Source organism: Nicotiana sylvestris, chromosome 9 (assembly GCF_000393655.2).
Source record: "Nicotiana sylvestris chromosome 9, ASM39365v2, whole genome shotgun sequence".
In the NCBI taxonomy this organism is placed as follows: domain Eukaryota; kingdom Viridiplantae; phylum Streptophyta; class Magnoliopsida; order Solanales; family Solanaceae; genus Nicotiana; species Nicotiana sylvestris.
Genome location: NC_091065.1, coordinates 49305645 through 49377733, shown reverse-complemented (window position 1 = coordinate 49377733; position 72089 = coordinate 49305645). Strand labels below are relative to the sequence as shown.

The 72089-nt window shown below is 37.4% G+C and overlaps 3 protein-coding genes across 4 annotated transcripts; 1 reads left to right on the top strand and 2 right to left on the bottom strand.

The window, feature by feature from the left end:
* Positions 1–1360: 1360 nt before the first annotated feature.
* On the bottom strand, positions 1361–1792 carry LOC138877558 (uncharacterized). Its single transcript, XM_070157175.1, has one exon. The coding sequence runs from the start codon at positions 1790–1792 to the stop codon at positions 1361–1363; it is 432 nt and encodes a 143-aa protein (XP_070013276.1).
* Positions 1793–40456: 38664 nt separating this feature from the next.
* Positions 40457–41323, top strand: LOC138877557 (uncharacterized). The gene is made up of 2 exons (XM_070157174.1): positions 40457–40800; positions 40909–41323. Exons 1-2 carry the CDS (start codon positions 40457–40459, stop codon positions 41321–41323), a joined length of 759 nt encoding a protein of 252 aa, XP_070013275.1.
* An 11024-nt stretch (positions 41324–52347) lies between these two features.
* Positions 52348–55962, bottom strand: LOC104229965 (probable sodium/metabolite cotransporter BASS3, chloroplastic). 2 transcript variants are annotated; one of them, XM_070156578.1, is made up of 6 exons: positions 55381–55894; positions 54932–54968; positions 54562–54657; positions 54164–54470; positions 53768–54015; positions 52348–52952 (listed from the first exon to the last, which is right to left on the bottom strand). In XM_070156578.1, exons 1-6 carry the CDS (start codon positions 55487–55489, stop codon positions 52709–52711), a joined length of 1041 nt encoding a protein of 346 aa, XP_070012679.1. In that variant the 5' UTR covers positions 55490–55894; the 3' UTR covers positions 52348–52708. The 2 variants fall into 2 exon arrangements, with proteins under 2 accessions (XP_070012679.1, XP_009780999.1); XM_009782697.2 differs by lacking the exon at positions 54932–54968 and having other exon boundaries at positions 55381–55962.
* Between the last annotated feature and the right edge of the window lie 16127 nt (positions 55963–72089).

The window sequence follows — 72089 nt, the reverse complement described above, 5'->3', positions numbered from 1 at the left end:
ATAAAAGCCGGCATGCCCCAAAAGGTTTCGGACACCTTTAACTAAAGTAGGTAGAGGAAGCTTAGAAATGATCTTGATCTTTTACCATTCATCCTCTATGCCTTGTTTGGAAATTTTGAGGTCCAAAACAATTCCCTCATCCACCATGAAGTGGCATTTCTCCCAATTTAGCACAAGGTTTGTTTCTTCACATCTTTTGAGCACTCGTCTAAGGTTGTCAAGACAATGCTCAAAGGAATCACCCACGACAGAGAAATCATCCATGAATACCTCTAAGAAATCTTCCACCATGTTTGAGAAGATTGACATCATTCACCTTTAGAAAGTAGCCGAAGTGTTGCATAGCCCAAATGGCATCCAGCTAAATGCAAACGCCCCATATAAACATGTGAATGTTGTCTTTTCTTAATCTTCCAATGCAATATTGATTTGGTTGTAGCCGGAATATCCATCCAAGAAGCAGTAGAATGACCTACCCGCTAGCCGATCAAGCATTTGATCAATAAAAGGCATTGGGAAATGGTCATTGCACATAGCACTGTTTAGCTTCCGATAATCCATGCAAACCCTTCATCCGGTCACTGTTCTTGTTGGGATGAGCTCATTTGTGTCATTTTCAATCATGGTCATGCCTCCCTTTTTCAGCACATATTGCACCGGACTCACCCAAGAACTATCGGCAATGGGGTAGACTACCCCGACATCTAACCACTTGATGATTTCTTTCTTTACCACCTCCTGCATGGAAAGGTTTAACCATTGTTGATGCTCCACACTTGGTTTACTCTCATTCTCCAATTGTATCTTGTGTTTGCAAATTCCAGCGGGAATCCCTCGGATGTCCGCTATTGTCTACCCAATAGCTTGTCTATACTCCCTCAAGACATTTAACAGTTGTTCTACCTGCACATCATTCAACAAACAAGAAATTATTACCGATAGAGTGTCATTAGAGCCAAGAAATTTATATCTCAAGTGCGATGAAAGTGGTTTGAGCTCTAGTTGCAGAGCTCAATAATTGAAGGCTTGACTGGAGGAGTGACTCTATTCTCTAAGTCGAGCAAGAGTTTCTTTGGAGCATAAGTGTAGGACCCAAGCCCTTCCAATGCATTGACTAATTCCATGTACCCCTCCATATCTTCACCATCGAAATTTACCAAAATATCCTCCAACACCTCACCAAGGCATTATTCTTCCATCTTTATTTCAATTGCGTCTTCCACCTCATCAACAACATCAATCACCGAGATGCTTTCATACTCATGTGGCAGCTTCATACCCTTTCTTGCTTGGAATGTGACCTCTTCATCATTCGCACGGAACTTGATCTCATTCCGTTCCGAATCCATAAGTGCTCTTCCTATAGCAAGAAATGGTCTCCCCAAGATGATAGGATTTCTTTGTCAACTGCCCAATCAAGGGTTACAAAATCGGCGGGCAAATAGAACTCCCCCACTTTCACAAGCACATCATCGACAATTCCCACCGATCTCTTTATGGAACGATCGGCCATTTGCAACCTCATACTTGTAGGCCTAGGCTTACATAACCCCGCTTGCTTGTAAATAGAAAGAGGCATTAAGTTGATGCTAGCCCCATTATCACAAAGAGATCTTACAAAATCATGCGCCCCAATAGTGCATAGAATGGTGAAGGCTCCCGGGTCTTCTTTCTTTTGAATGGTGGTTGTTGCAATGATGGAACTAACCCAGTGAGTCACATTCACCACTTCATTCTTGGTGGTTTTCTTCTTGGTGATCAAGTCTTTCAAATACTTAGCAAAACCCGACATCTCTTGAAATGCTTTCACGAATGGAATACTAACCAATAACTACTTGAGAATGTCATAGAACTTTTCGATTTTGCTATCATCAACCCTCCTAGCAAGTCTTTGGGGGAAAGGAGGAGGAGGTTTAGGAATAGGTGGTAGAGTTTTTTGCGTCTCTTTTACCTTTTCCTTAACCTCTTCCCGGTTCACTTCTTGAACTTTCAACTCTTTCGGGACCTTTTTAGCTTCAATAACAATTGACTCTTCAACTTGTGCCTCAACCTCTTGTTCGGAATCTTCCACTTCAACCACTTGTTCACTCTCTCCTTGAAGTACCTTCCCACTCCGAGTAGTAATTGCCATGCAATGAGAAGTTGGACCACTCCCACTACCCTTTGGGTTCACAATTGTGTCACTTAGGAGTGTCCCCTTTTGCTTTGGATTTTGTTCCCTCAAGAGATCTCTCATTTGCATCTCTAATTTTTGAATGGATGCAATATGAGAACCGACAAGTTCGGTCATATTCCTCATTAAAGTGTCGGAACTTTCTTGATTTTGCAATACCCGTTCAAGCATGTTTTCCAACTTGGAATTAGTTGAGGAACCTTGATTTGAATATTGCCCCTTTGGTGGAACATAAGGGTTTGAACACCGATTTGAGAAGTTGTTGTTGTTGTTATTCCAATTCCCTTGATTTGAGCTACCTTGGTCATTTCGCCACTGTTGGTTGCCTTGCCCTTGCGGGTTAGGCCTCCATTGATTTTGTTGTCCTTGACCTTGGTATTGTTGCCTTTGATAGCCTTCTTGAGAGTTGTTGACATAGTTTGCTTCCTCAAAATTTTCATTTGATGTGGGTTGAACATCTTCTACCACATTTACCTTTTTCGTTTGGCTTTTAGTGAACATCTTTGTCAACACATTGACATTGGTGGAAAGCCCTACAATTACTTGATCTCTTTCTTGGTTCTCCTTAATCATGCTGGTTAAGGAATGAGTACCATATGAAATTCCACCTTGTGGTGTCCTCTGAGTGCCAAGCTTGTTTATGCTTTGCCATTTTGTTAAGGATCTGTGTGATCCTTGCAAATGTCTTATCCATAAAAGATATATCAGCTGCATTCTTGGATATAGATTGGTTTATATCATCTAAACCCATGTAGAATTTCTCCAACAAGATAGAATCCAGAAAACCATGATTAGGCGACCTCACCAGATATAACTTGAACCGATCCCATGCCTCATGTAGATGTTCTCCCGGTAGTTGCTTGAAAAAAAAAATTATCCCGAAGCTCAGATTTCTTGCTTTGCAGGAACCATTTAGCTAAGAATGCTCGAAAAAGTTCAGGCCAAGAATGGATTGAGTTTGGTGGTAGATTTTGAATCCATTTCCTCACCTCTCCAGTCAGGGAGTACTTGAACACCCTCAACCTTAAGGCATCATCTGAGACGTTGTTCTTCTTGTGTATCTCACACACACCCAAAACATTTCTGAGATGTTGTGTCGGATCATCATCAGTGGAATTCCTGAAAAACCACTCCGCTTTGAGCATTAGGATTAAACCATGTTCCACCTTGAAAGTGGCAGCGTCAACTCTCGGAGGCACAATAGCATTTGTATACTCAATTTACTCATCTATGTCCGCAAAAGGATTTTCTTCTTCCTCATAATAAAAGCCATGTTTTCCTATTAACACCAAGTAAAACAAGCAAAGTGTGATAGAATAGAAGAAGACGTAAAGTAAAGCACACACTAATTAGTAATTTCAAAATCGTATTTTCTGGCAACGACGCCAAAATTTGATACGCTCAAATTATACTTTAATTAAATAGTATAAGGCGATCAGTGTCAAATATAGTAACCCAACAAGGTTGGGGTTGAATCCCACAGGGAATAGGCGTGAAAAGATTACCCGAATAATGTGTTACTTGACTTAGGTCGTAATTCTATTCCTTTAACGTAACAAGAGAAGGGTATAATTGTGAATTGAGAAAATAACTAATTTTGTTATGAGAATGTAAATTATTTGATTAAGGAAACCAAGGTTGTGTCCCTATCAATGAATTGTAACACTATCGGTGTTAATATGATATATTTCTAATGGAAGGTCCTTTGATATGCAAATGATTTCTAAATGACTACCCAATATTTTTCAATGGTTGGGTAGTATTTTCCCTTTATAATTTTCTCAAATATAAAAGAGTTGCAATTTAAGAATAATCAATTTATGCCAAGTAGAACCCACTTATTCCGAAGTGATTCTATTAAACAAGATTTAACGTTTTGAGTTCTTTATATTCAATTCTACCAAACCCTAATCCACTTTTCCAAGTAAAGAAAGACTAAAATAGAATAGATTAATGTTTGCAACCAGTCAACCACCAATCATAAATAAAGAACAAGAATTGAATAAATATCAACCAACCATTATATATATATATTCAATGTTAAACACCCATTAACATTAAACTCATATAGGGTCCACAACCTTAGTATTTAAAACTAGCTACTCATACTAAAATACAAGAACAAAGTATTTAATAAAGTCATAAAGCTTACAAAAGTCCAAGATTCCTTCTTCACAATCTTCCAAATTAATGGAGTATTCAATGCTCTCTATGTAGGACCTTATTTCAGACTTGAATGACCTACAAAACCCTAGTTATTCTTTTTAAGTGGATCAAAAGTCGTGGTCAAAATCGGACAAAAATACCCCTTCAGATAGCTTATGCGACCGCATATTGGTCGCAGACCACATATGCGCTCCGCATACTCTTCATTCCATCGCAGACTTGATAAGTTCCCAGTTCCTGCTTCAGTCGCATACCGATTATGCGGTCCGCATGTGTGTTATGCGACCGCATATGCCATCACAATTCATGGTGAGAACTTTCTTCTACTGGAATTATGTGACCATTATGTGGCTCACACAAGTGTTATGCGACCGCATAATGGACCACATATTCTCTTCTTCATTTGGCCAATAAATCTGTCTATGTTTGCGATCACCGTCTGAATTATGCGGTCCGCATGTGAATTATGCGGCCGAATACTTGCAGCATTTCCATTCTTTTGCGACCTTTTGACTTCTTTTCTATATTTTTGGGTCTTCAAGCTCATGCACTACAAAATAACCAAACTTGAACAAAATTAACTAAAAATGCATTAAAAGACGAGTTAAAATCTAAGTAATTGGTATCAATTATGCCGAAATTCTACGGCACATCAGTTAGCAAGGTAGCTGCATGACGTCCACAGCCTTGCCTCTCTCCTTCCTATCTTTAGTGTTTGTATTTATCAGACTCATCTTGTAGTGAGTAAACAGTATCAGGTTGTATTTTAGTGGCTCATGACTAGTGACACCGAGATCGGGTAGTGTTTGATGTTTCGCATATTTGTTTTCGCTTGTTTTGAAATGTTTAAACGAAAGATTTGTGATAATATCTTATTAGTAAATGAATTAAGAAAAAGACATGTTTATGTTATAAATGTCGAATCGGCTAGCCTAGTACTGCGATAGGCGTCATCACGGTCGGGAATAGTTTTGGGTCGTGACACTGCAAGACTTTGGCCTTATAAGACATTTCAAATAGAGATTAACAATTATTATTGAAAATTAGGATTTAAACGCACATATTATGAGTAGAAAACTACATGGATTATGTTAGTTCAAACTTTATCGAAGGAGTAATCTTTTTCTAAGAAAACGAAAAAAAAACTAAATGCCCATTACGAAATAGGGAAATTCTCTTTAAAATTTTAAAAAGGGGAAATAAATGTAATACACAGAGAAGCTTTTATTCTAGAGAATAATTTATGTACTTGGAGCATTATTATAAAATTAGACACTTGACCAAAAGAAGTGAAGTTGCAAAAGTTTGTCTGAATAGGTTTTAACTGATAGGCTATCCCACAAACATAAGTATTCTGCTAGAACTTTAGTATCCATATTTAATTTTTTTTCATATTTGATATCTTTTGTGACCGCGCGAAGCGCGGACATATGTACTTGTTTTAATTATAGACTAATGTAAAACTAAAACTTAGATATCCAACACTATCTACATTCCTAGTATTGCATTGAATTGTTTTTGCTAGCATTAGTATTAATTTTAACTTTGTTTGAGTTTATATGTATAATATATTTAAATTTTGCATAAATGTACTATTGGGTTGGTTTAGTTTCGATTTGACTTTTTTTAGTTAAAACCAAACCAAACCAATAATGGTTGGATTTTTTTTTCCAATATCAAATCACAATCGATTTTTTTTCCCGGTTTAATTCAAATTATTAATTTGGAACGATTTATCGGTTTTCTTTTACACCCTACCTAAAACCCCGAATTAATGAAACCAAGCTGCCTCTATATCAAATGGCAAACTAATTTCTTAGATTTTTTCATATAATATTTCATGCTTGAAATCCACTTGGTTCATGTTTCTTTCCACGAACCTATTACAATGTTCTAGGTTCATATTTCTTTCCATGAATAAAATTTTCAAATAATATCCAATTGGAAACGGCAACGCATTTTCTTCTCACGGAAAATTTATTCCTTCCATGTTAGAAATAAAAGGTGAAATACTCCATTTTATGAAAAAGTCAAATGCGTTTCACATTCTTTCTTTCTTTATATATATACAGTAGGAAACATAAATGTGATGTCGCACGGTGTGGAAGTTACGACTTTATCTCAGTCTAATAATGTTTCAATCCATTAAAATAGCATTTCTACTAGGTCACTAGTACCTAGGGTGTCTAACGGGCCGGGTTTAATCGTAACCGGACCGGTCCAGATCGGTTAAAATTGGAACCGGCTCGGACTAGTACAAGGAGGCTGGGTGGGGCTGGGTTAATGGGGTAAGGGGTTTTGTCCGTTTACGTTGGGGCTACCCGTTAACTGGCTCGGTCAAACCCGATCAATGATTTTATTGTAGAATTGGTTAACCGGCCCGGTATAACGACTACTTTTAATTTATTTATTTTAATGTTTCTACTTTCTAACCATTGGCCCAACGGTTGTTTTGCACATTTAGCCCTTTTTTGGGCCAATTTTTTTTTAAAATTTAATACTTTTTGTAATTACTAATTTAGCCTTTTGAAAAACTATAAATACACCCCTCCCTCCTCTTCTTCGTTTCTTCACTCATCTATCATTTCTCAAACTTAAATTCTCAATTCAAGTTAAATCATGCTCCGTACTTCTAGAGTGCGCTCATATGTTTGGGAACACTTTGACGTGGTAGAAGAAAATGAAGAAGTTCAGAAAGTAAAGTGCAAGAACTGTGGTCGAGTCTTAAATCTTCGTCCAAAGTGTGGCATAGGCAGTTTAAGGAGGCATATGAAGAGTTGTCTTGAGCGTCCTCCAGAAATTCGTATTTAAGTTGATTTGAGACAATTTGTGTTATTTAAAATTATTAGACGTATTTATGCTTAATGTTTTAGTTTGTTAGATTAATTTGAAGTATTATTAGACGTATAAGTGCAATTTTTTCCCATCTTCATTGTATTCTTTATATTTTTACTTTATATTAATATAACTTACAATAGTTATATAAAATACAAAAAAAAAAAAATCAAACTTACACTAACCCGGTCCGGCCCGGCCCCTTGTACCTGTAACCCGTACGGTTCATTTTTTACTCGGATGAACCCGAACCCGTAACTGGTCTGGTTCCCAATCCGTCCGGTTCCAAAATTTGCCTACCCAGCCCAGCCTGGCCCACCCGCTAGACACCCTTACTAGTACCCAATGAGGTAAGAAATGCCGTGGAGTACTAATGCTTCACTTCCAACATAGAAAAAAAATAGTAGGTAATTTCTTTCTTTTTTGTTTAAATTTTGGTGGTAGAGTAATAATAAATATTTATACTTGTAAGAAAAAATAAGTATCGGAAACGGATTGAAACACCACTTTATATTATATTCGAAGAAAAAAAAAGGAAGCATTTTGTATTACTGAAATGTCTTGTCATTAAAACTATTGCTATTATTGAATGAGCTAGGGCCTAGGGGAAGACCCTCTATAGAGATGTCTACGCCAAACAAATGGTGAGAAATCGGCAAGGAAGGGAATGGCCCTTTTGTTTGATAGAAATTGACAAGTTTCACGTCCGACCTGTCGTCATTATATTTAGTAGAATAGAATAGCCTTCAAAAACATACATGCATGTCTCTAGTGAATGATTGTCCCAGAAGTTGGACCACCTATCCCCCTTCTAAATTGAGCACAGATCAAGTCCGATCGTTATATAACTTCAGTAGACCCAAATTAAATTATTTGGTATGAACTCACTAATTTTGAATTCCTTTCACATGGTGTGAATGCAATTCTCTCAGCTTAATAATTGTAAAATATGTTTAGCCGTATAAGTGTGGTTTCCAGCTTTTGATCTTGAAAATCTTTGAGTGCGCCCACTAATGAAACTACATATTTGACTTATATATACTAACAGTGTAATGAATTTCTAGTAACTTTTATCAATCTATTCTTAGTTATTGTGCCAGCTCGGTTTGAAGTTAGTTAGGGGTAGCAAAATGGTTAAAAAAACAGTTAACCATCCATATTATCCACTAAAAATGGGCTGGATAATGACCTTTTTAAAAACGGGTCATGTATGGATAAAGAACCATATTATCCATTTGGAAAATGGATAACCAATGGATAACTAATGAGTTTAGCTTTTACATTTGTAAAGCCTCAAATTGAGGGTTCCTCAAGTTTGGGAATTTAAGAATTCTCCCACAAGTGATCATATTCAAGAGCCATGGATAATATGGGTAACCATATTATTCGCCGGTTAACCCGTTTTTTATCCGTATTAATATGAGTCGGGTCAAATAATTTATCCGTTTTTTCATCACTCGCTTTTGACCCGTTTCATATCCGACCTGACCCGCCCGTTTGCCACTCCTAAAGTCAGCCGTAAAATACATGGAATGTTGTCTTCTTTCCATGTTAACTTCGTTAGAATCTTCCATCACTTAAAGCACCGTGCATTCTTGATCGCAATATGCACTTTATATTGAATAAGGCCAATCTCTTTGGTTGACAATTTGAGAACAGAAAGGCTTTTGGAGAATGACAGATGTGTTAATTGTCAGTGTTGCAATAGTTAATATATAGCTGGAGACTGGAGTTGGGCTTATTGGCATGAAAGCGAAAACGAAGTGAAAGCTTAGGTGACAAATATTCTATCAAACGTTCCTATTGTGGCGTGAGCTTCCAGTGAATAAATTGAAGAATTTTCTCACATGTCCATTTTTATTTTGTCTAGCTTTGCAATATAATTGGACTGCATTTTCATATTTCCACAGTACATCATCTGGGCTGAAATTTTTGTGGGTTTTGGCAAATTTGCTCCGCCCCGCCCCACTGTCATCCCTAAATACACACTCCAAATTAAAGCACTCACTTAACTCCCCCTTCTTTTAAGAATTTTTACTCTGTAGAGCAATTAGTAAGCAAATATTATATAAATAATAGTAGTATTTTTGATTTATTTCAAAAAGAGCAAATTCATTTTACATATATTAGCATATTTTAAAAATAATACGTTACCATCAGATTCTTTGTTTTTTAAAACCGACCCATGATTTTAAGGGATCATATGTTAGAGCTTTAAAATCTCCCATATTCAACCAAAACCTTGAAACTGTAGAGATTATTTATCCACTAATCTCTCTACCATCACGAACCCAAAAATTCCTCCAATTTTCGTTTTTTTTTCTTTCTCAAAATTGTAGGGATCACGTGAAGGTTTATTTATTATTCCTTTTTAAAACAAGGCATTCGATAGTCTCATGGAGTTATTAATGCACAACCAACCAATATCTTAATGTATTTTTATTGTGTACTAAAATGTATTTGATGCCTTTTTATGTATTTTTACAATGTATCAAGTTGTTTATTTGATGTATATTATGATTTGAGCATATATACCCTAAGTATATACAATGTATTTTTTTATAACATAGTATCTAGGATCCGGTATTTTTACCTTATATAATACTCCTATGGGTTTTAAATTATATTTATTTTAATTTATATATGTGTAAAATGTATACGCAGGGCATAATCAAGACCTATAAAATATATACTCAAAGCAATTTCCGCTGTAAAACACACAAAAAAGTGACAAAATTATTCCAATATTATTACATGTATCATACTTGCAAATTATGTGTAAGATATATATGTTAAATTCCAACAATTTTAAATTATGTTAATTATTAGTATACAATAATTGGTATATTCATGGTATGTGTAAGATATAAAATATTTATACTAGAATATACCATAAATATTTTGTCTAATAAAAATTTGTGCATATATATATAGTTTTATATTGTAGATATTTTACAAACATATTTAATGTATATAGTATATCTTTACGGTAATAAAGTTTAATACTATATATATACATACACACTTAGTATACTTGAAAAACTAAAGAAGACATCTCAAAGACATGTTACCACATGCTTAAAAGATAAAAAATTAAAAAAAAAGAAAGATATTGTCAGTAAAAAAGATATCATTAATTATGAGACAAGTTTTATCCGATATTTGTCCTGCACTATCTTTAAGAAAATAGGAATCTTGATTTCATTTAAACTGTATTTTAACCTTTTATTTAATTCTTTTTATTAAGAGCATAAATAAGGATTAGAGGTACAAGCATGATTCGTTTTCTTGTGCCAAGCAAGGGTAAATATTTATGGTAGTTACTGGTTAGATTTGAATCCAGAATATTTATCTACTCTAATACCTTGCTCATGGAATTGTGTAAACCATTACATTTAAAAGTATAACTATTAAAGCCAAAACACTTTTTTTATATTCACAACTAAAATGATAAATTATTAAATGGTTTCAATATCTTAATTCAAGATCACTGATAACACTATTTGGAATTATAAAGCCTCAAATAGAAATCAAAATATTTAGCTGTTGGGGAACGAGCCTGGTCCATAAAATGATTATTGCTTACTTGTACAGTTTAATTTGTCAATTTAGTTTGGACTAAACTTCATTGAGATCTGTGATTTGACGTTTGGTTTGGAATACATATTTGCCTTTTGGTTTAACTAGTTTTTTAGTACGCGCACTCAACAAAGAAAAGATCGTTCTAGGTAAACAATTTCAAAAGATCAAAAAATATTATATGAAATTATGAATAATAAATTAATACTTGAAGAAAAAAGTGTAAGTTCCTAAAAAAGATGATTATTGATCTTATATAGCTAACTCAATAAAGTAAGAAATTATGTCCAATAAACGTCCTCAATTATCTCAATCGAGATACTAACATAAAATTTATTTTAATTTTACTAATCACTTTCGCATAGGTAGAATTAAAACGTGACATTTTGAATCATCTTTGGCAACGTTTGTTTTCAAAAGCTATATCTTAAAAATAATTATAATATTAAATCATCTTCTAGAATGCAAAAACTCTTATTGTTTTCCAATAAATAATATTTGACTTTGTCCATATTTTTCTTCGTTAGAAATAGTAGAAGGAGAATTAAATGCATATAGTTGTAGAAATAAATTGAGAGAGGAACAAAAAAAGAGAAAAAAAAATTGTACTGACTAACGTTAGAATGTTTACCTTATTTTGAATAGTAGAATGTTAATTAACTTGGAAGTCCTAAATATTTGGATTTAAATCCTCATAGCTCAAATATGGAAAACATTTAATAAATTAAATTTTAATCGACTTCGAAATCCTAAATATTTGAGAAATTATTAAATGACTATTTTATCGAATGTGAAAGTAATTTTTAAAGGGTAAAAAGGTGAACGACATTTCGCTAAAGGTCTTCGTGCTTTTAATATAGTATAGATACTATCATTAAAGATTTAAATATTCAAACATGAAAGAAAAAAAACATAAACCAAAAAAAATATAAACTTAGGAATCAGTGTTGGGATTAAAGAACAGATGCTTAGGAGACAAACTAGTAAGGATACTCCGTGTTGCGCACGGGCCCAATAACCTCGTTAAACAGTAGAGTATATATATATATAATTACTTATCCCAAACTATTATCTACAAAATAAATTTTAAAAGGAAATTATTTCATGATCATTAGGTTGCGTTAAATAGCATGATTAATTTATGCCAAACTTACATATTCTGACAATACAAATTGTGACATCATAGAAAGCTTCAATTTTCATATAATAATTCAAATAAAAGATATAATTGTTCAAAGGAAAATGCACCGTTCAAATAAAAACAGAGAGCTAGATTGGGGCGACAACCCAAAAATTACTAATAAATTATCCCTTTTATTTTACCACTTTTGTTTTGAGTCCTTTATAAATTCGCCGAGAATTCTTCTTTTCAACATTTGATCATCAGATTCTTTTAGTTATTTTCACCTTTTGTGTGTTCTTGTGATTAGAAATTCATTTTTAGACGTGTAAACTTTATGTTGATCCTCAAAGTGTCTGATAGAATAGTAATTTTTTTTATTGGTAGAGAAATTCAATATCATTAAACTGGCCTTTGTTATCACTTTTTTTCCCAGATATTTTTGAAAATGTAATTACATTGGATTTTCATTTGCGAAGCACCTTTTTCTTTATACATATGTCTACTTCAATCTATAATTCGAACACATTTATGTTGTTAATAGTGGTTTGCGACTTTGCATCCGAATATTCAATCAAAGACCCTAAGTATCTGACAATGGCAATGGCAATGGCAATGGCAATTAACAAAATAAGCCCCTCAATTTTTAAATCTCTTCATAAGTCTTCTTAAGCAAAACTAACAAGCTATACCCCTTTTTATTTTTCATTACCAGAAATTTTATTTTAAAATATTTGGAATACATGCATTTTCATACATGGTTGATTTGGATGTTGTTTAATCTTTGAGCTGTTACTTATATATATATAGTGTTCTTCTCTTTAAAACTATTCCCTTATCACATCAGTTGAAATATCACTATTCAAATTGATCAAAAATGATTTTCCCTCAACGGAGATGAACTCCTGTTTGAATTATAAGCTCCTTCCTTGATTTTAATTACGCGTAATTTTATATTAACTAAGCAATTACACGTGCAAAGAAAAAGGTCAAACTATGTAATTATTTTAAATTGCAGGCAAGTTAAATTTTAAACTTTATATTTATCTAATATTGTGATATAAATTTTGTCCAAATGCCAACAATAAGTACAATTGTTTAATACTTTTTCTAGAGAAAATAGTATAAAAACATTAATATCTCATAGAGTCACATAAAGTTTGAACAAGCAATTTTTAGCTCGGTAGATACGAAGGAGATAGTAGCGAAGCATTATGTTAAACTTTTTTTGAGCAGTATTTCTACTGAAATAAGAAAATTTACTCATAATTTAACTTCTTCTTTACAAGTAAAATTCATATCCAAACATAATTTTAAGTATCAAATATATATTTTTTCAACTTCAACTTCAACTTCAATTGATCTAATTTTTCAACTTTAATCAAATATTATCCAAATGCCCACAGTAAGTTACGTTTTTTATGTTATGTAATTAAAATTAAAATCTAAAGTTGGCATAGAAATAGCTACAAAATTAAATAAGATTATCGATGTAGTAATGCGGCAAAAACAACGTATAAATAAATTATACTGCTAAAATATTAAACTATATTTTTTAATGTTATGTAATTAAAATTAAAACTAAAGTTAGGCATAAAAATAGCTACAAGAATTGAATTAGTGTTATAAATATATTATATTATGGATGTTCATTTAGTACTCCGTTGTAAGTTAGCTTCCTAAATAAGCTTATCCATATGGGACTCCGCCGTAAATATGTTTATCTATTTAGTACTCTATTGGAAATAAACCTCTTGAAGAAGCTTATCACTTCGATACCCGGTTATGGATAAATATTGCCCCCGCTAGAAGATTATCCATATCGGTTATAATAAGCTTATCCTTTCGATACTCCGTGATGGATAAACATTACCCCCGGTAGAAGATTATCCATATCGGGTATAATAAGCTTATCTTTTCGATACTCCGTTATGGATAAATATTACCCCCGGTAGAAGATTATCTATACCGGGTACAATGAGCTTATTCTTTCAATACTCCGTTATGGATAAACATTACCCCTAGTAGAAGATTATCTATAACTGGTACAATGAGCTTATCCTTTTAGTACTCCGTTATGGATAAACATTACACTCGGTAGAAGATTATCCATATCTGGTATAGTAGCAGCTTACACAACAACTTCCTTTCTTCTATAAATAGAAGAGATTTCAGTTCATTATGTACATCAGTTTGAATTCGAATAATATATCAGTTTCTCTCTATACTTGTCTTTACTTTACAGTCTTTATTTTATAACACGTTATGAGCACGGGACTCTGCCATCTCGAGCAAATACTTTGAAAGTATCTGAGGTACGAACTTTCTTTTTCTATATAATGTCAAATCTTTCTAACTTTGAATTTGTAGCCCTGGATATATCGGGCAAAAGCTACATATCTTGGGTGCTTGATGCTGAAATTCATCTTGATACGATGGGTCTGGCAGACACCATCAAGGATAAAAATCAGGCATCAAACCAATACCGTGCCAAAGCAATGATATTCCTACGCCATTACCTTGATGAGGGCCTGAAAATGGAATATCTCACTATTAAAGATCTAATCATACTGTGGAATAATTTGAAAGATAGATATGACCATCTGAAGATGGTCGTTCTTCCACAAGCACGATATGATTGGACTCATCTAAGGCTACAAGATTTTAAATCTATCAGTGAGTATAATTCTGCTATGTTCAGAATTATTTCCCAATTGAAATTATGTGGTAATAATATTACTGATCATGATATGTTGGAGAAAACTTTCACCATTTTTCATGCCTTGAATATGCTCCTACAGCAGCAATATCGAGAGATGGGATTTAAAAAGTATTCTGAACTTATCTCACATCTTCTTATAGCCGAGCAATATAGTGGGTTATTAATGAAAAACCATGAAAGCTGACCTACTGGTTTTTGTCCATTCCTCGAAGTGAATGAGACGAACTTCCACCAAGCTAGACGTGAAAGAGGTCGTGGCCCCAGTCGTGATCATGGCCGTGGTCGGGGAAGAAACTCTAATCATGGTAATAATAATGCACCAAAGAACCCTCCTCGCCACCAGCAGTGGAAAAGGAAGGAACAAAAGCATGAAGCGATGCAAGCACCAAATGCAGAAAATGCATGCTATAGATGTGGAGGAAAAGGACACTGGTCACGTACCTGTCGTACGCCAAAGCACCTGGTTGAGCTTTATCAAGCCTCCCTGAAGAAGACAAAGAAAAATGCTGAAGCAAATTTTATTTCTGAAGATACTTTAGACTTCATGCATTTGGATGTAGCTGATTACTTTGCACTCCCAGAAGGAGAAACAAGTCATGTAATCGGTGGTGAATCTGTAGAAATATAAATATTTTAATTTTTGTTGTTTGTAATAGATAATATGGTTATGTAATTGTTGTACATAAATAAAAATTATTATTTGATAATAATATTTACTATAATATATCTTATTTATGTCATTTTGAAGAATATGGATAATATTATTAGATCAACTTAAACTCCAACAGAGGTTGCAAGAAATATACAATCACCAGAAGTGGTTATATTTCGTATATCTCATTGTAACTATATTTTGTTAACCACCAAAAGTGGTATATGCCTATGATCACCAGAAGTGATAATTTAGGCCTTTTATGGTTACAATTGAAGATAAGCTATATAAATATTCTCTATATTAAATGCACGCCTCGATTTGTTCCTGAAGTAGTAAATATTTTAAAAGAGGTTGAATCATCCCAATTTGATGTGATTAATGCGCATTCAAATAATTATGTTCGATTTCCTAAAGGATGAGAATTTTTGATAATATTAATCCATTCCTTGAAGTGAACGTGATAATATTAATAAATTTGGTAAATATGAACGCGCTCCTAATGTGAATATATTACAATTCACCTCCAAAAGAGGTAATATAATTGAGAGAATATATACTCAATAGTTCGTATTTTAAATTTGCTCCTGAAGAAGTAACACAATTGAAATTGCCTCGTGAAGTAGGAAAATATTATGAAGAAGAGTTTTCTTGTGCTTAAACAATTGTTTTACATTGTTTATTTGATTGTGATTTTCTCTCATGATACCAGAAGTGTATGAGCAATATTTGATAGTATAAAATATATCAACAACTCCTGAAGAGCTAACTGCTTGCCTAGAAGATACATGACACCAGTAGTGTCCGATAAATATTAGATTGTGGATAATAAATGAAGGCTCTCGAAGAGCTTATATACAAATATGTCATTCATATTATATGATTATGGTCAAAACATATGTTGTATTAAACCTGAAGTTTACTAATACAAATGACTATCATATTGAGACTACAAATGGCTGGAAGATTGAAAATCTTCATGTTTCCACAATCATAGGGGGTAAAATAATATGTATGTGAGAAGTTACCCTCCTTACTCTTCAATTTATATTATATCATGTATCACAGTAAATTAGAAGTTTACTAATGCAAATGCAGTCACGGTAAACCAGAAGTTTACTAATGCAAATGTTTGTACCATAGTAAACTAGAAGTTTACTAATGCAAATGTTTGTACCATAGTAAATCAGAAGTTTACTAAGAGATAGCACATGTCATGATAAACTTGAAATTTTCATTTGCCATTTTTGAATGAGCTATTTAAGAATTCAGATAAGCATATATTGAAGAATTAGAAGATTCTTCAAGAATTCTCTTGTGTTGCTTGTTCTCATAATAAATTGATTATACCAACTAAAGTTGGGATTAAGACCCCTGATTCTGAAATATATAAAAGGTGAATATGGGACCATTCGCCTGTCATGTAAACCACTTATAGATGCATATATAAGATGGTTACATGTATGTTTATTGTCAACCTGCAGTTTGGCATTTGAGATTGTTTTTCTCAATTAAGAGCAAAACTTTCAGATTATGAAATCAAGACAGTTCATCTTGATAATGCTAGTTTATATCCAAGTTGGTTTAGCATTGAATACCTCCTACTAATGGCTAAGCTATTGCTTATGAGAACAAAGTTTCATGTGTTGGTCTAAGATATTCTAAATTGCATACAGCAGCACTTGTATGCATCAGACTAATAATATATGATAAAGTCCTCCCCTCATAATTGGTTTAGGATCAAAAATCAAATATTTTTACTATCTTTTGATGTATGGTATATGATTAATTTCTCTACCACAATGCACAAAGATATGTTTCCTAAAGAAGATTGGGGATATATGTTAATTTTTCTAACATTTGGGGGATGGAATAAATAGCTGAAAAATATGCTATATGAATCAAATTATTATTAATATGATCCTCACTTAGAAGATAATTCAAGTCAAATGGCAGAAGCATTTGCTGATCCAAAATTTAATATCATATTTCAGCTACAAATGCTCCTATTAAAATTAAAGTCCCTAAAGGATAGAGTTTACTATACGCATGAAGCGTGGTAGACCAATCGGTTCCAAAGGTAACAATCCTTGAAAAATGGTAGAAGCTAATAATCAAAATGATCATAATGAGGAGGAAATAAGCTCTAGAAGAGCCCACGGCATAACATTTCATGAAACTCCCGAAGAAAGTCAGGTACCTGAAAATAAATAAAGTGATGAGATCTCAACAAGTTATGTCGCTTAGGAACTGACACAAAATGATCGTCAACGATATATTTGATACAATATAGTGAATAATAGTGTAAAAGATTGTGAGGATCGAACCATCAGTCCAGACACTTGAAGATGTCATACCATTTATATACAAGTCTTAACCTATATGACTTATTTGATTAAATCTATATGAAGATCCTTGAAGGATTGAAAATGCCTGAAGCATATAATTCAAAGTCTTGAGAAATGTACTCGATCAAATTATAAAGATCTTTGTACGGTTTAAAACAATCAGTGTGTGGTATAATTGCCTCAATAAATATTTGTTGAAAGGAGATTACATAAATGATGTTATTTGTCCATGTATTTTTATAAAGAAAATGTCATCAGAATTTGTTATACTTGCTGTTTATGTTGATGACATAAAATTTGTTGGAACTCCAGAAGAGCTCCAAAAGGCAATTGAATATCTTAATAAAGAATTTGAGATGAAAGATCTTGGAAAAATAAAAATTTGTCTTTGGTCTGCAAATTGAATATTTAGCAGAAGAGATCTTATCCATCAATTTGCCTATACAGAAAGGGTCTTTAAACGCTTTTTCATGGACAAAGCGCACCTATTAAGTACATCAATGGGTATTCGATCACTTGAAGTGAATAAGGATCCGTTCCGACCTCCCGAAGAGGATGATGAACTCCTTGGTCCTGATTACTCTATCTCAGTGTAATTGTTATGCATTTATAGGTGGTGCAGATCGTATTGGTTATGCAAATACAAGATTAGAATATGGAGACTCAAATATTTGAAACAAGGTTTTCATCAGAGGGAGTAAAATATGCGATGCACTCTTTTTTCCTTACTAAGTTTTTTTCCCACAGGGTATTCCTTATAAGGTTTTTAATGAGGCACCTAGCAATGTGTATTACTAAATATATGTACTCTTTTTTCTTCACTAGGATTTTTTCCCCGCGTGGTTTTTTCTAGTAAGGTTTTAATGAGGCACATTATCTTTTCATGAACATCCAAGGGGGAGTGTTATAAATATATTATATTATGGAGGTTCATTTAGTACTCCGTTGTAAATAAGCTTCCTGAAGAAACTTATCCATATGAGACTTCGCCATAAATAGGTTTATCTATTTAGTACTCTATTGGAAATAAGCTTCCCGAAGAAGCTTATCACTTCGGTATCCGATTATAGATAAATATTATCCCCGGTAGATGATTATCCATATCGGGTATAATAAGCTTATCCTTTCGATACTCCGTTATGGGTAAACATTACCCCCGGTAGAAGATTATCCATACCGATAATAATAAGCTTATCCTTTCAGTACTCCGTTATAGATAAATATTACTCTCGGTAGAAGATTATCCATATATGGTATAGTAGCAGCTTACACAGTGTAGATATGTAATTTTTAACCCGTCTGTTATTCAAGCTACTCCAGTATTTTATACATATCTATTTGATTTCATATTAATTTTCTAAGATTTTGATATATATAGTAGTTTATTTTTGTCGTTTTAGTATTTCAAAAATTTAAAACATAAAAAATAGTTTCACTTTTGATAGTTGATTTTATTTAATAGTTTACCTGGTTAATTAAGAATAATTTTGTATTTTTATAAAAGTATTTTATATTTATATTATATTAGAAAGGAAAAGTGGTGTATTTTATGCTAATTTATGAGCAATTTCGAGCCTAATATCCCCAATTTTAGGGCCCAAATCGGCATTCCTCCCTTTCCACACCATCAACCCAAATGCCATATAAACATAGCAGCCCAAACCCCCTGACCCGCCCCATCCTCTAGTGCAAATCCTAACCCTTGATTGGATTTAATCCAACGGCCATATTATTTCCCCATACTCTTATAAAACCTCATTATAACACTTTCCTCAAAAATCCCTAAACCTAATTCCCCATAACCAAATCGGTGCCACCCCATCTCTAAGCTTCACTGTCACTCAACAACACCCAAACCCACCATAACTCCACCCCAATCTCACTTATGGTCCCCCCTTCTCTTCTCTCCTTCTTCCACGTCACACATTATGTACCAAGCTTCATCATTTTCACGCGTGTTTCTCTCCATTTTTCTTTTTTCGAATTTGTCTCTTTTAGGCGAGAATATAAAAATGGGGTGCATATGATCGAGTTACATTGGATCTACTCCCTCCATTTGTCTTATCTCGTCCATTGAATGGATTTTTGGATAAACATTTTAGGATTTGTTTTTGGGGTCCACACGGTTTTGGGCGTTACTTGGAGAAAAGGAGAAGAAGATTCGAGAGGGGCTATATATTTGGGGATTTTCGGATAGAAGTGGGAGAAAAAGGAGGGTTTCAAAACAATCGTCAATTTTGCTATCTGATTTTTTAGTTCTTAAAAACTTCAGAAAAACAAAAAAAAAAATATAGATATATATGTCTTTACTTGTTCAATTTCTTCTTTTGAATCTGGATTTCGATTGCAAACATGGAGATGAGGTGTTCAAGTTCGAGTTTCAAATTGCTGTCCGTTGGTGAATTTCGATCGTGGTTCCTTGTTTGAAGTTGTTTCTGTTTCCTCACTTGGATTTTGGGTTCAAAGCTTTGTAGTCGAACCTCTTACCTTCTGCTATTTAGAAGAAATTTTCGGTTCTCAGGTTCATCTTCTCCTCTTTTCTTTGCTTATGTTTAAATGATCGATCCAAATACGATGAGAGCCAGGGGTTTAGTGAGGTTAGAGGTTGTTTGATTTTTGTTTGTTCAAGATTAAGTACTGATTTTCGAGATTAGCATATGAAACTCGTGTTTGTTTGCTGTTTTCATGAATGTTCATGTTTGGTTAAATGAGACTTGACATGAAATATATCATAGGGATGTCCTTTAATGTCTCTTGTTTAATGTCGACTTTTCACGTTAGAATTTGGGCGTAAGCAATTAATTGGTGAATTTGGAATGCTGCTCAATGATTTCTTCTTATCAGATCATGGTTTAAAAATGATGTCGGAATCGAATTGTTTCAGTGAATGAATGTGTTCAGATTTGTTCTGTTTTTATTCTCTTGTTCGAAAATTTGTCTGCACTGTTACTTCTATAAAATTCTGCTCGTTTGAGTTGTTGAAGACAACCAATTTGGGCAATAAATGAAGCCAACCACCTACAGTATTTCGGACAATCGTCTGGACTGTTAGGGTGCTAGAAAACTGCCCTGTTTTGCATTGTTCAAGCAGCAGAATCGCCCAGTTTTTGAGTGCAAATTCTGCACTGTATTGCATTGTTGGTTCACAGAGATTCTGGTTTGCTGGTTAGTCTATGTATCTAATGGAGGTTTGTTTAATTTTGTGATTGTTGATCAAACCGGAAAAACTGGTGCATTCATAAACAATTTCTCAGAAAAACTTTCATTTGTCTTCCTCTATTCGAACTGACTTGCATCTAGCTTTATCTAAATGTGAAATTTCCAGTTCCATGTTTCAAAGGTGGAACTTCTGATGAGTCCCATAAAGTTTCGTTAGGTTCAAAATGCATTTGTTTCAATCATAGTCATTTGGTAGTTTGATCATTGTTTTTGAATGATTCACTGTGTCATTGAGTTTTAATAAAGTCATTATATGCCAAGCCAATTTTCACGGGGATTATAGTCTAAAGTTTCTGCCAGTTTGCTTGCTCTTCAAAATTGACATAAGTTAGTAGGGGAAGTTAAGGCTCTTATCGTATTTGGATCCACCTATCTTTTACTTGGTTGCATTTCCTATTTATTCTAGTTTCTAAATGCTTTCAATGTTTGAATGTTTACTTGCCTCATTGGTGTTAACTTGTTTGACTGCCGGGTCCTGGGAGTAGGGAAGGACAAGTCCATTAGTAACGAATTTGCTCACATACTTTAGGATTGGGCTTGGTCGGACAAGTGAAATCAATTGATAAGTAAATAAGCATGATTTAGAATTTTCTTTTACTCTATTTAGTTTTATTTCATTGGTCTATTTAATTGCATTGTCTACTAGGAGAATGTTTAGGCCGACCACATTTGGGTAGGCAAGCTTTAGGACTTCTGTTAATTTTGAGGCTAGAGCTCGTTCCCTTAGTTAAATTTATCCGGGGAATGCCTCGAAGGACTTGTATATATTTTTATTCCGGGGAATGTCCCGTAGTACTTATATTTGGAGGCCAAAAGTAGAGCTTGAAGTATTTGATTTTTTTTATTAGGTGGGGACGACCTCGAGCCCTTTTGTGTGTTTATTTTTCTATGTTTATTTTACCCCAATTCGAATATTCTAAAAGTCGACTAGATCAAATGTGCAACCGTACTAGTTATAGGACTTGGGGAGTGCTTAATACCTTCTTCCCGAGTCAAATGAACCCCCTTACCCAAATCTTTGGTGTGAACTTAGTTTTGGAGTCCAAAGTGTTTTAAAGGAAAAAATTATTTTTAAAAAAACAGTGACCTGGCACACCGAAATCAAAGCCAGGTGGCGACTCTGAGTTATTTTGTAACGACCCGACCGGTCATTTTGAGCTTTAGTGCATTCTTCGGCAGTTTAAGGCCATGGGCTACTTCACTTCAGACATTATGACTTGTATGCATGGTCGAAATTGAAATTCGGGAAGTTCAGAGTTGATTTGGAAAAAGAATTCTCAATTCGGAAGCTTTAAGGTAAAAGAATGGACTAAGATCGGATTTTTGAGTAAATGACCTTGGAATCAGGATTCGAAGATTCCAACAGGTTCGTATGATGATTTCGTACTTGGGCGTATGTCCGGATCGGGTTTTGGAAGACCCGAAAACGTTTCGGCACATATTGTGGAAGTTGGTATTTTTGAAAGAATTTCATAAGTTTGGGTTGAAGTGAATTTCAGTGTTATCAATGTCTGTTTGGTATTCTGAGTTTGGGAATAGCTCCGTATGGTGATTCTGGTGTTGGGAGCACGATCGGAAGTGAATTCGGAGATCCGAGGATCATTTTGGAGTCATTTGGCTAAAGATAGAAATTCGAAGGTTTTTGAGGAGTTTGACCAGAAATGGACTTTTTGATATCGGGGTTGGAATCCAATTCCGGAAGTTGGAGTAGGTCTGTAATGTCAAATATGACTTGTGTGCAAAATTTGAGGTCAATCGGACGTGATTTGATAGGTTTCGACATCGAATGTAGAAGTTTGAAATTTTAAAGTTCATTAAGCTTGAATTAGAGCGTGATTCATAATTTCGATGTTGTTTGATGTGATTTGAGGCCTCGATCAGGTCTGTGTCATATTATAGGACTGGTTGGTGTGATTGGATGGGGTCCCGGAGGCCTTGGGTGTGTTTCGGGGTGGTTTCGGATCATTTCAGGCTGTTTTGCTATAGTTGTTGATGGTGTTTGGTGTTGTTCTTCACGTTCGCGAGGATCTCTCACGTTCACGATGAAGGTTTGGGCTTTAGGGATTTTGTCCTTCGCGATCGCGAAGATGTTCTTGCATTCGCAAAAAAGAAAATCTCTGTTGCGCAGATTTGACTTCAGAGGCTCGCATCTTACAATCTATAACGAACTTGGAGATGATCCAAAAATGAGAGTTGTAGCTCTTTGTATCTAGGTTTCGGAAAAGTAAACCTTTTAGCATTTGGATTTGTGTACCAAATGTTATGGTTGGTATACTATAGGCTGTCCGGGAAGATGAAGAAGAAATTTGTGTTGCATAGGGTTGAGTTTGGAGGCTTATATCTCGAAATATATAAGGAATTGGGAGATGACCAAATTATAAAAGTTGTAGATCTTAGTGTCTAGTTTTCAAAAAGTTAAACCATTTATCATTTTGAGTTTTGTACCAAAAGTTATGGCTATTATACTAGAGGCTGTCTGAGAAGAGTTTGGAAAAATGATTTTGGGAATTTTCTTCTTCGCGAACGCGATGGTGGTCTCGCGAACGCAAAGAAGAGTCGTCTGGGCAGTGTATAAGTGTAAAGAAATGGGTTTGGCTCATTTTATCTCATTTTCTCCATGGGAGCCGACCTAGGAGCGATTTTGGAGCTCCATTTTCATCATCCATGTCAAGGTAAGTGATTTTCACCAATTGCAAGTTAATTACTTGGATTATATCTAGATTTTAACATGGAAAATCATGTAAAATAGTAGAAATTTTGGGATTTTGAAGAAAACCTAGGAAATTTGTATTCTTGGATTTTAACCATGATTTTGGACATGAAATTGAGAGCCAATTATATATTTGAGTTCGTGAGGTTGTGTGTGAAATTTATCTTCGAAAAAAATCGAAATTTGGGCACGTGGGCCCGAGGGAGATTTTGTCAACTTTTCGAGAGGAGTTGGTATTTTATATAAATTAAATTGTTATGAGTATTAGGATGTATTTTCATTGGTTTGCTCGTTATTAGGCTAGTTTTGGAGCGTTGGGGCATAGGTTTGAGTCGTCAGAAGGGGCTTGGAAGCCGGTTATTGTAATTCGGAGCGAGGTGAGTCTCCTTTCTAACCTTGTAAGAGGGAATTGTCCCCATAGGTAAATTAATTGAATATGTTTTGCTAATTGTGGGGGGGGCTACGCACGCACGAGGTGACGAGAGTCCGTGCATAGCTACTATTATGCTTATGTCCGGGTAATCTAGGACCCAAAAACATGCTTACTTATAATAAGTACAACCTTATTGATAGTTTAAATTGCTTAAATCATATTGAAGTGGCAAATGATTTTCTAAAAGAGTTAAACTTCATTTTCATGACTTGTAAAAAAAGGGAAATTTACACCTCTTTGAATAATTGTCTCCTTGATGAATGTCTTGATTGACTGTTGAGAATGTGTTTCTATGTGTACATGCGTCGCATGTACGATTCGCAAGCAGGGTGATTGTTTAGTTATATTTGACCGTGTCACATGTATGATCCGCGAGCGGGGTAATAGATGTATCTATGGTTCGTGTCGTTCGACCCTCGGCAGTGCACATTTTACATTTATGTTGGATCGGGCCGTACGACCTCGACATGATATGTGCATGCTAATATTAATTGCTTGATAATTTTAAATGTTGATACTTGCCTTTCCTGGCCAGAGATAAAATGATAAAGATAATGAAAAGTAAATCTTTGGAAATCCTTCATTATTTGAAAAGTTATTTACCTGCTTTCCGACTTTATGAGTTTATTCTTGCTTTATGAAATCCATAAAATACTCCTCTAACACGTCGGGGCAATGGCCGGCTAACCCTCCGCTGAGTAGACTGTAGCCATATGAAGTACTCATGGGTATACCCAGGTGAATGCGGGTCAGCTACTAAAGTATCTCTACCTATCTTCATTGCATGACGCCAATAGGTCTGGATGTCGAACTCCCTGTGAGGCATAGTGTCAAACTCCCTAATGAAGTCACGAGAATTAGGAATGTAGGGGACTTCTTGTCGCCTCCCTAACTGACGCATCACTCTAGCAGGGGTATATGGTCTAGTACACCAAAGTCCAATCAGTACCAAGAAGTCTTGCACACGAGATCCGGCTAAGATCACGTCCAAATCAATCCAAAGGTATGACCACAAAATCTTCTCTTCAATCAAGGATCCTAAGTAATCAACCCAATCCTGAACTCCGAGCGGTAAGGCAGACTTATCGAACATCATTCTATGCTCGATGCACTTCACTCGATCTCTCAAACAATGGTCAATCGCATATTTCTCAAACATGGTGGCGGGATGTAAGTGTTCCATTATCCACAGCTGCAGCAACAAGTTGCTTCCCTCAAAGAACCTCTCACCTTCTCGAATTCTAGTCAAAGCACGATAGATTTCTACCAAAATCGTCGGAACCAAGGTGACCTTACCACTGTGTTTATCATGGAAAAGTGCAAAGGCTATTGACCCCAGATGCGTGCTAATATGTCTACCCTCCAAAGGAAATACCAGGAGACCCAACAATGCAATAGCGAAGACCATATGATGCCTCTTCTTCCAAGAATCATATGATATGGAAAATTCATCTACGAAGGTCTCATATCCAGTAGGACGAGCAAACCACTCAAATAAAGAGTCCAAATGTACCCAAGATTGATCTAGACATCCTATGTGATTTTCTAAATCCATCCCTATGATCTTAAAGAACTTGGTGCTTGAATGAGCCCTTGTGTAAATCAAATCCTTGTCCAGGTATGGCAGGCGAGTTAGCCCGGCTATCTCAGCTAAGGTGGGTGTCATCTCAAGATCCCCAAACTTGAATATCATTCCATGTGGGTCTCAAAATGTCAACATTGCTTCTACAAGGTCGGGACGGGGGGTGATGTCCATCAAAGAAATAAGAGTCCCTAACTTACCCATCAGATCACGTTGATCAAGTAATGTGAACATGTTCCACCATTTTACTAGCTTTCTAGGGACTTTGACCACCATTGATACTCTAGCGTTGGTAAGTGGATCCATACCTGAATGGGGAAAACATGGTTAATGACTCAAGACACCACAACATTTCCTAGGGGACGATTGGGCTATTTTTGCAAAATAGCCTGAGGGGCGAAAGTGGCTAAAAGTGTAAACTCAAAAAAGGTGACCTCAAATACATGGAAATATCTCGCTAAAGCTTATATGGGTTCAAACTCCCAATAATCATGGCCCAAAATTAATTTGCAGAAATGACCCATTTTTACAAGAATGACTGATATGGCCAGAAGTGGCTAAAGATGCAAACTTAAAAAGGGCGGACCTTAAAGTAATATGACACCTAGTTGTGGACTCAATATCCTAAGACACGGGTCACTAAAATCAGATATGCGTAGTTCAGGAAGATCGGACATGGGAGAAAGTTTTTTTTTTAAAATGCAACTAATTTGGAAAAATTATTTTTTGTTTTTTGAAAAATGATGGTAAATGTAAAATCTTTTTGGATTTTTTTTCTGTTTTTTTTTTATTTTCGAAAAACTATGAAAGAAAAATGTGAGTGGGCCTTGCTTGCTTCATTTTATATTTCACCCTCAAATATCCTTGGTCCGCCAAATGACCATTTTACCCCTAAAGAAAACCAGCATGTAGCACATAGGGATGATTAAATATCTTTTTGGGCCATAAGCCCATTTTGACATAATTTGGATAGGCCTCTGACAACGGGACACGGTTCCTGGGACCGAACCCTGCTAGGTTTAAATGATATGATGCACATAAGCATGACCTAAAGGCTGACCTACAGTTTGGGTTCACTAGACAAGGCAATTCGGGGCGGCACGTGGTCGATGGTGGCTGCTCTAGCTGTCCGCCCACTCCACGCTCCCACACCACCCCTCTAAAGACACGGGTGACTCACAAAAAGGTCGTGTACGCTCAAACGTACTCCGGAAGACTTGTTGTAGAAAGAAGACTCGGGGTTATGCAAATGATGATAATTTATAAAGAAGTAACACATAAAAGAAATATTGTAGACAAATGAGCAACTAGCAAATAAAACGACATAAACAAAATAAAAATCAAATAAACCAAACAAAACACATAAAAACCTCAACCTAATATCCTAAAAAGCCAACAAGATCAAGTACTAGCTCAAACCTGCAAGTCCCAGCAGAGTCGCCAGAGCTGTTACACCCCTTTTTTTACAACCTCACTAACCCTCTTAAAATAATAAAAGTGATTTGTAAATATCAAAAGGGTTTTTAATTAAAAAATGACGAAATTATGTTCAAAAGGAAATATGTCACGACCCGAAATTCACTAAGGGTCGTGATTGCGCCGGACACCGCTGTCAGGCAAGCCAACCATAAATGCTTAATTTAATTCTTATCTTAATAATTTTGAAAATTGAAATTTTCCTTCAATTCGGCTAGTAAAAAGATAATCTTTGCAAAAAAAAATAAAAAAAAATGTTTAGAAGTAAATACAGAATACCCCATAATCATCCCAGAACCCGGTGTCATAAGTGCATGAACAATTTCTAGGAAATAATGTAATACAATAACTGTCCGGAATACAATATTGGACAGAAAGTAAATACAGTAATCTGAAAGAGACTCTGCTGGCTGCGGGTCATCTCGAGAAGTGCAGCTCACCTAAGTCTCCGTATCAACCATGCTGCTATGCCCACTAGGCCACTAGAGATGCATGTGCTTGTGCAACAAAAATACACAGCAAGTGTAGTATGAGTACAAACACAACGTGTACCCAATGAGTATCCCGTCTAATCTCGAAGAAGTAGAGACGATAGGTGGACTTCGACACTTACTAGTAGTCCAATGATAATATAGTAAAAATATGAGAAAATTATGGATTTCATAAAGCAAGAATAAACTCATAAAGCCGAAAAGCAGGTAAGGCAAATATCATTTTATCATTTATCATTTTATCTCTGGCCAGGAAAGGCAAGTATCAACATTTAAATTATCAGGCAAGTAATATTAGCATGGACATATCATGTCGAGGTCGTACAGCCCGATCCAACATAAATGTAAAATGTACACTGCTGAGGGTCGAACGGCGCGAACCATAGATGCATCTATTACCCCGCTCGCGGATCATACATGCGACACAGTCAAATATAAATAAACATTCACCCTGCTTGCGAATCGTACATGCGACGCAGGTACACATAAAAACACATACTCAACAGTCAATCAAGACATTCATCAAGGAGACAACTATTCAAGGAGGTGTAAATTTCCCTTTTCTTACAAGTCATGAAAATGAAGTTTAACTCTTTTAGAAAATCATTTGCCACTTCGATATGATTTAAGCAATTTAAACTATCAATAAGGTTGTACTTGTTACAAGTAAGCATGTTTTTGGGTCCTAGACTACCCGGACATAAGCATAATAGTAGCTACGCACGGACTCTCGTCACCTCGTGCGTACGTAGCCCCCCAAAATTAGCAACACATATTCAATTAATTCACCTATGGGGACAATTCCCTCTTATAAGGTTAGAAATGAGACTCACCTCGCTCCGAAGTCCAATAACCAGCTTCCAAGCCCCTTCCGACGACTCAAACCGATGCTCCAACGCTCCAAAACTAGCCAAATAATGAGCAAACCAATGAAAATACACCCTAATACTCATAACAATTCAATTTATATAAAATCCAAACTCTGCTCGAAAAGTTGACAAAATCGCCCTCAGGCCCACGTGCCCAGAATCCGAATTTTTTCGAAGATAAATTTCACCCACAACCTCTCGAACTCAAATATATAATTGGCTCTCAATTTCATGTCCAAAATCTTGATCAAAATCTAAGAATACAAATTTCCTAGGTTTTCTTCAAAATCCCAAAATTTCTACTAATTTACATGATTTTCCATGTTAAAATCTAGATATAATCCAAGTAATTAACTTGCAATGGCTGAAAATCATTTACCTTGACATGAATGATGAAAATGGAGCTCCAAAATCGCTCCTAGGTCGGCTCCCATGGAGGAAATGATATGAAATGAGCCAACCCATTTCTGTACACTTATACACTGCCCAGCCGACTCTTCTTTGCGTTCGCGAGACCCCCATCGCGTTCGCGAAGAAGAAAATTCCCAAAACCATTTTTCCAAACTCTTCTCAAACAGCCTCTAGTATAATAACCATAACGTTTTGTACAAAACTCAAAATGATAAATAGTTTAACTTTTTGAAAACTAGATACCAAGATCTACAACTTTTATGCTTTGGTCATCTCCCAATTCCTTATAAATTTTGGGATATAAGCCTCCAAAGTCAGCCCTGTGCAACACAAATTTCTTCTTCATCTTCCCGGACAGCCTATAGTGTACAAGCCATAACTTTTGGTACACAAATCCAAATGCTAAAAGGTTACTTTTATGAAAACTAGACATAAATAGATACAACTCTCATTTTTGGATCATCTCCAAATTCCTTATAGATTGTGAGATATGAGCTTCCGAAGTCAAACCTGCGCAACAAAGATTTTCTTCTTCGCGAACGCAAGAACAACACCAGACACCAACAATAGTTATAGCAAAATAGCCCGAAATGATCCAAAACCACCCCGAAACACACCCGAGACCCCCGGGACCCCATCCAATCACACCAACCAGTCCCATAACATAATACAGACCTGCTCGAGGCCTCAAATCACATCAAACAACATCGAAATCATGAATCACACTCCAATTCAAGCTTAATGAACTTTAGAATTTCAAACTTCTACATTCGATGTCGAAACCTATCAAATGACGTCCGATTGATCTCAAATTTTGCACACAAGTCATTTTTGATATTACAGACCTATTTCAACTTCCGGAATTGGATTCGGACCCCGATATCAAAATGTCCACTTCCGGTCAAACTCCTTAAAAACCTTCAAATTTCTATCTTTAGCCAAATGACTCCAAAATGACCCACGGACTTCCGAATTCACTTCCGATCGTGCTCCCAACACCAGAATCACCATACAGAGTTATTCACAGACTCGGAATCTAAAACAGACATTGATAACACTAAAATGCACTTCAACCCAAACTTATGAAATTCTTTCAAAAATGCCAACTTCCACAATAGGTTCCAAAACGTTTCCAGGTCTTCCAAAACCCGATCCGGACATACGCCCAAGTCCGAAATCATCATATAAACCTGTTGGAACCTTCGAATCTCGATTCCAAGGTCGTTTACTCAAAAATCCAATCTTAGTCCATTCTTTCACCTTAAAGCTTCTGAATTGAGAATTTTCTTTCCAAATCAACTCCGAACTTCCTGAAATTCAATTCCGACCATGCATATAAGTCATAATGCCTGAAGTGAAGCTGCTCATGGCCTCAAACCGCCGAAGAATGCGCTAAATCTCAAAACGACCGGTCGCGTCGTTACATTTTCTCCCACTTAAACATGTGTTCGTCCTCGAACGTGCTAAGAACTGCATAGGAGTTGTTCGAAATCACTATTTAACACCTCGTGCACCTACCCGTGCTACCACAATTCAGTTGAACACATTAGCTTGATAAAATCTGAAGATATTCTCTTTCATTTATGCAAATATGCCTTAGATCCAAATTTCAACATCGGAAGTCTCTGCTAGGCCTGCTTCCAACATATGAACACCGTATCAATCACCACATGAGGCACCCATACATGATTGCATACCTTTGCTGAATCCACACTATGCATTGCATAACCCACATGACCATAAATATATCCTCTGATAATAACCGCCAAATTTCTACGAATCTGACTCACAATACACCTCATGACACATATAAGTCCTATTCCAACTCTTGCAACACTGCCACGATGGAAGAGGTGTGTAGAAACTTATAACCAACTACTGAGTCAACAAATCATTGGGTCTATACTCCTGACAAGAACCATCACCTCATTCTGAACCAAGTAATGGTCTTTGCTCCTTAATATACTTCATATAATCAGATTGCACTGATCCTAAATCCAATGATCTCGTCTCACCTAGTACGAATTGCTCAGGCAATAAACCACCCCAGACACGACCAAAAAGTCTCATATGATGCCACAATGTGCCAATAGGCTATAGACTTAAACGTGATACATAAGGAAAACGAATTCTGGAAGGGACTACTCAACTTACGCAACTAATATGAGCTTTTCTCAGAAAATGGGAAACAAAACACATAAAACAGATTTAGGGAATTGTACTCAACATCACACTGTTGCAGCGCGCAACCCGTTCCAAACAACATACCCATGGAGGCGTGCCACCCGATCCACACATAAAATTCACATAAGGAGATACACAGCGAGCTAGATTGCTCATTAAAACAAAATACCGAATATCGATCGCAGGCACGCTAAGTGCATAATACCATCCCTGGGGAGACATATAGCGCCATAAGCTACAAAACTCAAGCACAACTGAGGTGCGATATAAAATCTGAATCTCAAGAGCTATCCTGCTCATATAACATCATCTATACGCGGAACCTCAACACATAAGAAATTCACCAAGCTGTCTCGCAGCTCATATAACACAATAATATTACATGAAATAGCCATCGATGAAACAACATCCAACATCCGAATACTCCTCCATGAGGAGCGCTATGCTGAAACGAACACATCCGGCCTGATATAGAGCCTATATTCATATTTAAATCAAAAACCTCAAGCCAGTTCGATCGTACCGAACTAGGTTAATAATCTTTCTTGGGTCCATAATGACCCACTTTTTCCCATAACACACTAGAACAATCACCATGACCGGAGCAATCCTCCACAGTCCACAACCCAATAAACCGAGTGCCCTCCAGGCATAAATTCTCATATCAATGATATCACCACAATCTTCATACTTGGTTTAAATCCTCAATCAATCAAATGACTACATGCCACACTTATACAATCTTCCTGTGAGATATGCTCCCATGACCTTCCACACCAGATAACAAGTTTGCACATCCACACCACTAACGCTGTAGAGCAAATCAAGAATCCATAACCAGGATGTATAGCCTTTTTCACAAAACACCGATCTCAGGTGACGCTGAAGACAATACCAACGTACTTTAAACTCCCAAGCTCCTTTCTTGCTCATCCGAGCTCGTGACATCCTTTTCAACACCGAAACACAACCTTGATCCTCACTTTCAAATTTCATACCGCTTACTGTACCTAACAAGCCGATATACTTCATCATAACTCCTGAACCAATAATATGGTAAACACTTTATCACATGGAAACTTTTTACTTAACTCATTCCAAGAGAACCATAGCAACACGCGAGTGAATTATCATGACCGTAGAACATTCAAATCCTCAAGTAGTGGTCTAAACCACCATAAACCTTTTAAGATCCACCTACACATAACCGTCCATAATACTTGAATACTTCCAAATAAAATCAATTACGCGGCCGTCAAGCCTCGCACGTACCGCCACAAATCACACGCATAACTTAATCACGTTGAAGGAACTGATCACTGCCACCATTATGCCAATTCAACCATGGCTAATCAATCTAACTTCTTCTAATTCATCCTTAACTTGCCTTAGAGATAATAATAGCTCCATTCCTTACATCACTAACTTAAATCCACACTCATCTTGAGTAACCCCATTCCACAAGACCACATTGTCTCCAAACCCATGAATCGTTTCACACCCTCCTTGCACGCACATTCGCATCTTCAACTGATACACTCATTCTGATAATTCCTCTACGAATCCAAAGTCTTTTTCTCATTTTCCTCCCAATGCTACACTGCAAGTCAAAAATATCATAGAACATTCCGAGCCTCTTATCATAATCTTCTACAAAAGCTCGATTCTTAACCATACGTATGGACTCGAAATCCTTAGGCACCACACTTTAACCTTTGAATCCACTAGGACTGTTATTGAGAGCCACCCACTTTGACTTGGTCCTGAATATAATCAATAAGGCCAATTATAGCACGCATTCCTCAAATTCTTTGCTCAAACCACTACTGATGACCCTCTTCCATAGTTATAATATCTCGCCAACATACCAATAACCAGAAATCTCATAAATAGATGACTATGCAACCCAATCATAGGCGGTGGGACTCTCCCACTTAGCTTGAAGCTACTATTACACAACCCTAGAACCCACCAAGGTCCTTTATCTCTTATTGACATGATATTGCACAATCAAACCGCCAAATTCCTCGAAATCCTTTCGCTAGCATTTCATGAACACTCTGAATCTCTAGCAACATCCACATATTCGACCTTTTAGTGGATAGCTAGTAAAATCCTTTGTAGAAACTTCGCCAACCACGTGATCGCTGACCTGCTCACAGGAGATAACCCACCCATGGAAATTACATGCTGACATCTCCCAACGAAGCTGCACTGCCCAACTACTACGAAATCAGTAACCCATCTTGAGCCCATGCTCACACTAGCTGCACAAGTCTATTCACTCCTTATGGACATCAACTAGAGGCGCAACAATACATTCCAATCCAAAGTCATGTTGTATCCTTCTTCATATCAAGCAACTCCTTTCTAATGCACCCAATTTCCCGTCGTATGACAACCAATATTTCAAATTGAGCTCGCAGACCTAGTCACTGACCACCGTGAATCCTAATTCACTCTAAACTTTTCCTTAAGGTGTGTAGTTATCCTGCCACTGAACCCATATGCTACTCTTCCACTCCCCCAGTTTGGCCGAACCCTCTTCTTTAAGAGACTATTTGACTTTTGCTCCTTACACCTGACTTCCTTGGAAATTTAACTATCGCATGACACTTCCCACTTGTCCTCCTTCTTCCCTTGCTGCCCAGTTGTTGCTTTGATTTGGACCCTATTTCTGCAGCATTTGAACCAACAGATCACCACTAACTTTAAACCTTCCCGAAGATCATCTCTTCTCGAGTCATCGACATTGGAAACATTGACTAGATCTTGAACCACCATACCCCGTGATCTCTGATATCTGCTTCTCTATTTCTATCTCACAATACCCTACCCCAAGGGCGAATTGTAGAAGATCATAACACCGACAACTTAGCACATTTCAACAAGGTAAACAGCACCACATCACAGATGATAACTCCACCACACTCGCAAATAACAAGCCTCGTTACTCCATCAACCCAAATCTGAACATCCTTATCCCGATTACTTTTACCCCGCCGGGAATAAAATACCGAATCTTTAAATCATGCCATGAGTAAACCTCTTTTTAAGTGCTTCACTGCACCGACACGTAGGCAAGCATCCTACTATTACATTAATATTACGCGATAATCGTTCATAAGCATCGTGGCAACTTGTGCCTAGCCTCAGAGCTATTAGAAGTACAGCTACTGAGCTGAAACGACAGAATATCCTTCCACAAGGCGACGATAATTAGTCAAATCAACAACGCCGGGAGAAGCATCTCGTACCACCTCTATAGTACCTTTAAAATTTTTCAATTCCTGATTTACAATAAGCGCTCCACGTCGCATAAGATTGAATAGGAAGGAAATAAAGGCATAATCCTCAAAGGAATCGAATCGCATGATGAGGAATAAAGAAGGGTAGTGCTCCTAACAGCCCTGTAGCCTCTCAAAGATAAGTACAGACGTCTCTGTACCGATCTGTAAGACTCGACTAGACTTGCTCAAGACTCGTGAGACCTAAGAGAACCTAGTGCTCTGATACCATGTTATCACGACCCGGAATCCACTAAGGGTCGTGATGGCGCCGGACACCGCTGTCAGGCAAGCCAACCATAAATGCTTAATTAAATTCTTATCTTAATAATTTTAAAAACTGAAATTTTCCTTCAATTTGTAAATACAGAATACCCCATAATCATCCCAGAATCCGGTGTCACAAGTGCATGAGCAATTTGTAGGAAATAATGTAATACAACAACCGTCCGAAATATAATATTGGACAGAAAGTAAATACAGTAATCTGAAAGAGACTTTGCTGGCTGCGGGTCGTCTCGAGAAGTGCAGCTCACCTAAGTCTTCGTGTCAACCATGCTGCTATGCCCACTAGGCCACTAGAGATGCACGTGCCTGTGCAACAAAAAATGCACAGCAAGTGTAGTATGAGTACGAAAACAACGTGTACCCAATGAGTATCCCGTCTAATCTCGAAGAAGTAGAGATGGGAGGTCGACTTCGACACTTACTATTAGTCCAATGATAATATAGTAAAAATATGAGAAAATGATGAGGAGGCCACCTCACGAATATTGCTTAGATAGCTGATGGATCGATTTACCCAGGTCAAAGCGCCAAACAGTCATGGTTAGCAAAGAAACAGACACAGGAGTTTTAGACCCACCAAGGGAGATTGTTGAGTCGAAATCGGAACTGCAAGAGGAGGTCCGAAGCTTGAAGCATCAGATGGTGGAAATTTATCAAGCCTGGATTAAAGGACACCCTCCACCCTCGTTCCCTACCAACTACACACAAAACCCTGCCTCCATTCCCCCACTCTCCCAATCCTAGATACCCAATACCGTTGATCTTTCCCCACAACACGCACCGGGCTTTACCCCTTACCACAACTACCCCGGCACTTCGGCCCAAATCTTCCTCCTCCACCAGCCAAACCAACCTCATACCCTGCTCCGACATCTGCTCCTATTTTTGTACCTCCTCCGCAAGCTACCCTCCACCGATCCTCTAGTGAGCCCGTATTCCCAGCTCTAGATACCCAATACTATGCCCCGGAGCCCACCTTCAAAGTCCCAAATCCTTACTCGTACACTCCCCACTTCGAGCCTCATGTTGAAACTGAGAAACCACCCAAGAACGCGGAACATGAGGAGATGTTCAGTAAGGTAAGAAGCCTAGAACAGTCGCTCAGAAACATGCAGGGGTTGGGAGGCCAAGTGAGTGTAGCCTACAAAGATCTGTGTTTGTTCCCTGATGTCCAATTACCTGTTGGATTTAAAATGCCCAAATTGGACTTGTATGACGGGCACAGAGACCCAGTGGCCCACTTAAGGGGATTTTGCGGCAAGATGAGAGGAGCTGGTGGGAAAGATGAGCTGTTAATGGCATACTTTAGCTAGAGTCTGAGTGGCACGACATTAGAGTGGTACACTCGTCAGGATCACAACAGATGGTATACTTGGGATGATTTGGCCCAAGCATTCACCCGGCATTTCCAATACAACATAGAAATTGTTCCAGATCGTTTGTCTTTGACTAAGATAGAGAAGAAGCCTGGTGAGAGTTTTAGGGAATATGGTTTTCATTTGAGGGATCAGGCAGCATGAGTCAACCTTCCGATGGAGGAAAGTGAAATGGTAGAGTACTTTCTTCAGGCTTTGGAGCCTACTTACTTTAGTCATCTGATATCGGGCATAGATAAGTCTTTCAACGAGGTAGTGAAGATGGGAGGTATGGTAGAAGAAGGGCTTAAATCGAGCAAGATCATGAGCTACTCAGCTATCAAAGCAACTACCCAAGCAATTTAGAACGGTATTGGAGGAATAATAGGAAAGAAGAAGAAAGAAGATGTTGCAATGGTTGTCTCGGGATCGTGGCATGGTCCGAGGGGTACACCACACCATTACACCCAACCTTGACCCTATCCCCAAACCTACACCCAAACCCCATATAATCCACCCCAACATTACTTTCCATCACCAGACCCTCAATATTCTATCAAGCCACGTCAATACCATGTCCACCGTGCCCAATTATACACTCAACCTCCTTCTTACCCACAATGGTGCCTAGCCCCATAGAATACCTACCCAGCTCCACAAAATGCCTACCTACCTCTACAAACATACCGAAACCCTGTTGGTCCAGGCTTCTGGCCCAAGCCAGTATTCAGAAACAAAAGGCTGCAGCAGAAGAAAACTTTCACCCCGCTTGGAGAGTCTTATACCAGTCTATTCCAGAGATTGAGGCAGATGGATGTGTTGAGTCCAATCAAGTCAAAATTGCCAAACTCTCCTCCAAAGAATCTAGATTACTCCCTCAGCTGTGCATATTGTTCTGGTGCTCCGAGGCATGATACAGAAAAGTGTTGGCACTTAAAAAATGTCATCCAAGAGCTCATCGACACAAATCAGATTGTGGTCCGAGCTCCCGAAGCACCCAACATCAATCAGAACCCATTGTCGGCCCATGATAAAACGCATATGATTGAAATAGTTCACAAGGATGGAGCCCAAGAAGTCTTCTAAGTCCATCATGATGATTCAGGCCAGTGAAAGTAATTTGGTTAAAGCTCCAGACTCTACCAAAGCAAAGCCCTTGACAGTTGAAGGGGCGACAGAAAATCTGAGTTCGCTCAATTTGAAACCACTAGTGTTGGTCGTGAAAGGGCCTTCGAAAGATATTGGGGCAAGTCCGGAAAGTTCAAAAGTGGAAGTGCTAGGGATTCCAAGTAAGCCAGTCATAGTTGTGAAGGGGGCTCTTACTACCCCTATCATCATTAAAATCAGTGACCCGGGTTGATGCCAAGGCTGTTCCGTGGAATTACAAACAAGTGATGGTGACATACAAAGGAAAAGAAATAGAGGAAGAAGTTAATGAAACTGGAGGATTGACTCGTTCTGAGAGATGTTTCACCCCAGAAGAATTAAGGAAAGCCAAGCCATTCAAGGATAGCCAAATTCCAGTAAAGAAATCGATCACCGAAGAAGAGGCTGAGGAGTTCCTGAAAAAGATGAAAGTGCAGGATTATTCCATTGTGGAGCAGTTAAGGAAAACACCAGATCAGATTTCTCTTTTGTCTTTGCTGATACATTCAGATGAACATCGCAGGGTCCTGATGAAGATTTTGAATGAGGCACATGTTCCTGACAAAATCATAGTGAACCACTTGGAAAATATAGCTAGAAAGATCTTTGAAGTAAACATGATCACTTTCTCAGATGATGAACTTCATATGGAGGGTATGAAACACAACCGAGCTCTTTATCTCACGGTGAAGTGTGAAGATTCTGTTGTCTCAAAGGTTTTAGTTGACAATGGATCTAGTGCGAAAATTTGCCCCCTGTCTACTCTGCAAAAATTGAAGATCGACGCCGAAAGAATCTACATGAACAGTGTGTGTTAGAGGCTTTGATGGGAGGGAGGGGTAAAGACTCTATTGGAGATATAATGCTCGAATTGTCGATATGTCCAGTTGAGTTCACCATGGAATTCCAAGTGTTAGATGTGGCTGTTTCCTACAATCTGTTGTTGGGCATGCCTTGGATATATGCTGCTAATGCAGTCCTGTCTTCTCTGCACCTAATGGTGAAGTTCGAATGGGACAGGCAGGAAATAGTTGTGCACGGTGATGAGGACTTATCAGCTTGTAATGACACGATTGTTCCGTTTATTGAAGCTAAAGATGATAAGGGACCTTGGGTCTATCAAACTTTCGAAACAGTATCTGTTGAGAAGATTCCTGAAGGAAAATGCATTCCGTGTCCTAAGTTATCCTCCGTGTCTGTCATGGTAGCGAATGAAATGTTGAAGAATGGTTTTGTGCCAGGCAAGGGTCTGGGCTCATCTCTACAGGGTATTGTGCATCCAGTGCGCCCTAGTGGGAATCCTGGTACATTTGGTTTGGGATTCATTCCCACAAAGAAGGACGTGAAAAGGGTTAAAAATCTGAAATAGAAGGTATGGTCACTCCCCAAGCCTGTCCCGCACATCTCTAAGTCTTTTGTCAAGCCAGGGGCCGAAAAACCTCCAACCTCACCAATCCCAAAACCTGCGATCGATGTTGATGAAGAGTTGATCAAGAGGTTCCAGAGTTTGTTCAATGAGGTCAATATGGTAGCAGTTGGTGAAGGTTCTAGTAAAGCATACGTGCAGCTCCTTGGGCCAAACGTGAAGCTTAGTAATTGGGAAGCTACTCCTCTCCCCACCAGGAAGGAGTTTTGGTAGTCTGCTTTGTTTTCCTTTCTGTTATCTGGGTTATTCCGGGGTTGCAATCCAGATTTTTAGTTTTTGCTTGTTTTGATGTTCAAACCCTTCTATCCTTTTATTTTCAATGAAATGCAACTTTCCATTTTCCAGTATTTTTAATAGTGTTTCATTTTGTTTTTCTTTTGTACAATTCTTTTTATGCTGGTTGCAATGACATGACATATATGAGGAATTTTCAGCCAAGTTTTAAAATCCAATCTAATTCTAAAATAATAATCCAAGAAGCAGAATATGATGAAGAAGCAGCATTTGAAGAAATTAGTAAAGAGCTAAAACAATTTGAAGAAAAATCAAAGCCTAATTTGAATGAAACTGAAGCAGTCAATTTAGGGGACTAGGATAATGTTAGGGAAACCAAGATAAGTGTGCATCTAGAACCGCAAGTTAAGGAGGAAATAATCAAAACATTGTTTGAGTACAAAGATGTCTTTGCATGGTCATATGACGATATGCCAGGACTGAGCACTGATCTGGTAGTTCATAAATTGCCAACTGATCTAGCATTTCCTCCTGTCAAGCAAAAGTTGCGAAAGTTCAAGACTGATATGAGTGTGAAAATCAAAGAAGAAATCACAAAGCAGCTTAATGCAAAGGTCATTCGGGTCACTCGATATCCCACTGTGTTAGCTAATATTGTGCCAGTACCAAAGAAGGATGGTAAGACCGGGATATGTGTTGATTACCGTGATCTTAACAAAGCGAGCCCAAAGGATGATTTTCTAATGCCGAACATTCACATTCTGGTTGATAATTGTGCCAAGCATGAGATTGGGTCTTTTGTGGATTGTTACGCGGGATATTACCAGATCTTGATGGATGAGGAAGATGCATAAAAGACAGTATTCATCATGCCATGAGGAACATTTTGCTACCAGGTAATGTCATTTGGTCTGAAGAATGCTGGGGCAACTTACATGAGGGCGATGACCACCATATTTCATGACATGATACATAAGGAGATTGAGGTTTATGTAGATGATGTGATCATAAAGTCAAATAAGCAGTATGACTATGTCAAGGACTTGAGGAAGTTTTTCCAAAGGCTCCGCAGGTACAACCTCCAGCTCAATCTAGCGAAATGTGCATTTGGTGTCCCCTCTAGAAAATTGCTGGGATTCGTGGTTAGTAGACACGATATTGAGTTGGATCCGTCAAAGATCAAATCCATCCAAGAGTTACAGCCGCCAAAGAACAAAACTGAGGTGATGAGTTTGCTTGGAAGGTTAAATTACATCAGCAGGTTCATTGCTCAACTCACGACAACCTGTGAACCCATCTTTAAGCTGCTGAAAAAGAATGCTACAGTCAAGTGTACTGATGAGTGTCGAGAAACATTTGATAAGATTAAGAGGTACATGTCAAACCCACCTATGCTGGTCCCACTAAAGCCTGGGAGACTTTAATTCTCTATTTGACAGTCTTGGATAATTGTTTTAGTTGTATATTGGGTCAACATGACATCACGGGGAAGAAGGAGCAGGCAATCTATTATCTCAGTAAGAAGTTCACTCCCTATGAGGTTAAGTACACTCTGCTTGAGAGGACATGTTGCGCCCTGACTTGGGTGGCACAAAAGTTGAACCATCATCTTTCGTCCTACACTACTTACCTCATTTCTCGCATGGATCCTCTAAAGTATATCTTTCAGAAGCCTATGCCCACAAGAATACTTACAAAGTGGTAGATTTTACTCACAGAGTTTGACATCATCTATGTGACTCGGACAGCGATGAAAACCCAAGCCTTGGCCGACCACTTGGCCGAGAATCCGGTGGATGAAGAATATGAGCCACTGAAGACTTATTTTCCTGATGAAGAAGTGATGCATGTTGACGAGGTAGACCATGATGAAAAGTCAGGTTGGAAACTTTTCTTTGATGGAGCTGCTAACGTGAAAGGTGTCGGAATAGGGGTTGTACTCATTTTTGAAACAGGGCAACACTACCGTGTAATAGCCCAACTTCGATTTTATTGCACTAACAACATGGTGGAGTATGAAGCATGCATTTTGGGTTTGAGGTTAGCTGTATACATGGGATTCCAAGAAATACTAGTTCTGAGAGATTCAGATTTGTTGGTTCACTAGATTCAAGGAGAATGGGAGACTCGGGACTTGAAGCTCATAATGTACCGACAGTGTCTGCATGATCTTTGTCAACGATTCTGGTCGGTAGAATTCAGACATATTCCTAGAGTTCATAATGAGATTGGCGATGCCTTGGCTACTCTGGCGTCAATGTTACATCATCCGGACAAGGCTTATGTCGACCCCATGGATATCCAAGTTCGTGATCAACATGCTTATTGTAATATGGTTGAAGAGGAAATTAATGGCGAACCTTGGTTCCATGATATCAATGAATACATCAAGTCGAGGGTATATCCAGTACATTCCACATGTGATCAAAAGAGAGCCATCCGACGTCTAGCTAGTGGAATTTTCTTGAGTGGGGGAATCTTGTACAATAGGACTCCAGATTTGGGACTGCTCACGTGCATAGATGCTAAAGAAGCTTCAACTATCATGGCCGAAGTGCATTCTGGAGTTGGCGGGTCGCATATGAATGGGTATGTGTTGGCAAAGAAGATACTTTGAGCAGGTTATTATTAGCTCACCATGGAACGAGATTCTATCAGCTTTGTTCGCAAATGTCATCAATGCCATGTGCACGGTGATTTGATTCATTCCCTACCATCTGAGTTGCATACAATATCCGCACCTTTGCCATTTGTTGCTTGGGGCATGGATGTCATTGGACCAATTGAGCCGGTAGTATCGAACGGGCAAAGGTTTATTCTGGTGGCCATTGATTACTTTACCAAGTGGGTCGAAGCTGTAACTTTCAAGTCCGTGACCAAGAAGGCAGTGGTGGATTTTGTTCATTCAAGTATCATTTGTCAGTTCGAAATTCCTAAGGTGATCATCACAGACAATGTTGCCAACCTCAACAGTCATTTAATGAAAGAGGTATGCCAACAGTTCAAAATTATGCATCGGAACTCCACTCTGTACCATCCCAAGGCGAATGGGGTTGTTGAGGCTGCTAACAAGAACATAAAGAAGATACTCCGTAAGATGGTGCAAGGTTCTAGGCAATGGCATGAAAAGCTGCCTTTGGCCTTACTGGGTTATCACACTACTGTTCGTACTTCAGTAGGTGCAACTCCTTATTTACTGCTATATGGAACTGAGGCAGTTATACCTGCGAAAGTTGAAATTCCATCCCTTCGGATCGTTGCAAAAGCTGAAATTGATGATGATGAGTGGGTCAAAACCCGGCTAGAGCAGTTGGGTTTGATTGATGAAAAGATTGGCTGCAGTATGTCATGGTCAATCGTATTAGAAGAGAATGGAAAGAGCATACAACAAGAAGGTGCATCCTCGGAAATTCGAAGTGGTCCAACTAGTGTTGAAGCACATCCTTCCTCATCAGGCTGAAGCCAAAGACAAGTTCGCCCCAAACTAGGAGGGGCCATTCATAGTGACAAAAGTATTTCCCAATGGTGCTTTGTATTTAACACACATAGAAGGCAAATGTGTAGATATGTCTATCAATTCTGATGCAGTCAAGAGATACTATGTATGAGTTCTCTACTTATCTTCAATTGCATTTTGTACTTGGCATGTTCAAAGTTGAAATGACGAACGTATTTTGTTCCGCTACCCAAACACTTTCATCTTTTGTTACCCCTTTTGAGCCTTATTTATTTTCTTTCATACCTCTCTTTTGGAATCAGTAGCAAAATTAGAGAATGAAAAAAATGAAAAACAGAAGGAGAAAGAAAAGAAAAGAAAAAGAAAAAGAGAAAAGAAAGAAAAAAAAAAGAAAAAAAAGCAACAAAAACAAACAACTTTCGTTTGAACGACGTTCGACCTGATTCCTTTTAAGGATACGTAGGCAGCCTTACACGGTTCGGTCCCGTCAAATAAAAATCCAAAATTGCCCAGACCTAAAGAAACCGGGGCAGAAGTTTTGGTTTTGCAAAAGATCTAATTCCAAAAGTTGTAATTTTGAACCCCTTTCATCTTAAATTATTTTGAGCCTTCATGACACCCTGTCTTTCTAACCCTATCCAAAAGCCTACATTACGGTCCAAAGATAGACCTTCCGATCAATCTTTGAAGATGCCAAGTCAAGCAAGATAGAGGTATGATTAACATCATGGGTAGCACTTTGTTCATGGGCACAAGAGAGAAAATTTAAAATGAGAGAGTCTTATTGGTGAAAACCCTCACGGGCACCGTAAGGCAATGGTGAGTTGAGAGAAATTCTGAAATGAGAGAGTCTTATTGGTGAAAACTCTCGCTGGCACCGTAAGGCGATGGTGAGTTTAGATCTGAACAAAGAGGCTTGTCGGTGAAAACCCTTCGGGGCACTGCAAGTCGAATGAGGCTTGTGACTTTACAGAGAATTTGGATAAGTGAAAGCCCAATTTTTGAAGTATGAAGACATGACACGAACTAAAAATATAATTGGATGGATGGGTTAGGCTGATCAATCCGAAATGCATGTCATGATCATTGGAGCCAGCCGCTTCACCCAGATAAGTCTTTCTTCCCATTCTTCTTCACATAATCATCTTTGTTCAAAATTTTCCTTTGTTCCTTTTGCCAAAAATAACTTCACTACGCTCTTTGAGTCTATCTTTATGAGGCTCTTTCGAGTTATCCCTTGTTGAACAAGCAGGAAAGGATTCCAAAGTTTACTACCAACTTTTAAATTGCAGAAAGTAGAGTTCGGCCAAGCACATCACAAGTGACATGATTTAGAATGAGCAGTATGTTGATAATTGAAGTTCAGGCGGTAAGGTGATTCTTGAATTTTGAGAAAATACAAAGATTCAGTAACTTTCAGAATGAAACACAATGCAACAAGTGAGTGTGAGAGATTCAGGTCATTCAGAGGTTTTGTGGTCCAGTTCCAATCAAAAGGTCAAACAACTCCTTGCTGGCCCGAAGCAGCTAATCAGAATAAAGCATGACAGTGGCAAAAGCAGACACTCAACAATGATGCCACAAACCAACCACCATGTTTTCAAACTAACAAAATTTTATTCGTCTGAAACAGGGGCAAGAAAATTTGTTAATCCGCAGGGACCCTCCCATGAAGATGGCATGGTTCAGGGGCAAGAAATTCTGTTCAGAATCCTTCAATAAGAGAGCATAGCTCAGGTAAGTTCATTCTTGGCTTTTCCGGACCCTCCTGGATAATGGAATTTAGGTTTTTAAGCTTTCAGGACCTTCTTGGATAATGAGATTCAGTTTTAAGTTTTCAGGACCCTCCTGGATAATGGGATTTAGTTTTAAGTTTTCAAGACCCTCCTAGATAATGGGATTTAGCTTTAAGTTTTTAGGACCCTCCTAGATAATGAGATTTAGTTTTATGTTTTCAGGACCCTCCTGGATAATGAGATTTAGTTTTAAGTTTTCAGGACCCTCCTGGATAATGGGATTTTATTTAAAATTTTCAGGGCCCTCCTAGATAATGGGATTTAATTTTAAAAGTTCTCAGTACCCTCTTGGATAATAGGACCTAGTTAAAATTTCAAGACCTTCGTAGATAACAAGATTTAGTGTAAGTTCTACCTTTAGGAAATATAATTTAGCTTTAAAGTTGTCACTCTTAAGATGAGATTTAATTTGAAGTTTTCAGGGCCCTCCTAGATAATGGGATTTAGCTTTTAAATTCTTAGAGCTCTTTTAGGTAACATGATTAGATTACACTCACAGATGTGCCCAGATACCAAACTGGGGCAGAAAAATTTCTTTTGTTTTGTCTATTTTGTTGTAATGGCAATCAGGCGCCCACCTGGAGAACAAGGGAATACAATTCAAGTTTTGGCAATCAGGCGCCCACATGGAGAACAAGGGAATATAGTTCAAGTTTTTGGCAGGCGCCCACCTGGAGAACAAGGGAATACAATTCAAGTTTTGGCAATCAGGCGTCCGCCTGGAGTACAAAGGAATACAGTTCAAGTTTTGGCAATAAAGCGCCCACCTGGAGAATAAGGGAATATAGTTCAAGTTTTGGCAATCAGGCGCCCACCTAGAAAACAAGGGAGTACAGTTCAAGTTTTGGCAATCAGGCGCCCACCTGAAGAACAAAGGAATACAGTTAAAGTTTTTGACAATCAGACACCCACCTGGAGAACAAGGGAATACAGTTCAAGTTTTGGCAATCATGCGCCCTCCTAGAGAACAAGGGAAATACAGTTCAAGTTTTGGCAATCAGGCGCCAACCTGGAGAACAAGGGAATTCATTTCAGAGTTAGTTTCAATTTGCAAATTCAAGAAGCATCAGGATCCCGCCTGAAGAACAGGGTCCATTTTTCAGTTTCATGTTGGAGATCAAGCAGAAATTCAAGGAAGATTCAAGACAAGAAGTAGATAGGATCTTGTATTTTTCTTTTACTTTTGTTGTAATGTTTTTCCGTTTATTTTCGATGTAATGGCAGGAACCGCGGACGGGAACCTCGACGGCACTTCATTAGGCTCACCACCTCGGTATACTCCATCGCTCTTCTCACTCCGAATTATACGTGGCCTGATTCCTTTATAGCCAAAAATATATAGGCAGCTCAGATACCAGAGCTTGGTTACATTCTCTCTTCTTTTAGTTTTGGTCTCTCTAAATAAGGGTCGGGTCAAAAACATGTCTTGTTGTTCTTTGTTTGAAAACTCTTTGTGTTTCCAGTCAAAGAGGGGCAGCTGTAGACATGTAATTTTTGACCCGTCTATTGTTCAAGTTACTCTAGTATTTTATACATATCTATTTGATTTCATATTAATTTTTTATGATTTTGATATATATAGTATTTTATTTTTGTTGTTTTAGTATTTTAAAAATTAAAAACATAAAAAATAGTTTCACTTTTGATAGTTGATTTTATTTTAGTAGTTTACCTGGTTAATTAAGAGTAATTTGTATTTTTATAAAAGTATTTTATATTTATATTATATTAGAAAGGAAAATTGGTGTCTTTTATGCTAATTTATGAGCAATTTCGAGCCCAATATCCCCAATTTTAGGGCCCAAATCGGCATCCCTCCCTTTCCACATATCAGCCCAAATGTCATATAAATACAGCAACATAAACCGCCTGACCCGCTCCATCCTCTAGTGCAAATCCTAGCCCTTGATTGGATTTAATCCAATGGCCATATTATTTCCTCACACCCATATAAAACCTCATTATAAGACTTTCCTCAAAAAACCCTAAACCTAATTCCCCATAACCAAATCGGCGCCCCCCATCTCTAAGCTTCACTGCCACTCAACAATACCCAAACCCACCATAACTCCACCCCAATCTCACTCATGGTCCCCTCTTCTCTTCTCTCCTTCTTCCACATCACACATTCCGTACCAAACTTCATCATTTTCACGCGTTTTTCTCTCCATTTTTATTTTTCCAAATTTGTCTCTTTTAGGCGAGAATAGAAAAATGGGGTGCGTAGGATCGAGTTACACTCGATCTACTCCCTCCATTTGTCTTATCTCGTCCATTGAAGGTATTTTGGATTTTTGGATAAACATTTTCGGATTTGTTTTGGGGTCCACACGGTTTTGGGCGTTACTTGGAGAAGAGGAGAAGAAGATTCAAGAGGGGCTATATATTTGGGGATTTTCGGACATAAATGGGAGAAAAGGGAGGGTTTCAAAACAATCGTCAATCTTGCTCTCTGATTTTTTAGTTCTTAAAAACTTCAGAAAAACAAAAACAAATATAGATATATATCTCTTTACTTGTTCAATTTCTTCTTTTGAATCTGAATTTCTGTTTCAAACATGGAGATTGCCTGAGGTGTTCATGTTCGAGTTTCAAATTGTTGTCCGTTGGTGAATTTCGGTCGTGGTTCCTTGTTTGAAGTTGTTTCTGTTTCCTCACTTGGATTTCGGGTTCAAAGCTTTGTAGTCGAACCTCTTACCTTCTGCTATTTAGAAGAAATTTTCGATTCTCAGGTTCATCTTCTCCTCTTTTCTTGTTTATGTTTAAAGGTTCAATCCAAATACGATGAGAGCCAGGGGTTTAGTGAGGTTAGAGGTTGTTTGATTTTTGTTTGTTTAAGATTAAGTACTAATTTCCGAGATTAGCATATGAAACTCGTGTTTGTTTGATGTTTTCATGAATGTTCATGTTTGGTTAAACGAGACTTGACATGAAATATATCATAGGGATGTCCTTTAATGTCTCTTGTTTAATGTCGATTTTTCACGTTAGAATTTGGGCGTAAGCAATTAATTGGTGACTTTGGCGTGCTGCTCAATGATTTCTTCTTATCAGATCATGGTTTAAAAATGGTGTCGGAATCAAATTGTTTCACTAAATGAATGTGTTCAGATTTGTTATGTTTTTATTCTCTTGTTCGAAAATCTGTCTGCACTGTTACCTCTATAAAATTCTGCTCGTTTGAGCCATTGAAGATAGTCGATTTGGCAATAAATGAAGCCAACCACCTACAATATTTCGGACAATCGTCTGGACTGTTAGGCTGCTAGAAAATCTGCCCTGTTTACATTGTTCAAGCAGCCGAATCACCCAGTTTTTGAGTGCAAATTCTGCACTGTATTGCACTGTTGGTTCACAACGATTCCGGTTTGCTGGTTAGTCTATGTATCTAATGGGGGTTTGTTTGATTTTGTTATTGTTGATCAAACCAGAAAAATCGGTGCATTCATAAACAATTTCTCAGAAAAGCTTTCATTTGTCTTCCTCTATTCGAACTGACTTGCATCTAGCTTTATCTGAATGTGAAATTTCCAGTTCTATGTTTCAAAAGTGGCACTTCTGATGAGTCCCATAAAGTTTCGCTAGGTTCAAAATGCATTTGTTTCAATCATAGTCATTTGGTAGTTTGATCATTGTTTTTGAACGATTCACTGTGTCATTGAGTTTTGATAGACTCATTATATGCCAAGCCAATTTTCATAGGGATTATAGTCTAAAGTTTCTGCCAGTTTGCTTGCTCTTCAAAATTGACATAAGTTAGTGGGGGAAGTTAAGGCTCTTATCGTATTTGGATCCACCTATCTTTTACTTAGTTGCATTTCCTGTTTGTTCTAGTTTCTAAATACTTTCAACGTTTGAAGGTTTACTTGCCTCATTGGTGTTAACTTGTTTGACTGCCGAGTCCTGGGAGTGGGGAAGGACAAGTCCATTAGTAATGAATTTGCTCACATGCTTTAGGATTGGGCTTGGTGGGACAAGTAAAATCAATTGATAAGTAAATAAGCATGATTTAGAATTTTCTTTTACTCTATTTAGTTTTCTTTCGTTGGTCTATTTAATTTCATTGTCCACTAGGAGCATGTTTAGGCCGACTACATTTGGGTAGGCAAGCTTTAGGACTTCTATTAATTTTGAGGCGAGAGGTCGTTCCCTTTAGTTAAATTTATCCGGGGAATGCCTCGTAGTACTTGTATTTGGAGGCCAAAAGTAGAGCTTGCAGTATTTGATTTTTATTTTATTTTTCTTTTATTAGGTGGGGACGACCTCGAGCCCTTTTGTGTGTTTATTTTTCAGTGTTTGTTTTACCCCAATTCGAATATTCTAAAAGTCGACTAGATTAAGTGTGCAACCGTACTAGTTACGGGACTTGGGGAGTTCCTAATACCTTCTCCCCGAGTCAAATGAACCCCTTTACCCAAATCCCTGGTGTGGACTTAGTTTTGGAGTCCAAAGTGTTTTAAAGGAAAAAATTATTTTTTTTAAAAACGGTGACCTGGCACACCGAAATCGAAGTTAGGTGGCGACTCTGAGTTATTTCCTTTTGAACACAATTTTGTCACTTTTTTAATTAAAACCTCTTTTGAGCTTTACAAATCACTTTTATTATTTTAAGAGGGTTAGTGAGCTTTACAATTAAAACCTCTTTTGAGTCACCACTCTGTTTTCTCCATTTCTGCTTCTTTATGCTTTGCTCATCCGTGTTTTGTGGTATCTGGTTGGCCGGATCGAATCTGAAATGATTTTGGTAAGATTTGAGACACTTAGTCTCTTTTAAGGAAGTTTAAGTTGGAAAAGTCAACCGGATGTTGACTTCTATGTTAGAGGGATCGAATGTGAGTTCCGGTGGTTCGGTTAGCTTCGGGAGGTGATCTGGGACTTAGGAGTGTGATCGGAATGAGTTTTGAAGGTTCGGAGTAGATTTAGGCTTGAATTGGTGAAGTTGATATTTTGGCGATTTTCGGTTGGTAGATGAGATTTTGATATAAGGCTCGGAATGGAATTCCGAGAGTTGCAGTAGCTCTGTTGTGTCATTTGGGATGTGTGTGCAAAATTTCAGGTCATTCGGACGTGGTTTGGTTGGGTTTTTTATCAAAAGCGAAATTCGAAGGATTTTGGAAACTTAGGCTTGAATTCGATGTGTTTTGGTTGATTTGATGTTGTTTGAGGTGTTTTGAAGGTTGGTACAAGTTTGAATAAGGTTTTGGGTTATGTTGGTGCCTTTGGTTGAGGTCCCTAGGGCCTCGGGTGAGTTTCAAGGGGTTGAACGGATCATTTTGAAGTTAAGAAAGTTGCAGATTTTGAGTTCCAGCAGTTGCAGGTATTTTGGTCTTCGCGTTCACGAGTGGACCCTCGCGTTCTCTAAGGGTCAGGAAGGGAGGCATCAGGTTTGGCCTTCACGTTCGCGAAGGAGAGTCTCGCATTCGCGAAGGGTCGGGTTAGTATGCATCGCGTTCGCGAGAGGCATTGTCGCGTTCGCGTAGGTTGAGAGGTTGAAGCATCGCGTTCGCGATGGTAGGGTCGAGTTCGCGAAGGAGAGTTTTGGTCAGCGGAATTTTTGTGCTTCACGAAAGCGAGGCATTGATCGCGTTCGTGAGGAAGGAATTAATGCATGGGCAGAAGGTTTTTAAGCTCGTCTTGTCCGCGATTTTGGGGCTTATTTCCTCCATAGTTGGTCGTTTTTGGAGCTTTTGAAGGAGATTGAAGAGGGATTCAAGGGGAAACATTTGGAGGTAAGAATTTTGGACTTAAAACTCGATTCTATTGTGAAATCTACCTAATAAATCATGGAATTTAAGCCTAAAATTGAGAAATTAAGGCTTGAGATTAAGAGACTTTAAATGAGGAATTGAGGGGTCATTTGGACTCCAATTTCAGTGTTCTTGATACGTATAGACTCGTGGGAGGATAAGGATTCTGGTGATGTGATTTTCATCGAGTTTCGAGATGTGAGCCTAAGGGTCGGGTTTGGCCAATTTCGAGATTTTTGGTATTATTTGATTGTTTTCGCTTGGGCTTCGTTCCCTTAGCATATTTTGACGTCGTGATTCTGATTTTGGATAGATTCGACATGAGTGGAGGCCGATTCGAGGGGCAAAGCCTTCGCGAGCTAGAGATTTGACCAGTTCGAGGTGAGTACTGATTGTAAATGATGTTCTGAGGGTTTGAAACCCCGGATTGCACATCGTAATGCTATATTGAGGTGAGGCACACGCTTGATGACGAGCGTGGTTTGTGCACTATTGAGGATTGTTACTTGGTCCATCCCGACTGATGATTTTACCGCGTATTTGACTGAAATCTACTTGTTTTCATCATTATTTGGGCTGAATGCCATATTTGGGCCTTGTGCCAACTATTTGAACTCTTAGGGGTTTTTTACTGGTATTTCCTCACTGCTTTGACTTTATATTGAACTCAGTCATGTTATATTTCACTGTTTTCGTACTCAGCCATGTTTACTCTGTTTTAAACACTTACATGATCTTTTAAACGATATTTTTGGGATGAGAAACATGTTTTACTACTGCTCGAGTGGCTTGTGAGGATTTTTGACTGAGTAAGGCCGAGGGCCTATGTTGTGAGGAAACATTTGATACTGATTATGAGGCCGAGGGCCTGAGATATGTATGTCACGAGGTGGCTTGATTGATATGAGGTCGAGGGCCTAGTGATGATGCCACGAGGTGGCTTGATATTACGCTTGGGCCGTAAGGGGCCCCTCTAGGAGTCTGTACACCCCCAATGAGCGTGGTACCCATTGTGATGTGAGATTGAGCCTGAGGGGCTGGTATTGTTCTATGTGATTGCCCGAGGGGATGGTACTGTTCTGAGATGATTGCCCGAGGGGCGGATTTGTTGACACTATGCCCGAGGGGCGAGCCTTTATGTGTTTACTTTTCATAATTGACTGTCAATTACCTGCTTAATCATTAAAAAAGGCTTTTTCATGAAACTACATTTGAGTTAAAGAATTTTACATTTCACTGATTTACTGTTTTTAAGTGGTTTTACTGCTTTATTATAGAATGTTTTGTGCCTTACGTGATTTCTTGCTTTCAGTCTTTATTTACATTTGTTACTCACTGAGTTGGAATACTCACTTTACTCCCTGCACCCCTGTGTGCAGATTCAGGCGTTGCGGATCCTGCCAGTGTGAGTTGAGAGCTCCCGGTAGATATCGGAGTCCACGAGGTAGTTGCTTAACGTCCGCAGTCCCGTGTTTCTCCCTCTTTATCTTTTCTATCTCTTATCAGATGTTTGTAATAGTTTGTAGACTCTTCAGACTTGTAATAGGTTATATAGATGCTCATGACTAGTGACACCCCGGTTAGGGCTGTGTTGGGTTATTTTCCGCAAACTGTGTTATTAGCTGCTTAAACCTTAGTTTAATTGATTATGCTTTATACTGTTTCTTATTGTTTAACTGTTTAAAAATAGAATTGGGTTTAATTGGCTGACTTTGTTTTCATGAGAGGCGTCATCACGACCGGGTCCGAGTTTGGGTCGTGACAGACACACAGCAGCTTGTAGTAATAGCTTATATAACAGCTTCTTTTCTTCTATAAATAGAAGAGGTTTCAGTTCATTATATACATCAGTTTGAATTCAAATAATATGTCAATTTTTCTTTATACTTGTCTTTACTTTATAATCTTTATTTTATAACAATAAGATCAATGTAGTAATCCGGCAAAACAAAATTATGCTGTTAATATATTAAACTATATTTTATAACTTTTAGAGGAAGAAAAAGAAGAAACTATAATTAGCAGTCAGCTATACTCCTTTTGTTGTGAAAAGGCACATGGATAGCTGACATCAATTAGCATGACAAGTAGATGGAGAGTTGACACTTGTCAGAAGAATGTGCCACTGGTTGATGAGATAAAGACGGGACAATTTCGTTAAATCGTTAAAGATTTTATGTAGCAGCTACAGTAAGTTTCGTTTCCAGCCAATCGTATAGCTCTGTTTTATCCAAATTACAAAAATACCCTTGTATGTGACAGGCAGGCATGTTGACCTTGAGGTGCTGTATTCCCTCTTATTAAGTATAGTAATAGTAAAGTAATAAGGAACAAACCCTTAAGTTAATACGCTGCATGATTTTAGGCATATGATTAGGGTTTCAGTTTTGGTTGGGATCTACTATTCGAGGAAATATTTTATGTCTACTATTGATATAGTAAATGTGCTGCTAGAAATATGTATTATGTTGTTAAAAATTACACAGACATGCAAAGCTCCCGCTTCTCTTCAATTTCGTAATTAAACTTTATATCAAAACTCATTTACAAGATAAAGTCCAAAGTACTTGCATGTAAAATAATAAGTCTTGTCTTACGCTCCATGCATATTTTTTCTGTGGAAAAGATCCAGCTTGGAAGGTGACCAGCAAAACCGTTTTCTGATAAAGACAATTAAACCAAATTTTACATACAAGGGACCGATATAAGAAGGGTTTTTTAGACTTAAACGCTAGAGCTCAAAATCTGACTTCACAAGTTCATACGTTGAGAAGAACTGTACAAGTAGCCATTGTAGTATATAACCTATGCCTTCGCCTTACAAGTTAAAATACTATCTCATCTATCAACTTTCATACACATTTTTGCAGGCCACTGTAGTATATAACCTATGCCTTCATCTCATTTAACTATTTCTACTGCATTTAAGTTACTCTGCCCAAGTCTGAAAGGATGTCTACTTTTCTATTAGTTATCCTACTCTGTATCTACATATCTCTAGCTTACTGAGAAGGCTTGATTGTCGAAGCAGTTTGTAGAAAGAGCACGGACGGTATGTCCCTGATCCGATATCCACCTCCCCAGAAAGAGGCAAGACAAAGGCCCATGATAGCCATTGCAACTACGGAACATGCAGGAGGGACCGCTTGAGTGCTCCCGAGGAATTGGGTTGCAAGAAGCCCTGCCAGCGTGGAACTCTGCATTCCTGTGCATACTGAAATCGTCCTGCAGACTTCTTCTTCAAACCTGCCATTGTACCAATTATTATATATAGATGATTTTCGAACTACACTTGATAAATGGTCTTATATTAACTAGAGGAGCCTTCAGTGAAGAATGAATATGCAATTAGTAAGTGTTCAATAGAAATATATCACAACTGAAAATGTCATATAAATTCATGTTTTACTCGACGCATACTGAAAGAACAGTAGATGAGAAAAACATCGTGAGTTCTCTTCAAGCCCACATATTGCAATAAATTGAAACAACTAGAGATACAAGTTTCAGCACCAAGAGTTGAATAGTATAACTTTTCAAGAAATCAAGTAAACTGAAGAATTCAAATATGCTTTTAAGCACCCATTAAACGGCAGATGCTCCACCTAATAAATTGGCGTACATCACATGTCAATTGATGAAGGAAAAGTGTTTCTTTTATAATGGTGGCATCTGGGCTAGCTTGCCTACACCTCGACAATTCCGCCGGCTGCCTAGCTACCTCCAACCAGCACAAGTACCGGGTAACTCTGCCTATCAAGGCTAAGATGGAAAATGTAGGAAAGGTATGTTTTAACTAATGGAAGGAGCAACTGATATGCTCTTGCATCACTAGGATGAAACAGAGTTTGGATAGTCTAGTCTGTTTATATATAATAACAGAAATACCTATTTATGGTGCAACAAATGGTATATTGATAAGTATCTCGTAATTACAAACTAGAGAACAGCTCCAAAGCATTAATTATCATGATGGGAAATGTGACAAGTATACATGCTTTATCTTAGACGTATTTCATCACATACAACAGTCCACAGATAGAAGAGACTTAGACAATTACCTAAAAAATGGAAGTTTCGAGAGCCAATAACCCACTGCAAATGCCACTGCATGAAATGTCAGTACAGGACCAATCAACCTGGCACCCTCAGCAGAAAGAATCTGAGCACGGTTGATTGCAAGAGGACTGCCAATACACAGTGAAGTACAAATCATGGCAACGAAAGGCATCACGGGTTGTATAACAGATACTACTGGTTTTGCATAGGTGTTCAGCGCTAAGCCAAGAGTGACTGGGAGAAGAACGACCTGCAAAGACAGTAAATGAATGACTATGGACACATTTTGACGTAGATGGCTGAGGAATTATGATATAAAAAAGCTTTTCACCTGTAATGTTTGGTATACTACAATTACACTAATTATCAAGCAGCAATTGTGTAAGGGCATTTGATACCTGCAAGATTGACTTTGACATTGCAACTGCATCAACTGGAACAACTGAACCAATGAGAAGGCCAGTTAGAAGTGGAGTAACAAGAACTGAAGCAATGGTGCTTGAACTGGTCAAGAGAATACTGAACGCCACGTCACTTTTGCTCAAGAAGCTGGCGTAACTTGATAATTGAGCCCCAGCAACACAAGACATCAGGACAAAACCAGCATAGAACGCCTGAGGCATCCCAAATGCCTGTGCTACAAGTATGCCAAGAGCTGGCTTCAGGACATACTGAGCAATGAATCCAACAGATAAGGGCAAAGGTCTGCAACCAACAAAGCTCAAAAGCTTTAACACCAAAATGCTAACTACCTCAACAATGACCAGGTCCATAAAACTAGTAAAATTGGCCTAACCTTTTAATAGCGAGAGCAAAATCATCAATGGAAAGTCTAATGCCAATTGACAACATGATTCCTCCAAGCGCAGGAGCGTACATTTCTTTAGACACCCTGCATTTTTTCTATCGTTTATACAAAGCAACAATATACAAATGTTTAAGAAAACATAAAGTGGTAACTCAAAGCAAGATTTTAACCCAGCAAGAGTATATTAGAAAGAAGTAAAACATGCCCCAGGAAGAAAGTAAATTCGATTTCCCCTAAATAGACTTCAATTTCAGAATCTGATACAGTATTTACTAGTTTATGTCATCGTTGCTGATATAAATAGAACTCCATCTTATGGCTATTAGAGACTAAGATGTACAAAAACAGAGGAATATACCGTAGGCTATAGTGAATGTGAAAGGGATTTGCTTCACCTGCAAGATATTAGCACTCCTGTTTATTTTACTCATAAACCCAAAAAAAGGGTTGCAGAACTAAACTTAATAAATAAATTATATATGCATCCCCTATAATAACTTTGGGAGTGTTCATTCAATACCTTTCAACAAAACATTTTGCTAAAGAAAAAAGGTAAAATTAAATACAAACACGCAAAACTAAAACGAAAAGTACAAAATTTTAAAAATCAATAGGGACAAGTTTTCAACTGACAGTCCGCTAAACCTACCTAAACCCCTCCGAAAAGAAAGGGTTCAAAAAAGATATTCCTACGAAATGATTTTATAATAAGCAGAAATTACTGAAAGCAATAACTAAAAAGCACAATAATTTATTTACAGTTAGAGTTCCGCAATGAAATAAAAGGTAAACAGAAGTGATCATTACCAAGTGAAAGTGGAAGGTTGAGAAAGAGCAGCAACAGCAGTGAGCGCCACAACAAATGGAAGTAATGCAGACAAAGCTTGTGAATAATCCGCCTTTTCATCTTCGACATAAAAACTCCTTGGATTTGCACCAAACGACAGTAACGAAAAGTTACCTTCCCGTCTATGCAAACCCACTCTCCCAATTAACGGCGACGAAGTCGAACATGCAACTGCGTTTAACGAGCCCCCATTAAGACCTTTTACGTTTTTAATAGCTTGAGAGCTTAAATATCGGTTCTTGCTATGCAAAATTGAGAAATTGGATATTGAATTGGGGGATAAAAGATAAGGTTTTGGGTATTTAAGGGATAAAGATGGAATTAATGACATTTTGAGGTTGAAGGGTAGCTTCACCGGCGAGTATGAATGTTCCCGATCGCCGGAGAAAATTGGGTTCTTTCCCGGCGAGGGAAGAAAAGAAATGAGAGGAGGAGCAAAGCGCAGAAGCGATGATTACTAAAAATATTTTTGTTGATTGAATAATGAAGGAAGAGAAATTTTTCTATTGTGTTACGCTGATGTAAGTTCTCTTTACAGTTGTAAGTATTTCAGTAAGCTATTTAGTATTTATACTTGACTGCAAGATTTATAGCTGCGCCCGCGGCGTAGGAGATTTCTTGTCCCAAGTATAGACGGGTATTTGCAATGTCACCCTCTTCTAACTCATATTTACCTGTAAACTCTTCGTTTCTTATTATTTATTTATTTGTGAAATTCTTCATAACGTGGACAATTTTCCGTCATATATATATGTGTGTGTAAGAAAGAAGCTACTTCTATAACCTTTGAAGTATTTTATGATTTTTATAAATTGACTAGTCCTGTTTTTTAAACAATTCAACTTTATTTCTGTGCATCTAATATTTAATTACTTATAATCTAATAATAGTATCTCAAATTTTTCATCAGAAGTAACATACTTTTGCAACTTTTGGAAGTTTCGGAAGTTTTGCAAATATATTATTGGTGTCGAATCAAATTGAAGACATCAACAGTATATAGCACTTATTCATGGAAAAATTTATGGTTCTTTAAAATATAAATTATGGTTCTAATCAAAGCTAAATTTAATGTTGAAGTCGTCAAATTAGATTCTATTTTACTCGTTCCTAGCATTTGTATGGTTTAGTCTTCAAATCTGACACACACACATACATACATATATATAGGTTAATTTTTGGGTAGATGCAGAGTTATTATTTTTGAACTTCACATAACTTATTTTAGTTACTCGATTCGTAATTAAATATTTATATAAGTTTAATAAATTTTCTAATATAAATACGAAGTCTAAGCAAAAGTTTATGATTTCGTCGGAATCAATAAATAATACGGTAGCTATGGCCATGTTTTTGAGATAAAAATTAGTAGGCGTTTGGACATAAAAAATGTGAGATTTTTCTTTTAAAAAGAGTAATTTTTGAAGTTAAGTTGAAAAAAATATTTAAAAATTAAAATCGTATTGGACAAGATTTCACGTGAAAAATGTTACAGTTTGTGAGAGGAAAATATTTGCTTGAAAGGGTAAAAACTATTTTTCAAACTTAAAATTCATCTTCAAATTTTTCTTTTAAATTCAGCTTCAAAAATTTAATTAAATGCATAGCTAATTAAAATTTTGAAGATGAGGTTCGAAAAAAATACTACTATTTATGTGAAAAAGGAAAAAATATTTGGAAAACAATCTCTAGAGATGGCTATAGAGCCATATAATAGACATTGGAATTGAACCAACCTTCGGAAAAGAAAGATCATAATTCCAGGTGGTAGACTTTTGCTAGGTAAATTAAGGATAAAAGTGTAGAATATTCCTCCGGAAAGTATTGGGGAGAAAAATAGAAATACTAGGAAATGAAATCCTCATGAGAAATGAAATGCAAAAAGGCATGGGGCAATGACGGTGTGGGAAATGAGGTCAGAAAAATCCAAGTGTGAACCACAGTCCAGTAATGTGATATTTCTAGATAGATACCTCTGCCCACTAAAAGCCACAAAAGAAGAAAAAGAGAAAAGGTAAAGTAACAGATGAAATTTGCCGTGTGTTGGTTCCTTCCAGAAACTTCTCAACACATGTCGACGTTGCTCCTACAAGTGCAACTACATGCAACTTTGCTAACACCACATGTAAACTTGTTAAGTGGTCTATAATTATGGAACTCAGCTTCTACCTTATTTTTTTTAAGGGAAAAAATACTTATATTAATAATAGTAAAATAATAGCAAGTTAGGGTACGGGACCCATAGTATTGCCATTAGTATATAGTATAGAAATGCCTTGTAAGGCAATGTCATTTTCTAATGCTGCTAGAGTACTACACACATTCATACCACATGATCTAACATAGTTATGACCATCCTAGTCCTTACAATAGGCATCTATTGCAAAGGTAGGTGGTGATACAACATAAAGAGTTTTATTATAACTAGGGCACATTAGAGCTTCTTTTGCCAACTGGCGTGCTACCATGTTTCCTTCACGAAAGTTGTGCTTCATTATGATCTCCCCTTGCTGTAGTGCCTTCTCCATTAACCACCTGCATTCATGAATTAAATCGTTGTAAGTAGGATAATCTTCATCAAGAAAGCGAATGACATCTCTGGCATCTGTTTCAACTTCACATGGGAATATGTTTTTCTTGCTAATTATTTGAAGTGCATGCCGTAGTGCTAGGAGTTCAGCCTGGATAGGTGATGTTGTTTGATACTTCTCGTAGTAGCCTAGTATCCATTCTCCTTTATTGTTACGTATTATTCCACTCACTCCTCCATGTAAACAACTTTTGTTGAAGGCTCCATCAAAGTTGAGCTTGTACCAGTTCCTTGGAGGGGGCTGCAACTTTACTTTCAACTTGATTGATGTATTATTAGTAGTAGGCTTGAATGTTAGCAAGTGATATTCTAATGCTGGGTAAACGACTTTGGTTGTGTTGATATAGTTGTTAGTATTGTTCACATTATTTTCATTTCTGTTTCTCCAAATTGCCCAGATTGCAAATGGAAAGACTTCTTCCCATGTTATGAGAATGTGTCACGACCCTAGGACAGAACTACTAGACACGGCTTGTAGACTCCCTAGGACAGAACTGCTCTGATACCACTTTTATCACGACCCAATTCGGAGGGCCGCAACGGGCACCCAGTGCCTTACCCAACCGAGTACCAACGCGACGTATTCTTTCTTATCATACCATCATGGGTAAATGGGCTGGAAGGGCCGTCATGATATAATCAGAATGAAACATAAGGGAATACTTGAAATAGGATACCCAACATGTCATACAAACTTATACATGTGACATGCAGTCCTATAAGACCAAAATGAACACTCGTACACTGAACATAGGCTGACAAGGCCATTCAATCTTTCATATGCATGACATCTGTCTACAAGCCTCTAAGAGTACATACATATTATAAATGTCGGGACAGGGCCCGGCCATACCAATCAATACAATGTCCAAATCATACTGACCAAATAGGCAACTCCGGATCAAGTGGAGTTCACCAACACCTTCCGTTGAGCTGATAGCCTACTAGGAGGAATATCAACCTGTCTATCGGGACCTGCGGGCATGAAACGCAGCGTCCCCAGGTAAAAGGGATGTCAGTACGAATAAAGTACCGAGTATGTAAGGCAGGAAAATATAAATAAGAACAACAATGTAAAGAGAGATAGAGGAGATGCAACCTGTAATATCTGAATGCCACTGGGGGCTACTGATATGAAATGCATAATACATATATATACATACACTTTTAAAAACATTCGCCTCTGTGAGCGTCATCATCATCATATCTTACCCGGCCTCAAATAAGACTCGGTAAAAACGTACCCGACCATTATAAGGCTTGGTAGAATCGTACCCGGCCACATGGAGCTCGGTAATCCCAACTGATCAGTGGTTGCACAATAGGTGTCATACCCGGCCGACTATAGCGTGGCTCGGTAGAGTAAAATAGATACATACATACATATATATATATAATGCATGCTCGACTCATGGAATCATGTTCTAAACCTTTCAGAGTGACGTAAGGTTGGTATCCTCTGTACACATTATTAGGACTAACTCTTCACTATGAACCTTATAAGAATCAGAAAGTATCAACAACATTGATAACATAAGAATAAGAGAAGAAACATCAACATCAATTGTTCCATAAGAGGGGAAACAATGTAAGTACTGCTAGCTTCTAAGAGTAGAGTATCTTTGGAAGCTCGTTCATTACATTATGTACAATCGGAGTCATGCAAAAGAAGGAAAGGGATAGCCTCACATACCTTGTATATGTACTGCCCAACCTCAAGCTATGCAAATGTCACGACTCCTTAGTCTACAATAAGAGAATTGACACTATCGTTATCGTTTAAGCGTCATAACTATTATGTATCGACCACAACCTATTTTACAATGAAACGGACAGCACCTCCCCTATTCACAAACATAACCAACATACCCCTATCACTTCATACACAACACGACAACCATAATAGTGTTAAACAATCCGAAAATATTATGACGAACGACCAACAAACAACCTTGCCATTATGTGGTGTTTCTCCACACCCTTCCTCCTCTCAACTCCATAAAAATAGTAGCAAAAAATACAACCCAATGCCAATACAAAACAGCCCACAAAACTGTCCCACAAGTTCATCAACTCAAAAATAATTTTTCAGTTTACTTAAACATGTTTCGACTTGTGTTTTCTTTCAAATTGAGAAACATAACCAAAAGTACATAATTATACCTCTTATCCAATAAATCAGACATGAATTAAACTTAAAAATAAGTTCACAACCAGCCAACCATTACAGAAGAACAAACAACATACCATTCTTTCGAAACTAGCTAGGTCTATTTTTTACGATCGAGTTACAATTCGCAAATGCATAGATAATGGAAGGAGAAGCATAAACTTACCTTGTACTGAGTATAACCCACGAAACCTGATCCTTCTTCATCGAAAATAAGTTCCTCAACACAGCTACAAGAAGGAGAAAGAGAAACTAGCAAGATGTCTGGACTTTTCAGCACTAGAATCGCGTCGTAACACCCGGAATACCCTAGGGTTTGTGTGAAATTTTTGGGGAGGAGTTGCAGGGATTCAATTAGGTTTTCAAGGTCTGGAAGATGGGTGAAACAAATGATTTGATATTCCCTTAAAAGACCCCTCTTGGCCGACTTTGGGGCTTTTAATTGAGTCATCTCATTTTGGCAAGTAGGTGATGCACCTACTTGTCACCTACCAGACTGCGCAGTCTCGCAAAAATACGAGTATCTCTCTACTCTGACTTTGTATCGACAAATGGTTTAATGCTTTAGAAACTAGACTCATAGATATTTAATGTGGTAGGTAGATCAGCCCCTAATTCCAAGTATATTGGGAGAAAAGTTCAGTTACATTTGACCTAATTTTCAGCACATTTATGAATTGAACTTGTGATGACTTTTTCCAACTTTTGTTTCATAACTCGCTTGACTTAAAATCATAACACCAACTATCATATGACTAAAATAACTCATATTATAATCTCCTTATAATGTTAATAACCCTAGTTTCACCCCAAAAGTACATGGTAAAATATTCCAACTTGTCAACTTTCGACGAAACTTATTTTCTTCAATTTGTTTAGCTTCTAAGCTTTCAAACCCTCTTGGTACTTGGTATCAATGATCTTAAATATTTCTAACCTCCATATTAACATGATGAACGAATTTTGTAAACTTTTCAAAGATGATTCCATTTTTCAGCTTACATTAATTGACTTATGACGTACTCTTACGTACGTAAACATGGGGTGTAACATCATTCCCCCCTTTGAAATATTCGTCCTCGAATGTTGACTAATGCGATTATCAGTATCGTAACCTGTAGCTCTTACGAATACTTTAATATTGTCCTTGACATCTCGGAAACTGTTCTGTAAATAAATCCAAGGGCCTAGGTATTCCCCCCTTTAGGCCTCTTTCTCATACCACGACCTGTGGTCGGAATTCTTCCAATATCATAAATGTTGTTACCTTCTGACATGCATCACGTTCAACCGTGTACTTATATGTTTGCCTATGCGACTCATTTATCCTTTTTCCTCCAGCTTTTGGCCAATCTCTAGGCCTCACTTTGTGAACATATACAGAACTATGACAAGATGTCCCTCTAGGCATCTATAGGTGTACTAAAGTTCTTCGCTTGGTACTTTGTCGAACTTACGACTATTGCTATACATTGCTTCATAGCCTTGGTTACCTATGCTTATGGTTTTACTACATCTAGGTAGTTCATACTATATCCTAACTCTTACTTCGGTTTATTATTACCAAGGTCTGCCACCCAGCTCCGGGTTACTCTTTCGCTGCTTGTACTATATGTATAAATCTAAGTCCTTTAATGCTTCCTCATTACCGTTCATCTTAATAATAACGGTCAAATCTCATCTCATACTTTGCAGCTTTTATCCATCCATTGGTAATTCACCTTAATGTTGATCCATAATCTACCGCTGATAACTTGAAACCTCTTACTAGTACATTATCGCCAGGGCTTACGTCTCATCGAAGAATATCTGTAGTGATTTGTCTGATCCACCTAGGGACGATACTATACTTCCATAACCGTATTTCATAGCATCCTAACATGATTCATCTTATGGGGGCATTACAATCCCGTGCAATTTATAAAAACCCTTTTCTTTAAATTATTCCTCAATCAAAGGCCTAAATGTCATCGTCTTATCTATCACAATTACACCCTTATTCTACTACCGGGGCATCATTTCATCTCTTCTAATTGCTCCTAGTCTTAGACTCCTCTATGTTAATTCAAGCTATATTGAGATTTTTATAACATACATAAACCATCAGTTCTCTTGTTTGATGGGCTTAATATTGAGGTCTTACCTATTCTTATCAGCTTCTAACTCACCTTTTCTTATCCTTACTCCCATATACCTAAAATCTTGTCACTCTTCCATACTTTAGATTGCGACCTACACATATCTATTGTACTACTCACATCCTTCCTTTAACTTGCTAGCACCACAGATTTCCTTTTGTGCCTTCTCAGTTGTCTTTAAATGTAAGCAATTACTCTTCCTGGTCGTTCTGCCACTTGTTGCATGAATACTTGGCTTGTCTTACTGCCCACGAATACTATAATTTCCTGTACCTCATATGATCTCAAACATCACCTTTGATTTTCTTTTTTTTTCCATTCATTAGCCACTATAGGCGCCACTTTCTTATGGAGTGCATCCAATGTTGCAGTGAGACTATTGTTACCAGACCAATTCTTCTTCAAGTTAATATGCTTAGGTTGAAGCCCTTTTCCTTATTTCCTGAGCTAGTCTTTCATGGTAGTACTTAGGAGACCTTCTGGATCTTGTAAAGTTATGATCTTGTTATACTGTATACACGAAGGAATTTTCAATATTCTTACTCGCCTACAAACATCCTTAGTTACATACCTTCGTGCCCTTGTGCTTGTAGGGTTACTTCTAAACTCAGATTTTGATTGTCTCCTTAATGACACTCTCCTTTATTCCTGTAACACTTATACAATACCTTTAAATACCCCAACTCCTATCTGAGCATTTCTCAAGGGTTATGACGTCATATTTGCGAGACTGAATTCACTATATTAGGATTCACTATGTTTATCTTGCATGATCTGTTAATTTGCTTATAACCTCTTGTCTAACCATAACATGGCTCTTTCTGAATCAACTACAACTACTCGTTGGTCCATTCTCATATCTATATTCCGCGTAATCTCTCTTTGGTTATTTACTTTGTCTTAAGTTACCTATCGTACTTGCTCCTTATGTATCAAGTGTTCATTTTGCACTTATTTATCAATATCGTCGAGTGCAGAACCCTTATTTCTTCTCCCCGGCATCATACTTGCATAATGTTTTGGAGTCATATCATATCTGTAGGATCTGAATAGATACATTCTCATTCCTTTCACCTTTTTACCGCATGTTTCCTTTAATTTCCCATAGTTACCTCTTTATCTTTGTTATTGTTTTATTTTATTTTTTTCCACATCTTCACTGATATTTTACTCACCTTGAGGTAACCTTTTTATACCGGGGATAGTTGAATTTCTTACGCACATGGGTGACACTTAGTGTAATTGGTACACTTAGTCCCTTAAGCTTAACTCTGCTCAGTGTGCTTGCTTCAGGGAACCGTCTTCCTGAATAAATCTTAAAGGTTATTCTTTTGTTGTCCATTCTATTATTGTTGCAATGCTATCTCTGAAATTCTCACGATGACGACTATTATAAACTCATTTGGTCCCTTATTCATATTCGGTTTATCTTGTTTACCAGCCCATACTAATTTCTATTACTTTGGGGTCTAACCTTTCCTTCTGGTAATTATGTTGGAGTCACCAAATCATTTCTCGAAATGGGAATATGACTTTATGTCTTATACTCTTTTATTGCCTTAAGTCATGTCACCTCTTGTATCTTCCTTTACTTGACTATAAACTCTATCATCGTGTCGTATTTTGATTTACTGTTATCACCCATTTATTACATATTACTCATAATGCTTCATTTACTCTCTTCTTATTCTCCGACTAATATTTCTGTCTATCACTTTATTTTTATAACTTCAACAAATCATTCTTTCACTTTCAGCTCCCCTTGCTTCATCTCACTAGCTCTTTAGGTCACCTAGCATTCTCTCTTTACTAGGACCGGGAGCTATACAAAGGTAAATATTTATCCCTTCTCGGATTCTAGTGCCAATCTTCTAAATTTTTCCAGACATTCTAGTATTCATATCTAAATGTACTATTCTAGATTGTACCATGGGGTGTCTTACAAGGAGAACTATTATCACATTTGTAATATCCTTCGGAAATGTTAGCTAATGATAATAATCGATCTACCTTTTTGGGTTACTCTAGCCCCAATTGGATTTTGCTATCCCCTTCTTCTCTTAAACTATATCTGTCAACTCCTATAGGGCATACAGAGATGGGCGTGGCCAATTGTATATACCTCTGTTACTGTTGAATGTAACTCAGAATACATATATTTCTCTGCTTGAATTGTAAAAACTTAAAACCTTCACTAACTGGTACCTCGTAACCTTCGCCACCTTGCTTCTTTTATTTGTTAAAACTTGTATCTACCTTCTGATTCTCTTGTTGGTTTTTATACCATATGGGTGGATAGATATTCATATCTTAGGCCTCCTTATCAAGAAACGTACGTGTCTTAGTACATACATAATCTACTGAAGACCTTACATTTACTCATCATAAGCATGATGCAAAATCGAGTTCCATTGACTCAAATCTTCCACATCAACATTTATTCTCTTACCAACTATCTGTTTGGATGAGTTATCATTGTGTTACAAATAAAATAGAATTTAGAAGTTTGAATTCTTACAATTGAGCTTTACCACACGATCTAGAGTAAGAAGAAAGAGTGACAGTCCTAAATGCCCTGTAACCTTCTGCTTATAAGTGTGGTGCACTACACACACTCTACTAGACATGGCTTGTAGACTTCCTAGGACAGAACTGCTCTGATACCACTTTTATCACGACCCAAATCGGAGGTCCGCAGCGGGCACCCAGTGCTTTACCCAACCGAGTACCAACGTGACGTATTTTTTCTTATCATACCATCATGGGTAAATGGGCTAGAAGGGGCATCATGATATAATCAGGATGAAACATAAGGGAATACTTGAAATAGGATGACCCAACATGTAATACAAACTTATACATGTGACATGCAGTCTATAAGACCAAAATGAACACTCGTACACTGAACATAGGCCAACAAGGCCATGCCATCTTTCATATACATGACATCTATCTACAAGCCTCTAAGAGTACATACATATCATAAAGGTTGGGACAGGGTCTCGCCATACCAATCAATAAATGTCCAAATCATACTGACCAAATAGGTAACTCCGAATCAAGTGGAGTGCACCAACACTTTCCACTGAGATGATAGCCTACTAGGAGAAATGTCAACCTATCTATCGGGACATACGGGCATGAAACGCAGCGTCCCCAAGCAAAAGGGACATCAGTACGAATAAAGTACCAATTATGTAAGGCAGAAAAACATAAATAAGAACAACAATGTAAAGAGAGACAGAGGAGATGCAACCTGTAATATTTGAGTGCCTCTAGGAGCTACTGATATCAAATTCATAATACATATATATACATACACTTTTAAAAACATTCACCTATGTGGGTATCATCATATCGTACCCGGCCTCAAAGAGGACTCGGTAAAGATGTACCCGGCCATCATAAGGCTCGATAGAATCGTACCCGGCCACATGGAGTTCGGTAATCCCAACTGATTAGTGGTTGCATAATAGGTGCCGTACCCGGCCGACTATAGCACGACTCGGTATAGTAAAATAGATACATATATATAATGCATGCTCGACTCATGGAATCATGTTCTAAACCATTCAGAGTGACGTAAGGTCGGTATCCTTTGTACACATTATTAGGACTAACTCTTCACTATGAACCTTATAAGAATCAGGAAGTATCAACAACATTGATAAAATAAGAATAAGATAAGCAATATCAACATCAATTGTTCTATAAGAGGGGAAACAATGTAAGTACTGCTAGCTTCTAAGAGTAGAGTATCTTTGGAAGCTCGTTCATTACATTATGTACAATCAGAGTCATGCAAAAGAAGGAAAGGTATAGCCTCACATACCTTGTATATGTACTTCCCAACCTCAAGCTATGCAAATGTCACGACTCCTTAGTCTACAATAAGAGAAATGACACTATTGTTATCGTTTAAGCGTCATAACTATTATGTATCGACCACAACCTATTTTACAATGAAACGGACAACACCTCCCATATATATATGAATTCACACTAGTCAAAACAATCATAAACAGTCCAACATACCCCTATCACTTCATACACAACACAACAACCATAATAGTGTCAAACAATCCGAAAATGTTACGACGAACGACTAACAAAAAACCTTGCCATTATGTGGTATTTCTCCACACCCATCCTCCTCTCAACTTTATAAAAACATTAGCAAAAGAGACAACCCAATACCAACACGAAACAACCCACAAAATAGTCCCACAAGTTCATCAACTCAAAAATAATTTTTCAGTTTACTTAAACATGTTTCGACTTGTCTTTTCTTTCAAATTGAGAAATACAACCAAAAGTACATAATTATACCTCTTATCAAATAAACCATCCATGAATTCAACTTAAAAATAAGTTCACAACCATCCAACCATTACACAAGAACAAACATTATATCATTCTTCGAAACTAGCTAGGTCTATTCTCTACGATCGAGTTACAACTCGCAAACGCATAGATAATGGAAGGAGAAGCATAAAATTACCTTGTACTGAGTATAACCCACAAAACCTGCTCCTTCTTCATCAAAAATAAGTTCCTCAACACGGCTACAAGAAGGAGAAAGAGAAACTAGCAAGCTGTCTGGACTTTTCAGCACTAGAATCACGTCGTAACACCCGGAATACCCTAGGGTTGTGTGGGATTTTTGGGGAGGAGTTGCAGGGGTTCAATTAGGTTTTCAAGGTCTGGAAGATGGGTGAAATAAATGAGTTTATAATCCCTTAAAATACCTCTCTTTTCCGACTTTGGGGATTTTAATTGAGTCCTCTCATTTTGGCAAGTAGGTGATGCACCTACTTGTCACCTGCCAGACTGCGCAGTCTTGCAAAAATACGAGTATCTCTCTGCTCAGACTTTGTATCGATAAAAGTTTTAATGATTTAGAAATTAAGCTCATAGATATTTAATTTTGTAGGTAGATCATTTCCTAATTCCAATTATATTGGGAGAAAAGCTCAGTTACATTTGGCCTAATTTTCAGCACATTTATGAATAGTACTTGTGATGACCTTTTCCAACTTTTGTTTCATAACTCGCTTGACTTCAAAACATAACTCCAACTATCATACGACTAAAATAACTCATATTATAATATCCTTATAATGTTAATAACCATAGTTTCACCCCAAAAGTACATGGTAAAACATTCCAACTTGTCGACTTTCGACGAAACTTATTTTCTTCAATTTGTTTAGCTTCTAAGCCTTCAAACCGTCTTGCTACTTGGTGTCAATGATCTTAAATATTTGTAACCTCCACGTTAACATGATGAACTAACTTTGTAAACTTTTCAAAGATGATTTCATTTCTGAGCTTACGTTAATGGACTTATGATGTACTCTTACGTACGAAAACATGGGCTATAACAGATTGTTTGTTATTTTAGGGTTCCTTTTATGCAAAAAATTTACCTAGTGTTCATTTTCCAATTGGTTATTTAAGGACACTCCCATGGTTTGCCAAAAAGCTTAAGCCACCTTGCATTCCCAGAAAATGTGTAATGTGGATTCCTTCATGTTTCTGCATATAAGGTAGTTTGTATCTATGTTGATACCAATTTTTCCTAGGTATTCTCTAGTAGGGAGGCGTGAGTGATAACATTTCCATAGGAAGAACTGGATTTTCTTTGGACATTTTATGTCCCAAATCAAATTGAATATTTTATTTGGTTGGGATTGTTTGTCAATCAATTTGTTACACGAAGAAGTTGTGAATACCCCACTAGGGTTCATACTCCAGATAAGGTTATTGATGTGAGTAGGATTTGAGGTTGTAGATAATGAATGGATACTATTAATAATACTTTTTGGGAGATCAAAAGAGATTTGTGTTAAATCATATCCATTGTTGTTCTGGATGTCTTTCAATTTCAGACAATTTTCATTATAGGTTAGAGGACCAATTAAGTTATCTCTAAGGATGTTAAAATTTGGGATCCAGTTTGTGTCCCATATGGTCATGTTTGGATGTTGGACCACTGGCCACCTTATACCTTGTTTACATATGCTCGAGCCTTTTAATAGGCTTTTCCAAGTATTAGAGCCACCCTTAGTTGTACTAGTATATCCATATAAGATAATGATAACACGAGCCCAGAGAGAAGAAGGGTTAGTAAGAATACGCCAAGTTAGGCTAGCCAGTAGGGAAATATTTTTAGATTTTGCTTTTTTAATCCCTAGCCCCCTACCCCCCTCATCTTTAGAAAGAGTTACCATATTCCAACCAATTAGGTAATTTTTTTTCTTTTCACTTGTAGTTCCCCATAGGAAATCTCTCTGAGTCTTATTAATTTCCTTCAGAGTTTTACTAGGAAGTAATGATAATTGCATTTGGTGATTTGGGATTGTGTTGAGAGTGGATTTTATTAAGGTGCACCTTCCTGCCATGCTAAGCCAATTTGCATTCCAATTATCCAATCTTGCCATTATTTTATCAATTATAGGTTGGTAGTCTTTATGCCTAGGGTGGTTTTGGAGCATGGAAAAACCTAGGTAAGTACCAAAAGTTTTACTAATTTTTATGTCAAAAGTACTAGTAGCCATGGTGATATTATCATTTGTGCAAGACTTTGACACTAATAATTTAGATTTATATTTGTTTATAGTAATCCCAAATAAGTAACATAATTTTTCCATACTATTCCACATAGTAGTGATAGTTTTATTGTTTGCACGACCCATTAAAGTTAGGTCATCTGCAAAGAACAAGTGGGAGGGGTAGACATTTTTTGTTTAGTATAATTGGGTCCCAATTAAAGGTGTCAACTTGATGCTCAATATTTTTGGACCACATGTCCATACATAAGATGAAAAGATAGGGTGACACTGGATTTCCTTGTCTAATTCCCCTAGTGGGATAGAATTCTTCCATTTTATTCCCATTTACTAAGATGGAGATAGTACTGGTTGATATGCAATTAAGGATTAGGGAATATATATTAGGAGGGAAGTTGTAAAATCTTAGGGTTCTGTAGACATATGACCACTCTAATTTTTTAAATGCCTTTTCTAGATCGAGCTTTAGAATGCAATTTCCTTTTACTTTGTGAGTGTTAAACCGTTTTAACACTTTTTTAATAATGATAGCATTATATGTAGCTCGTCTATTTTTAACAAAGTTGCTTTGCTGCTCATTAATAAGATGCTTAAGGAAAGGCTTGATGCGATTAGCAATAACTTTAGTGACCACTTTATTCAAAGTGTTACAAAGGCTTATTGGCTTAAATTTTTTAATTGGTTTGCATTACTGAATTTAGGGATCAAATATAAGTAGATTTTATTAATTTCATGAGGCATAACCCTTGTGTCAAATATTTTTTGACACAAGTTTATGACCTTACTGCCTAGAATTGGCCAGAACTTTTGGAAAAAGAAAGGGTGTAGACCATCCGGTCCAGGAGCCTTGTATGGTTTGAAGGAGAAAATGACTTTCCTAATCTCATGATTTTTTAATTTACTATCAAGGCTGGATAGGTTTACTTTGTTGTAGGTAGTGTTATCAGATTGAATGGCTTTCTAGTTAGTGTTTTCATGAGACGTAGTGAAAATACTTTGGAAGTGATTTGAGACATAATCAATTAGGGCAGTTTGATTTTCGATCCAATTTCCATAGTTATCTTTAAAAAAGACAATATTATTTCTTCGTCTCTGGTTAGTTGCTTGAATATGAAAGTGCTTTGTATTTGCATCTTCTTCATTTAACCAATTGACCCTAGATCGTAAATTCCAGTAGTCCTATTCTAGTTTGAGGATTATGTCATAATCTTCGACAAGTTTTACTTCTAGGTCTCTAAGGTATTGGCTAGTTTGGTAGCTCGGAGTGTTTTGGATACCATTAATACATTTTAATAATTTCCCTTTCCTAGAAAAGATATTTCCAAAGGTAACTTATTTCCATTCTAATACGTTTTTGTTAAAAAACTTCGTCCCATCAATTATATCCCTATTTTCCCAACTCTCAGACACAACTCTTGGGAAATCTGGGTGGGAACACCAGAATGTTTCTAGTCAAAAGGGCCTAGCATGGTTATTATTAATATTATTGTTAAGATTGACCAAAATAGGGTTATGGTCTGAGTGTAGTTTGGGTAGATGTGTTACTGTAACATTGTTGAACTATTGCAACCACTCAGAATTGGAGTATACCATGTCTATTCTTTCCATAATTAGGCCCCCTTTCTCCTACGATGGTTGGATCATGTATACTTACATCCTTTAAACCCAAGATCTACTAGGTTATAATAGTTAATAAAATCTATTAGACTTTTGACTCTTTTCTGGTTAATAGGCCTGCCCCCAAACTTGTCCTCTGAATCTATTATTTCATTAAAATCCCCCCGATTAGCCATGGTCCCTTATACCTATCAAACACTGATTTAAGGTTATCCCATAAAAAATGTCTATGAGCTATGTCATTGCTAGTATAAACAGTAGAAAATCACCTAGTAATGTTTTTAGGCTTTACCTATATCATTGCATGTATTGATTGTCCATTCCTAGTAAAGTTGCTAATCGTTACCACCTCATTATTCCACAGTATCACCAGACCTCCAGCTTGACCAATAACATGCACTTCAACCATCTCAGTGAAGTGATAATCTTCTAGGATAGAAACATGGCTCTCCATTTTTGTTTCCAACAAAGCAACTAAACATGGCCTATGGGTATCCATAAGCTCATGAAAGTGTCTCTTAAAGTTTTCATTATTTTCTCCTCTCACGTTCCAAATTATAATATTATTGGGTTGATGCATAGGATGGATGTTTGTTGGGATGTTGTTGGGGTTCCTCCTTATGGAGGGAACTAGTATCACCACATGTTTTCCCACTGTGGGATCGTGAGGAGGGTGAATATCCAAGGAGCACTTGTAAATTGTCGTTGGGCAGTTGAAGATAGACTTCCTGTCTAGAATTTCCTTGAAGATGAGTATTTTTACCTCTCTTAGGTTTGAAAAAGCTATTGCCGGCTCCCCCAAATGTGCTAAGTCATCCTCTTCCTCCTCTTCTTCCTCCTGAAGCACTTCCTGATTCTGCATGTTTTGTGCTGGGGCTTGATCTTCCATTGGCTCTGGTTGTGGACCTTGTTATTGGTCTTGCATGTGTTGTGGAGTCCACTATGTGAAGATGGGATTCAGGAGCATCATGTCCTCTGGTGCAAAGAAGGGAAGATTGATAGGTGGATTCTGTGGAAGCTGTTGGTTGGAGTTATGGGGTATATTCCACATTTGTTGCATGTTGTGAACTAGATTTTGGTTTAATGAAGGTGCTAGGGGTTGTAGGATGTTTCTCATACATATTTGATTTATATAGTTGTTCATTGCTAGGCTCATCCCTTGCGAGATTAGTTGTGCAAGGAAGTGTATGTTTTGAATGATCATGATTGACTCTTGACCATTGATCTCCATGTTTAAGGAGATGGCATGTCCTTGGAGATCCAGTTCCACCCATGATTGGGGTACATGGTTAGGTAGGCTCGGAGGTTGGGCATAGATTACTAGATTTGGCTGGAATTGAGGAGGAAGTGGTGGTAAATTGTTCATTCTTGGATTCCATGAGAGGTGAATTAGTTGGATCAACCGATATCTCCTTCTCAAGGTTAGTGGTGGTCTTGGCATTGTTGGTAGTTTGAGGTAATATAGGAGGGATACAATCTATTGGGGTAGTAGGTTTTGTAATGATTTACTCTACTTTTATAGGATTGATGAGGGATTGTGTCTGGTTTATATCCAAATCTTGCATGGATTTGCCCTCTTCCA

Excerpts from the sequence above, each read along its gene's own strand:
- LOC104229965 (XM_009782697.2), bottom strand. The coding sequence starts at position 55,751 with ATGTCATTAATTCCATCTTTATCCCTTAAATACCCAAAACCTTATCTT. Across the intron at positions 54,471-54,561 it reads TTTGCTCTCGCTATTAAAAG|ACCTTTGCCCTTATCTGTTG; the intron begins GTTAGGCCAATT and ends TGTTGGTTGCAG. Across the intron at positions 52,953-53,767 it reads TCGAAACTTCCATTTTTTAG|GTTTGAAGAAGAAGTCTGCA; the intron begins GTAATTGTCTAA and ends GTACAATGGCAG.
- LOC138877558 (XM_070157175.1), bottom strand. The coding sequence starts at position 1,792 with ATGTCGGGTTTTGCTAAGTATTTGAAAGACTTGATCACCAAGAAGAAA.
- LOC138877557 (XM_070157174.1), top strand. The coding sequence starts at position 40,457 with ATGAAAACCCAAGCCTTGGCCGACCACTTGGCCGAGAATCCGGTGGAT. Across the intron at positions 40,801-40,908 it reads GTTCTGAGAGATTCAGATTT|ACATATTCCTAGAGTTCATA; the intron begins GTTGGTTCACTA and ends GGTAGAATTCAG.